Source organism: Rhinoderma darwinii, chromosome 12 (genome assembly GCF_050947455.1).
Source record: "Rhinoderma darwinii isolate aRhiDar2 chromosome 12, aRhiDar2.hap1, whole genome shotgun sequence".
Classification (NCBI taxonomy): Eukaryota; Metazoa; Chordata; class Amphibia; order Anura; family Rhinodermatidae; genus Rhinoderma; species Rhinoderma darwinii.
Genome location: NC_134698.1, coordinates 63,967,841 through 64,039,929, shown reverse-complemented (window position 1 = coordinate 64,039,929; position 72,089 = coordinate 63,967,841). Strand labels below are relative to the sequence as shown.

At 43.0% G+C, this 72,089-nt stretch overlaps 2 protein-coding genes across 6 annotated transcripts; one reads left to right on the top strand and one right to left on the bottom strand.

Moving 5' to 3' along the window:
• Window positions 1-29,263: 29,263 nt before the first annotated feature.
• On the bottom strand, window positions 29,264-46,073 carry AP5M1 (adaptor related protein complex 5 subunit mu 1). 5 transcript variants are annotated; one of them, XM_075843344.1, is made up of 9 exons: window positions 45,743-46,073; window positions 43,230-43,330; window positions 40,677-41,322; window positions 36,066-36,293; window positions 35,695-35,834; window positions 34,485-34,570; window positions 31,846-31,964; window positions 30,565-30,661; window positions 29,264-29,398 (listed from the first exon to the last, which is right to left on the bottom strand). In XM_075843344.1, the coding sequence occupies exons 2-9, from the start codon at window positions 43,295-43,297 to the stop codon at window positions 29,316-29,318; spliced, it is 1,467 nt and encodes a 488-aa protein (XP_075699459.1). In that variant the 5' UTR covers window positions 43,298-43,330; window positions 45,743-46,073; the 3' UTR covers window positions 29,264-29,315. The 5 variants fall into 5 exon arrangements, with proteins under 5 accessions (XP_075699459.1, XP_075699458.1, XP_075699461.1 ...); XM_075843343.1 differs by having other exon boundaries at window positions 45,825-46,073; XM_075843346.1 differs by lacking the exon at window positions 45,743-46,073 and adding an exon at window positions 45,407-45,478.
• Window positions 45,552-70,630, top strand: EXOC5 (exocyst complex component 5). Its single transcript, XM_075843342.1, has 18 exons — window positions 45,552-46,066; window positions 49,007-49,101; window positions 49,427-49,574; window positions 52,321-52,515; window positions 54,934-54,998; window positions 55,396-55,424; window positions 55,518-55,627; window positions 57,213-57,257; window positions 57,356-57,496; window positions 59,686-59,768; window positions 61,399-61,608; window positions 61,742-61,889; window positions 63,014-63,122; window positions 64,344-64,464; window positions 64,556-64,642; window positions 64,866-64,974; window positions 66,308-66,523; window positions 68,595-70,630. The coding sequence occupies exons 1-18, from the start codon at window positions 46,040-46,042 to the stop codon at window positions 68,781-68,783; spliced, it is 2,127 nt and encodes a 708-aa protein (XP_075699457.1). The 5' UTR covers window positions 45,552-46,039; the 3' UTR covers window positions 68,784-70,630.
• Window positions 70,631-72,089: the final 1,459 nt, after the last annotated feature.

The following is a 72,089-nucleotide window of genomic DNA, read 5'->3' as shown; positions in this document are numbered from 1 at the left end:
GTGGCGGGTAGATTAGGGCTCACTTGTCTGTTTCCTTATCCCCATCATTACAGGTCACTTTATACAGCAGCAATATTGTAACTTGTAACTGTTGTGTCCGCTGTCGCTAACTACCGGTACGCCGTACTTACCGGCAGCCACAACTGCGGGACACTAGGACGTGTCCCCTCCTAGGAGACGCCGACTCTCGCGGCTGCTTCCTCCTGTTAGGGAACCAAAATGTTCCCTAACCAATCTCTTTACTTCCTGGACTATATAAAGTGCTCTGCCCTTACACTCCTTGCTTGAGCATTGTTGTTGTTGTTGTATTCCCATGTTACTCTTGCAAATGACCCCTTAGTAGTTATCCTTCTCCCAGTTTTCCCGTTTCTTATTACCAGTATCCCGTAACTGTGCTTGTTCCTGAGTTGCATCTAGTGTTGAAGTCGTGTTGTCATCTGCCACACCTGGTGTCATCTGCCACGTCTGGTATCCTCTGCCACGTCTGGTGTCATCTGCCACGTCTGGTATCATCTGCCACGTCTGGTGTCATCTGCCACGTCTGGTATCATCTGCCACATCTGGCGTCATCTGCCACGCCAAGCATCACCTGTGCCACGTGTCTGCTACTCTGAGCAACTGCCTGAACATCCTCTCAGGTACTCATACCCTAGAGACTGTTATTAACTGTAGTTGGCCAGCTGCTACTCCGCTACAGCGGAGCGGCCTAGTGGGTCCACATACCCAACAGGCGTGACAGTAATCAGTGCAGGATTATAAGAATGGAGTTTGAATTCCCTGGGACAATGGTCAACAACCTATGGCTCTTCAGCTGTTTTGTAAACTACATCTCCCAGCATGCCCTGGCAGCCTGTGCTGGGAGTTGTAGTTTTTACAATGCCTGGAAAGCTAGAGATTGAAGACTACTTCCCTAGGGCTATAACATTGTTAGTAGTCCAAAATCCATCTATATGTATGATACTGACAGCAGGTGAAAGATGCTTTACCAACAATGGGTTTATTCAGTTTCTCCCCTCCAATATCTATTAACCCTCTCTATGTCTACAAAACACATCTTTCTTGAAAGATTAAGGCCTAGTTCACACCTACATTGGTGTCAACATTGTTCTGCTCTGTCAGAGAGTCAGAACAACGAAAATACCGGAAGTGTCGATCCCGTTGAGCGACAGACACAATCAGTGCCTGATTGAACCCATTGACTTTAATGGGTTCCATCAGGATGTCTGTGGTTTACTGGTATCAATAGCGCAGCATGCTGCGCTATTGTTTTCGGTATTTTCAGCCGGATATTTGGCACAGAGCCTCCGACGCAGATGTAAACGGGCAGTAATTGAAAAGCGGATAACCTTATGTTATTGACATACTCTGCATATATATATTTACACACACCGGTAGAGTGATGTCATCATTACCATTATGCATTAGACCTAATGCACACAACCGTGGTGATTTTGCTGTCCACAAAGCCACAGATCCATTGTCTGTATTTGCGATCCATTTGTCCGCAAAAAACCTTCCGTAGTGCATCCGTGTGTCATCAGTATTCACGGATGCGCAAAAAAAAAGGAAGGCTGGAATTGATGTCACCAGTTTGTCCCAACCCCCCTCAGTAGGTCACATGATCCGCAAATATAAGGTAAAACCCATTGATATCAATCACCTACTCCTATTCCAATGTAGCACCACACTAAAATTTCTTCATAAAGTATTTCCTCCAAAAACAGTACAATATCTTTAATCCATCATGGGGGGCGTCATCATGTCAACGCTGACATCTGGACGTGGACATTTCCACACACCATAGGAGGTCCATCTATAATGTAGACCCCTGCATGGAGACTAAATAGATAATGAATAGTGGGATAGTGGGGTGTCAGTACTTAGTGGGGTGCACGCAGACAGTGCTGGGCAGCCCGACTAATCTAATAGTATGGGCGTGATTAATAGGCTGCAAACCAGCATGGTGCACTACACGTAACCATGTGACTGGCACCCTTGTATAAGCTTTATCTGTGTGCAATGATAATACTAAGCACTCACCCCCCTCATGAATAGTAGGTGTGAGAGTGGTGGTTCATCAGTATTTTGCACCTGTGTAAACCTTCCTCCATGTAGCATTATGCTTGTCTGCATCCTGTTGGGAGCTGGTCATTGAGCTTGTATCAGTAAGTATGGCCTTTTTTCTGTGATTTTTTAAATAGATAATGAAATTATTACATTGATATCCTACTACTTTATTATTGAGACCGTCTGCCAGACTACTAGGTTAGTGTTATAATAATCCGACACGGGACTATGTTTGCCCATGCCAGATTATTGGGATTTAAAGACCATCGGGGGCCAAATTAAGGGAAATTTATGGTCAGAAATCACATTGGTTTACAATGGCAGGAAGGAACGAGGTACTGTCCTATATTGTCTATATACTGTCCATATATTAGGTTTATTTCCAATGTTTGACAATTGGAAAATGAAAGCAATAACTATTGGTTACTATGGGCGACTAATCCGCTTTTCCATAGTTTATTTTATTGTATTCATGGAAGTACACCCACGATCATATTTTTTACCTTCCGTCTAGCTGCATTGTCTAAAGGGGGTTTTATACTGGCTGATTATCGTGCAGATGAATGTTCATAGAACACTCGTTGCCGATAATTTCCCTGTGTAAACAGGGCAGCAACCAGCAGATGAACAAGCAAACGCTCCATCATCTGCTGATCGCATCATTTAAAAAAAGTTAAATATTAGTGTTGTCGGCAGCCCATCTCCCTGTGTAAACAGGGAGACTCACTGCCGACATGATAATAATGTACGGGGACGAGCAATCGGAGTAACGACCGCTCGTCCCCACCCATAGCTCCATGTGACAGAAGCCAACGAGAGCCGATCAACGATGTTCGGTGCACAACAGAGACAAATGGAAACCATGGGCACCGGATCCGTCACCATTGAAATCAATGGTGATGGGAACGGAACCCTCTGGTTTCCGTTTGTGTCTGTTCAGGGTCCCGTTCTGACGGAAAGCTCTGACGGAATGTCAGAACGGGACCCCAACGCAAATATTTATACTGGTTCTTCATGCAGTCCCATCAATGAGCTAAACACGATGTAAAAGAACGCATAAAAAATGGTAGTCTGAAAGCAGATAGTCCCCCCAAATGGGTCATCGGGTTCAGAAAACCCACAAGTGAGTCACTAATTTGTAACCTCCATCAACTCTCTTTCTCTCTCTGGAGGATGTGTTACAAGGAGGGATTTTTGATTCCAATGTGCACCATGTAATGCTTCATTTCTTCTGCAGTGGCGCTGAAGGGAAATGAAACGCTTGCTGCTGGGTTCCTCCAGTGGGCGGACAACCCCTAAGTATTTTCTCTTATCGTGCTATAAAAATGACTGCATTTGTAATTAAAAGAGGACTTGTCACCTCTTCTGACATGTGTATTTTAGTAAATAATTGTAATATTTACAATTCTGGAGCATCTTTTCTTAGAACATTGTGCCGTTCCTCTGTTATTGCTCCTAGAAATTTCAGTTTTTTTTTTAAAAACTGGATGTTACCAGTTGGGGGTATGTCCCTACACAGACTGACAATGTCCAATCAGTGTTGAGAAAGTGAGACAGTGTAGGGACACACCCAGTTGACAAGGGGAATGGTAACACCCAGTTGTCAATTTATTCATAAGTTTCCAGGAGGAATAACAGAGGAACGGCACAACACAAAGTTCTAAGAAAATATATTGCAGAATTGTTATTTCATAGGGAAATGCAAGTATTTCCTATAATACATATGGTGACAGGTCCTCTTTAAGCCAGTGATCCAGTGGTCAGCTGACCCATTTACCTTCCAGCAGAGGAAGTGTTAATCCTTAAGTGCACTATACTTTTTTTGTAAGTTGCTTTGTGCCAGAATGAACTCAGAAGGGGGACAAAACGTAAGCCTTTACAGTAAACTACATAAGACGGGGGAGGGGACGGTGCTTCTAAGTCTGGTTTTTGCATTATCTCAGTAGTTCTGTCCTACAGCGTTGTCTGGCCCAACTCCTTCAACCAGTAATTTTTTTATTTTTTTTAAATCCAATGAATTTGCAGCACTATATTTCAGTTCTACCGCCATTTCTATATAAGTTAGAAAATTATTATTATTATTCTAAAAAGGAACTGCAATTTATTTTTACCTTACTGGTTAAATTAACATTCATTTGTTAGGGTCGCATGGAAGTATACATTATTTTACCCACTGTGCGTTCAAAGTCGTCTTGTCATAGCAACAGCATGCCAGCGTGAAAAAGCTTTTTCACAAATAGGCAAATACATGTCTTTTGTGAATTAAAAGGTGTAATTATATCAGCTTCAATACATTTGAGAGTAAAGAACTAAAAATAAGTGAATTGGAAATGTTAGAAAATATTGAAAATTAAAATGTACAAAATAACGTATCATTTAATTTGGGCATATGCACAGACACAAAGAAATTGAGCGTGCAGGACTTTCAATTTTTCCTATTATTTTCTAGTGGCTATTATTTTTATTAGGAGCTTGTAAATGAATGAACAGAGATAAAAGGCAGATATTTCATTGTTTGAGAAAATGACTAAAAAGACCAATTGATCCCGCTCCAGTCTAGAATTTGGCCGACCTCTCGCTGTAAGTCTAACTGAGCCAAATTTTTGGATTTCTTTAATTATTACACTGTTAAAGGGCTATAGTCATTAAAAAGCGATTTTTATTTTATATAGTAAAATGTTCTCCATACAGAAATATTTGACCTATTTACTTATCGCTGGGGCAGTTTTCTGGCATAAATACATATACAAATATGGAGTTAGGCCCCAACATCATCGTTATATTGCCCCTTTTTTTGTACGTGTTTTGAAAAATAGGCGGAAAGGTGGTAGAAAACCGCACAAGTTCCGACTATGCTTGTGTTGTTTCTTAACCCATGCCAGATTCATTAACAGGGAGTACGCCCTGGCTCACACTTAGCATTGGACTATGGTTGGCCCCACCAGAGGAGCTTATTCTGAGGGTCCACCCTCCACCCATACAGAATCAACTCATAAGAAACAGACCCTTGTGGTTGGAGAGATTGGCTCCAAAGTCAACTAGAAAAAGGGCTATCCTTGAGTGGACCCTTGGGGCACGTTATTGTATCAGTGATAGGCCCACCAGACGATCCTTTGGTGGGTCAGCCTGACCCTGTGCATGCTTCGCTGGGGGAAACACGGTCATACATAAAATCTTTCCTGATTGACCATTGTAAATTGTACTCCATGAGTGAATGACTTCCATGTTTCTTGATTGTATTTCAATGGGGTTCACTTTGTTCATTTAGATAATATCCACAAAACTATTTTCCGTGTCCATCTAAAAAAATGCAAGGAGTATCCCCATTTGAATACATTCATGATAAGTGGGCTTTGTAGAAGTATGAACCCCTTGAGAAAGCTGACGGCGAAACACGTGTCAAGGGTCCTGTGTTGGTGGCCATTTGTTGCTGTATCTTGGACCGGTTATGTGTCGTTTTGCGCTACGGTTTTGTGGTATACATTTGTAGGTCTTTGTAGAAGCCCTTGTCCTGCCCAGCTTCTTCTTTGGTGCATTCAGTCAGAGCAGACAGAGAAATAGCCATTATTACTACGGCAGGATGGACAATATATGACCGCGCCACAATGATAGTACTACCCACCACTGCTTCATGCTGTCTTGTGCATAGTATTGCCTTTAGTTGGTTGTTGCAATGCATTCTCTCTGGGTTACAGCAATAGATACCAGATCAGAGTGAGGTTGCCCAATAATATAATAGACTATACACTGAATGGCCATTTTATTAGAGAGACCCATCTAGTAGGGTGTTGGACCTCTTTTAGACTTCAGAACTTCAGCAATTCCTCGTGGCATAGATTCCACTAGGTGTTGAAATCGTTCTGCAGGACTATTGACCCATGTGGGCAGGATAGCTTCTCGCAGTTGCCGCTAAAGTGTCTTCTGTCATAGGGTAAACCGCTGCCATGAAGGGATGGACCACAATGCTTAGGTAAGTCCTACTGTTCAAACGTCCACCCTCAGGTATCAGAGGACCCAGGGTGTGCCAATAAAACATTCCCCACTCCATTACTCCACCTCCACCAGCCTGAACTGTTCACACCTGACAGGAAAGGTTCATCAATTCATGAGGTTTGCACCAAATTCTGACCTTTCCATCAGCACGGCGCCACAGAAATCTGGATTCATCTGACCAGGCGATGTTTTTCCTCTACTCAGTGATCCAATTTTTCCCCTCTTTTGCCCACTGGAGTCTTGTCTTTCTGTTCCTCTTAGGCAGCAATGGCGCTGGAACTGGTCGTCTGGCTCTTATAGCCCCTCCATTCTGAGGAACGATGAGTTGTGTGTTCAGACACGATAGTTGGCACACCAGCGTTGTCTTTGGCTGAATTTTGCCGGCCTGTGCCCACGCCAGTTCGTCAGAACAATTCTTGACATCCTCCTCTGACCCCTTTCGACGACGAGTTGTTAACGTCCACAGGATCTCCATTCGCTGGATGTTTTTCTAATAAAGTGGCCATTCATTTTATAACATAATACAATATATTAACAATAATCAGTCAGTTGGCTCACGACACAACAGTAGTATCTAAACTTCCAAACTGGTGCTGCAATGATCCTCAGTACAGGTATCTGAAAGAACATTCTTATCTGCAATGACAAGTGTTATATGGCAGTGACTATAATGTACAATGCATTAAAGTAACACTCCAGACAAAACAGATACACTATGTTATGCCCAGTGCAGGGCCCAAGGGTTCGGTAAAGACACAGGGGTTCAAAGAATAACCTCTGTGTCATACACCGCTCCCTTGGACCCTGTAATAGGCATAACACAGTATTCGTTTTGCCTGGGGAGTTCCTTTAAAGGGGTTGTCAAACTCCAAGACCCCAGCAAACTAATTCTGTATAAGTGACATTACTCAAAGGAATGTAAAACATGGACGGACAAAGTCCACCAGAGCGGGCACCTCTGCTTATTAGTGGCTCTCTGTACTGGCCCATAAAGGGGGAGCCTAAAAGGGGGACCCACTCTATGACGTCCATATGCCCTAATAAAACATATGTAAAAAAGAGATTGTCGAAATTAGACAAGGTCTTTAAGGAAAGTATCCCTTGCATGTATTTATTACATTATACATCATTTTGTGCAAAAACATACAACATTTTGATGACAGATGGTCTTTAAATAAAACACAAAAAGAGCTAAACTATCAAATGTAACAGGTGGGCAGAAAAAGATGAAATTGCTGCTAGTAGTATATCCTAAACACTTAAATAAATGAAACCGACTCTTGATCTTTATAATGAGCCTCTTGTTAGCAAAAAGAGGAAAAATCCCCAAGAGCTTTCCTCGCCTCAGTCTCTCAGCGGGGACCTGCGGAGCTGTCACAACGTGGTGCTGAAAGAATTCTTCACCGGCAATTTGCTCTCCAAGGCTTTGTGATCCGACTGTTACAGATCCGTGTAAAAGGAGATACTGCTTTTAATTTGTCTGAGTAATTCTCCCTGTTGTAGTCGTCTTCTGTTTCCCTCGTAGTTCACAGAGCCAATTAAGCGAATGCCGAGCGCTAGCAGACTCCAGAGCATATGACCTATAGTTTATACACGCAACCTGCGACACTATGAGACAGGAGCGCTGCAGAGACCCTCGCTGCTGCTCACATCAAGTTATGTCATTAAACAGAAAAAAAACGGACATAATTGATTTTGATTGAATACATATTTTCCAATGTCGCCATATTGTTACAAGGGCATTTTTAAAGGGGGATTTCCAAATACGTTAGTGCCCCCCCATCCCATTATACTCACTTTAGCATCTTTCTACATGTACATGTGTGCATTACACATTTTACATACAGTGATTTAGGGGGTTTGTGATAGTATTCCTGGCAGTATCCCTATTGGTCTAAAGAGGTTAAAATATTAATATCTGCTATCCCTGGCAATCTAGGGTGGTGAAGGGTTAACAGTAATATTCATGGTGTTCTACCATTGAAATGATTTAATACCTAATGTTCTTGTAAGTACAGGGTAGGTTAAAACCTAATATTCTTGGTAGTTTGGGATCGTGAAGGGTTATTTATTTCCTGTGTTATCTGCGGGGGTCTTTTTCTCAGTAAAGAGTCAAATATATCATTTTAAAAAAAAATCATTTTTTAATCTAAATAGGTCCAAAATTCTGTGCTGATTATTTTTATGATATTTATAATGGTTGAAACGTTCCTGTTTCCCATGGGTTTAAGCGATAACATTCTGTCTGCCAGCAGCCGCCACTAGGGGAAGATCACTGCTTGAATTTACGATCTACCGCTCCCATTGAACTCAACCCATATGTAAGGCTCAATGTATGTAATGTTGGAACTTGCAGTTCTACCAGTGGCGGACACAGACTGCAAAAGGCCCCTGTGCAGATAATGTGCCAGGGCCCCCCCCCCCCACCCCGCAAACTTCTCATGGCCGACGGTCCGCTTTCAGCTGCATCGCTGGGTCTCCTAAGTGACCCAACAATGCAGCACTAGCAGCCGGGGCGTCACTAAGGCTGGGTTCACACACACACTATTTACGGACGTAATTTGGGCGTTTTAGCATTGAATTACATCCGAAAATGCGGCTCAAAAGCGTCGGAAAACATCTGCCCATTCATTTGAATGGGTCTTACGATGTTCTGTGCCGATGGTCATTTTTTTTTACGCGCCGCTGTCGAAAGGCGGCGCGTAAAAAACTGCCTGTCACTTCTTCAGATGTAAATGGAGCCGTTTTCCATGGACTCCATGGAAAACCAGCTTCAATTACTTCCGTAGTGGACGCAGCAAAAGACGCCTGCACATGCCATTACGGCTGAAATTACGGTGCTGTTTTCTCCTGAAAACAGCACAGTAATTTCAGCCGTAACAGACGCTGCCGTGTGAACATACCCTCAGGGCTTAAAATGTCCGGGAAATAGCCCCAATACATATGTGTCCGCCCCAAAAAAAAGTGTGTGTATAGGAGACAGCATAGCATATCTATAGCACTACGACCCTATAAACTATGGATAGGATTAGATACAGTGGCTGAGCAGACAGTATCACACATGATAGGATTAGATACAGTGGCTCAGAAGGCAGTATCACACATGATAGGATTAGATACACAGCTCAGCAGACAGTATCACACATGATAGGATTAGATACAGTGGCCCAGCAGACAGTATCACACATGATAGGATTAGATACAGTGGCTCAGCAGACAGTACCACACATGATAGGATTAGATACAGTGGCTCAGCAGACAGTACCACACATGATAGGATTAGATACAGTGGCTCAGCAGACAGTATCACACATGATAGGATTAGATACAGTGGCTCAGCAGACAGTACCACACATTATAGGATTAGATACAGTGGCTCAGCAGACAGTATCACACATGATAGGATTAGATACAGTGGCTCAGCAGACAGTATCACACATGATCGGATTAGATATAGGGCCCAGCACAGTATCATACATGATTGGATTAGATACACAGCTCAGCAGACTGTATCACACATGATAGGATTAGATACAGGGCCCAGCTCGCTGACATTGCGGCTCCAGCGCTGGACCCAGGAAAGGTAAGAATAATAATTTTGCTTCTTTATGTGTTACTGATTATTTTTGTGTGTTTGTGTTTTTTTTACAGGTTCGGTTGTTGGACTTCGGATACGAGGACTTCAATGACGGCGTTTTTTTTATTCTCAATAAAATGGTTAATGAGGGTTGTGTTTTTATTTCAATAAAAAAAATTTCTATGTGCTTGTATCTTTTTAAACTTTATTATCACCGCCTTAGTAATGGCCGCTGGCTGATTGACAACCTCCATTACTAAGGCGAGGCTTAATGTTAGCCGGTGCAGAGTCTACACTAACCCCCATTATTACCCCGGTACCCACCGCCACCAGGGGTACTGGGAAGAGCCGGGTACAAACCAGTACCCGACCAGCTGTAGTGACGGGCAGGCACCGGGGTGGCCGCAGGCTGGTAGTATTAGGCTGGGGAAGGCCAAAAACAGTGGCCCTTCCCACCCTTGTAATGCTGCCTGCTGCTGCTGTGTTGTATCTGGCTGGTTATGAAAATTGGGGGGGACCCGACATCGTTCTTTCCAATTATTTTTTAAATGACGTGGCGTCCCCCCCATTTTCATAACCAGCCAGATACAATAAAGCAGCAGCAGCCTAGCATCACCAGGGTAGGAAGGGCCACTGTATCTGGCCTTTCCCCTCCTGATAATACCAGCCTGCGGCCACCCCAGTGGCCGACCATCACTACAGATGGTCAGGTACTGGATCGTACCCGGCTCTTCCCAGCACCCCTGGTGGCGGTGGGTACCGGGGTAATAAAGGGGGTTAGTGTTAGCCTCTGCACCGGCTAACACTAAGCCCTGCCTTAGCAATGGATGCTGTCAATCAGCCGGCGGCCATTACTAAGGCGGTAGTAATATAGTTTAAAAAAAACCACAAAGACATAGAAAAAATATTTTATTGAAATAAAAAAAAAAAACACAACCCTCATTAACCATTTTATTAATAAAAAAAAAAGCTGTCATCGAAGTAGTCCTGGAATCCGCCGTAGTCCAACGACCGAACCTGTAAGAAAACACACAAAAAATGATTAGTAACACATGTGTTAGGGTATGTGCACACACACTAATTACGTCCGGAATTGACGGACGTATTTCGGCCGCAAGTACCGGACCGAACACACTGCAGGGAGCCGGGCTCCTAGCATCATAGTTATGTACGACGCTAGGAGTCCCTGCCTCGCTGCCGGACAACTGTCCGGTACTGAAAACATGATTACAGTACAGGACAGTTGTCCCACAGCGAGGCAGGGACTCCTAGCGTCGTACATAAGTACGACGCTAGGAGCCCGGCTCCCTGCAGTGTGTTCGGTCCGGTACTTGCGGCCGAAATACATCCGTCACTTACGGACGTAATTAGTGTCTGTGCACATACCCTAAGGCTTAGATACAGGGCCCATGTGTGATACTGTCTGTGGGACCCTGTATCTAAGCCTACCACAAGGTAGGCTTAGATACAGGGTCCAGCAGACAGTAATCTTATACAGTATAAGATTACTGTGTGCTGGGGCCCTGTATCTAAACCTACAGTGTGGTAGGCTTAGATACAGGGCCCAGCAGACAGGATCACGCATGGGCCATGTATCTAAGCCTACCATGTGATTGGCTTAGATACAGGGCCCAGCAGACAGCATCACACAATCTGTGATCCTGTCTCATGGGCCCCCTAAGCCTGCTACATCGTAGGCTTAGGGGTTGTGCAGTCCCTAAACATTGATGGCCTATCCTCAGGATAGGCCATCAATAGCTGATGTGTCGCCCGGGACCCGCAAATCAGCTGTTTTGAAGGGGCCGCAGCACTCGTACGAGAGCTGCTTCCCCTTCATTTCACTACTCGCCCACACTGTGAATCGCCGAAACCGATTCACAGTGTGACCGGAATGAAGTGACAGGAATGAAGGGGAGCAGCTCTCGTACGAGTGCTGCGGCCCCTTCAAAACAGCTGATTGGCGGGTCCCAGGAGTCGGACCCCGCCAGTCAGGGCTATCTTACCTTCCTCTTCGGCCGCGGCGGGAGTTCTGTAGTCTCGATGCTGTGCGCGGCGGCATAGCGCTGTGACGTCATGCGCTGCGCACAGCGCCTGACGTCAGGACCTCCGCTGCGATCCGGAACCAGGAAGGTAAGTAAAGTATGTTACTATAGTAACAGGGGCCCGCGGCCCGAGTTACTATAGTAACTTTTTATTGATGTGGTGCGGGGGGCCGTGGGCCCCCCTGGCTTCGGGGCCCGGTCGCAATTGCGACCGCTGCGACCCCTATAGCTACGCCAGTGGTCCACGGGCCTCTGTCTCAGTCCTCAGCATCGCGCAGCTGAGAACTGAGTCGGCCAGCAGAGGAACGGGCCCCCTTCCCACGCGGGGCCCTTGTGCAGCTGCACCGGCTGCACATGCGGTATGTCCGCCCCTGAGTTCTACTACCAGTATAAGGCCTCATTCAGACAGGCGTATTATCCCTTGTGTTTAACTGTACCTATTCCAGATGTAATATCATCCATAGTTCTACTGAACCAAATTACAGCACCATATTGATCTGTTGTGCTGTAAGTCCGGTTCAGTAGAACCTCAGGTGGTCCATGTGTTCATTTAAGGGCCATCCCAGGGTTCCTGATGTTGGACTTCTACGTCTTTATTAGGTGATGTGTCTGACCATGCCACTTGGTCTATTATGTGGGCATGAAAGCTAGTCCAGCGTTCAGTTCCGGGTGGTACGCCTACTATAATGATATCCCCATGTGACTGGACAGGATGCATTTATACACCACGTAAGAAGGGATCATATCACGTGTTAACAATGCATTTCTACAATACACTGATATAGCAATGATGTCACTAGATGCTGAATATCCTGATGTCATGCCATATAGAAAATACACTCGGGAAGCATTCATTCTTTAGAAAAATAGCTCTGTCTGTTGTGTATAGTAAAACAATTAAAAATAAATTAATTGAACACTGTATAACAAAGTAATAGCATCATAGCACAATTATTGTTGGTAGTAATACATAAGTAAGGCCACTAGAGGGCAGAAAATTGTTTAGGTAAGCATTAAAAAGGCGTCCATAAATGACACAACCAAAGCCAGGAATAATAACTTACTGGATGTCAAAAAGTTATATTCATTTGAAATATTTTTTTTTTTATTTGTAGACGCAGACTATGTCTTATTACAATGACCAATACTAACATCGAGTCTTACTTGTTGCGGGACCTATAGGAGTTTTCCGTTTCCCCCAAATAGAAGTGTATACAGAAGAGAGTCTTTTAACCAGAGAATAATACAACAAAATACATTGAAAAGTATATATTAAATCAGATCCCATGCTATACTGTACCAGTTCATATATAGGTACATGAACTCTGGGAATATTTCTTAACTAATACGTTTTACAACAAAACACAAAGATAAATCCAGTGCACGTTATCAACGATCTACATTACAAGTTATCAACGATCTACATTACAAGTTATCAACGATCTACATTACAAGTTATCAACGATCTACATTACAAGTTATCAACGATCTACATATCTACATTACAAGTTATCAACGATCTACATTACAAGTTATCAACTATCTACAGTTAATGTCTTTATTAAATAATATTACCTAACATCAAGGGTTTACTGTCGGAAAGACAAGTATTGGCTGCAGCATTTTTATTCTTACAGTATATACTGTATACCCTTATAGAAGGGTTGATCCTTTTATTTCTCACTACCGCTTGGCTCCCCTCCATATGAGAATCGCTTCCTAGGACTGCAGGAGTACTATGCTTTCTAAAACGTATATATTGATCCCCCAACATGTTTCATCGTATACACGGCATCCTCTGAGGAACGGGACGGCTATTAAATATGCATTGATAAATGGTCGTCACTTGTATCTATCTACTAGGTGGCAACAGTTCTTGTTTTATTGCTTACTGGGCAAGTCTGGTCACAAGATATTTAAAGGGTAACTGAGCTTTTAAAAAACTTTTAAAATGTCATAGTGACCTGTCAGAAGTTTTGAATAGTGGGGGTCCGAGCACTGAGACACCCACCAATTGCTAAATAGAAGCGGTAAAAGCGCTTGGGTGAGCGTTGTGCCGCTTCGTTTCTGATCAGCTTTCCTCGGAAAGGCCATCAATATCTGATCGGTGGAGGACCGACTCCCGGGACCCCCACCGATCAGCTGTTATGAAGGGGTCTCTTCATTTTTCCTTTACTGGTCACAGTATGAATCGCCGACACACTTGTAGTGACATTTCACAGCATTACAACCTTCTACTATCCACTTGAATGGGAGATGGCAGTGATACTGTGAACCGCCGCAACAAGTGTGTCAGCGATTAACAGTGCGAGCAGTAAGCTGCGGCCCCTTCAAACCAGCTAATCGGCAGTGGTGTCGGGAGTCGGACGCCGACCAATCAGATATTGATGGCCTAACCTGAGAATAGGCCATCAATTTCTTAGGACTGCAAAACCCCCTTTAATGTATCACTCCACACAAAACATACTGTAATGGCAGGAAGGAGGTGAAGGGAAAGTGAGCCCTAATCTACCCACCGCCCTGTCCCTGCCTACTTGCAACGACCCGCCCTAGGCGACGGGGTACAACCGGGCGGCGGTCCCTACGCTGTCTAAGTGCACAGGAGAACAAACAGGGAACACGCAAGGGAAGGGGCAGTAGCCCACGGAACGCCGCGAAGAAACGGAGCGGTGAATGAGTAGTCCGGACCAGGATGAAGTGGAGTATACCCAAGTGAGCACGGAGGAGGAAGCAAGCCAGAGGCAAAGCAGGTTAAGCGGAACTGCAGCAAGGCAGAAGCACGGCAGAAGCAGGCTGGAGCAAGCAGCAGTGGGGCCAGGAATCCAGAAGAATTACAAGCACTGAGGAGGAGAACACGGCAGGTAATAAAGGACAGGGGGCGGAGCTAACTCCGACTGACCAGGCCGCGATAGGCTCTCCCACTCCTGAGCCTGCCACCCTGGTTGGTGGGAGATGGTGTCAGTCGAACAGGTCTGGCCTCAGGTGTGGATTGATTAATCCCAGGAGTATACCTAGACGTAGTACCTGGCAGATCCCTAACAGTACTCCCCCTTTTATGAGGGGCCACCGGACCCTTACTAAGAGGACCCGGTTTAGTAGGGAAGAGAAGGTGGAACCTCCTGATCAATACCCCAGCGTGAACATCACGGGCAGGTACCCAAGTCCTCTCCTCCGGCCCGTATCCTCTCCAATAGACCAGGTACTGGAGGGAGCCCTGGACCATCCTACTGTCCATAATCTTGGCCACCTCGAATTCCACCCCCTCAGGGGTGAGAACGGGAACAGGAGGTTTCCTCGAGGGGGACCAGGACGGGGAGCAGCGTTTAAGGAGGGAGGCATGGAAGACGTCATGTATGCGAAAGGATGTGGGCAGCTCCAGACGGAAGGATACAGGGTTGAGGACTTCAATGATCTTATAAGGTCCAATAAATCGGGGAGCAAACTTCCTGGACGGGACCTTAAGGCGCAAGTTCCTGGACGACAACCAGACCAAATCCCCGACGACAAACCGGGGGTTAGCAGAACGTCTACTATCCGCCTGAATCTTTTGTGCGCTCTGGGACGCCTCTAGGTTCTTCTGAACCTGGGCCCAGACAGTGCACAGTTCCCGATGAACATCCTCTACCTCAGGATTATTGGAACAACCAGGGGAAACGGAGGAGAACCTTGGGTTAAACCCGAAATTACAGAAAAACGGGGAGACCCCTGACGAGTTACTGACCCGGTTATTCAGGGAAAATTCAGCAAGGGGAAGGAATGAGACCCAATCGAATTGACAGTCAGAGATGAAACACCTTAAATATTGTTCCAGGGATTGGTTAGTCCTTTCCGTTTGGCCATTAGTTTCGGGATGGAAGGCGGAGGAGAAGGACAGATCAATCTCCAACTTTTTACAAAAAGCTCTCCAAAATAAGGAAACAAATTGTACCCCTCTGTCAGAAACTATATTGACTGGGGCCCCATGGAGATGCAGGATATGTTTCACAAACAAAGAAGCTAACGTCTTGGCGTTAGGTAGCTTCTTAAGGGGCACAAAGTGGCACATCTTGCTGAAGCGGTCTACTACCACCCACACCACCGACTTGCCCTGAGATGGAGGCAAATCGGTGATAAAATCCATGGAGATATGGGTCCAAGGTCTCTGGGGAATGGGCAAGGAACGTAGTAGGCCCGCAGGTCGGGACCTAGGGGTTTTGGACCTAGCGCAAACCTCACAAGCGGCGACGTAAGCCCTAACGTCTTTAGGCAACCCAGGCCACCAATAGTTTCTGGTAATGAGGTGTTTGGTGCCCAAGATGCCAGGATGACCAGATAGAGCGGAGTCATGGTTTTCCCTGAGTACCCTTAGCCGGTATTGCAGGGGAACAAACAGTTTGTCCCCAGGGACGTTCCCGGGAGCTGCACCCTGATCAGCCGCGATATCAGAAGCTAAATCAGAATCTGTGGCAGAAACGATTATACCAGGGGGTAAAATACAAGCAGGATCCTTCTCGGAAGGAGGATTGGCCATGAAACTACGTGACAGGGCATCAGCCTTAATATTCTTGGACCCAGCCCTATAGGTAACCAAGAAATTAAATCTGGTAAAGAATAGTGCCCACCGAGCTTGTCTAGGATTAAGCCTCCGGGCCGATTCTAGGAAAACCAGATTCTTGTGATCCGTAAGGACCGTTACCTGGTGTCTGGCCCCCTCCAGGAAGTGCCGCCACTCTTCAAAAGCCCATTTAATGGCTAGAAGTTCGCGGTTGCCAATATCATAGTTACTCTCCGTGGGCGAAAACTTCCTAGAGAAGTAAGCACAGGGGCGGAGATGGGTGAGGGAGCTGGTACCCTGGGACAAGACGGCCCCCACTCCCACCTCGGATGCGTCAACCTCCACAATAAATAGCTCCTCTTGGTTGGGCTGAATCAGCACGGGGGCCGAGATAAAGCACTTCTTGACGGTCTCAAAGGCCTGGACGGCCTCAGGGGGCCAATGGAGGACATCAGCACCCTTGCGAGTAAGGTCCGTAAGAGGCTTAGCGACGACCGAGAAGTTGGCAATAAATCTCCTGTAATAGTTGGCGAACCCTAAAAAACACTAACGCCTTAAGGGAGGCAGGTTGGACCCATTCCGCCACAGCCTGAACCTTGGCAGGGTCCATGCGAAATTCATGAGGAGTGAGGATTTGCCCTAAAAATGGTATCTCCTGTACCCCAAAGACACATTTTTCAGTCTTAGCAAACAGATTATTCTCCCGAAGGACCTGGAGCACCTTCCTGACATGCTCCACGTGGGAGGACCAGTCCTTGGAAAACACCAGTATGTCATCAAGTTACACAACAAGAAAATTACCCAGGTAATCTCTCAGGATTTCATTAATAAAATTCTGGAAGACAGCAGGGGCATTACACAACCCAAAGGGCATGACCAGGTATTCGAAATGACCCTCGGGTGTGTTGAACGCAGTTTTCCACTCATCCCCCTCTTTGATGCGGATAAGGTTATATGCCCCCCGTAGATCGAACTTAGAAAACCATTGGGCTCCCTGAACCTGATTAAAAAGATCCGGAATCAAAGGAAGTGGGTACTGGTTCCTTACGGTGACCTTATTCAGGTTACGATAATCAATGCACGGCCTAAGACCACCATCCTTCTTCCCCACGAAGAAGAAGCCAGCACCTACAGGAGAAGTCGAGGGGCGAATGAAACCCTTGGCCAAGCATTCTTGGATATACACCCTCATAGCTTCACGTTCAGGACATGAAAGATTAAATATCCTACCCTTAGGAAGCTTGGCACCAGGCACCAAATCGATGGCGCAATCGTAATCTCTATGGGGGGGCAACACCTCGGAGGCCTCCTTAGAAAACACATCCGCGAAGTCCTGAACAAACTCAGGAAGCGTGTTTACCTCCTCCCGGGGAGAAATAGAGTTAACAGAAAGACATGACATAAGACATTCACTACCCCATTTGGTGAGATCCCCAGTATTCCAATCAAACGTGGGATTATGCAACTGCAACCAGGGAAGACCTAATACCAGATCAGACGATAATCCCTGCATCACAGAGTACAGAGCACTGCTCCAAATGCATGGAGCCAACCAGGAGTTCAAAAACAGGAGTATGCTGAGTAAAATAACCATTAGCAAGGGGAGTTGAGTCGATACCTACTACAGGGATAGGATAAGGTAAATCAATAAATGGCATCTTTAGAGACATAGCAAATTCCACAGACATGATATTAGCAGATGAGCCAGAATCCACGAAAGCACTGCCCGTGGCAGACCGGCCAGCAAACGAGACCTGAAAGGGAAGCAAAATTTTATTGCGTTTCACATTAACGGGAAATACCTGTGCGCCCAAGTGACCTCCCCGATGATCACTTAGGCGCGGAAGTTTTCCGGCTTTTTATTCTTGCGCCTGGGACAGGTGTTCAGAAGATGCTTGTCGTCCCCACAGTAGAAGCAGAGACCATTCATTCTGCGAAACTCCCTACGTTGTCGAGGGGACATGGAGGCCCCGCGTTGCATAGGTACCTCCGAGTCCTCCGTGGAGGGGCGAGGAGACGGGACCTCGGGGGGGATCGCAGAAAAGTCAGAGGGGAGCACATTGAAGCGTTCAAGCTGACGTTCCCTGAGACGTCGGTCAAGTCGTACTGCTAGGGCCATAACCTGGTCAAGGGAGTCAGAAGAGGGGTAGCTAACCAGCAGATCCTTCAGGGCGTCAGATAATCCTAACCTAAACTGGCACCTTAGGGCCGGATCGTTCCACCAAGAAGCTACGCACCACTTTCTAAAATCAGAACAGTATTCCTCAACCGGTCTCCTACCCTGACGTAAGGTCACCAGCTGACTCTCGGCTAAAGCAGTCCTGTCAGTCTCGTCGTAAATGAGTCCGAGGGCAGAGAAAATACGATCAACAGAGGAAAGTTCAGGGGCGTCAGGAGCCAAGGAGAAGGCCCACTCTTGGGGCCCTTCCTGGAGTCGGGATATGATGATACCCACCCGCTGGTTCTCGGAACCTGAGGAGTGGGGTTTTAGGCGGAAATACAGTCTGCAACTCTCCCGGAAGGAGAGAAACGTCTTACGGTCCCCTGAGAACCGGTCAGGTAACTTGAGGTCGGGTTCTAGAGGTGAGGTGAGGGGAACTACTAAGGCAGCGTCACCCTGGTTGACCCTCTGGGCCAGGGCCTGGACCTGTAGGGAGAGGCCCTGCATCTGCTGGGTCAGGGTCTCAAGGGGGTCCATGATAGCGTCAGCGTAGGAGAAATGGTAGACTAGGTATGGGCTTGTAATTATGTAATGGCAGGAAGGAGGTGAAGGGAAAGTGAGCCCTAATCTACCCACCACCCTGTCCCCGCCTACTTGCAACGACCCGCCCTAGGCGACGGGGTACAACCGGGCGGCGGTCCCTACGCTGTCTAAGTGCACGGGAGAACAAACAGGGAACACGCAAGGGAAGGGGCAGTAGCCCACGGAACGCCGCGAGGAAACGGAGCGGTGAATGAGTAGTCCGGACCAGGATGAAGTGGAGTATACTCAAGTGAGCACGGAGGAGGAAGCAAGCCAGAGGCAAAGCAAAGCAGGTTAAGCGGAACTGCAGCAAGGCAGAAGCACGGCAGAAGCAGGCTGGAGCAAGCAGCAGTGGGGCCAGGAATCCAGAAGAATTACAAGCACTGAGGAGGAGAACACGGCAGGTAATAAAGGACAGGGGGCGGAGCTAACTCCGACTGACCAGGCCGCGATAGGCTCTCCCACTCCTGAGCCTGCCATCCTGGTTGGTGGGAGATGGTGTCAGTCGAACAGGTCTGGCCTCAGGTGTGGATTGATTAATCCCAGGAGTATACCTAGACATAGTACCTGGCAGATCCCTAACACATACACTGTGTTATGTCTAATGCAGGGCTGATGAAGCGGAGCATGACACAAGGATTCTTTTTTCTGTATTCCTTGAATCGCCCTCAGATCCTGCACTTAGTATAGACCAGTGTTTCTTTAAAGGTCTGATAATCCAGAACCTGTCTGGTCCAGCAGAATTTCTAGATTATTGGACCAATGTTCTTCTAAGGCTGGGTTCACACGAGCATGTTACGTCCGTAATGGACGGAACGTATTTCGGCCGCAAGTCCCGGACCGAACACACTGCAGGGAGCCGGGCTCCTAGCATCATACTTATGTACGACGCTAGGAGTCCCTGCCTCTCTGCAGGACAACTGTCCCGTATTGAAAACATGATTACAGTATGGGACAGTTGTCCCGCAGCGAGGCAGGGACTCCTAGCATCGTACATAACTATGATGCTAGGAGCCCGGCTTCCTGCAGTGTGTTCGGTACGGGACTTGCGGCCGAAATACGTTCCGTCTATTACGGATGTAAAAAGCTCGTGTGAACCCAGCCTAACGCTTCTACATCCTGATCCTAAATATGTCAAACTATTGGGCGATTCTAGATTAAAATGGACTTTAGGCCTATTATTTGGGATTATGTTAAAAAACAATTTCAACGACTACCTGACTATTCTATCCACTCCCGGTAATTTCCGTCTAAAATCATATCTTCCCTGCCCTAGTTTAACTGGTTGAGGTTTTAAAACAGATGTTAATGAGATCCACACACCTTATATTACAATACTGACTAATGCATTTTTCATGGTGACAACCTTTTGAATGAAATTAATAAGGAGTTGTCAGAGCCCCTCCCCTTTTGATAGAAGGAATTAAAGGATAACAATACCCTAAATATTTCTCTAATTATTGTTAGTTTTCCTTGAAAACAAATCGATCAAAGCTAAGAACTGTATTTTTATACTCAACAAATGTCACCTATTACGCTATTTGGGGTGGTGTCTCCACCTCGAATAGGGTAACAGGTGGCATTTGTGGAGTATAAAAATGACGTCCTTAGCTTTGATCGATTTGTTTTCAAGGTAAACCAAACAATAATTAGAGAAATGTTTTAGGTAGTGTTATCCTTTAACTACTTCTCTGAAAAGGGGAAACCAATGACGTCCATAGATGCGAAGGGTCCCATAGCCAAGATCAAAAAATATGGCCCTCTCTGCTGGTGTTTAACATTTCCAGACTCCTGACCACATGGAACAGGAGGACTTGTTGCTTTTTTGCCCCATCTCCTTTCTATGGACCTTTACCCTTCCCCCCACACCCGTTTTTCCGACCTATGGAGAGGTGATCCTTGCACAGGGGTTCATCATCCATTGAAATAAGAGATGCAGCCAATCTGGGTTGGGCCCCCTTTCTCTAGGGGCTCCGTAGCAGCCGCATGGCCTGCCTCTATGGTACATCCGCCAATATGTATCACAATCTAAGGACTCAAAGCAACGCATGTCCCTTTTTTTCATAGTCAGAAACAAACTTCATTACTTATTCCATTGACTTCCTAACTTAGCTGAAAAGATTGTGACTGCTTTGAATGCCGAAAATAGATTACATTCCGGGCCCTTGCTTAAAAAGGTTATGGAGAATAGGCGCGCACCCTACTAGTATTCTAGTGATCTCCCTAATCTCAGATGCACTTTGTCAGAACGAGGTAACTGGTAGTTAGGAGAAATAGCCTAGATCAAAGAGGGGATTAATCGCCAACTGAATCCGTGCTGAATAAACCTGTCATTCAAGAAAATTATTTCCACTGAACTTAAAAGAAGGATTGAAGGAATTTGCATAACAGGGACCAACATACTCCAGCCAGGTTAAAAGGTTCCGAATTCATCCCGTGTTTAGCTCTTGCCATCTTTTCTTTTCAGCAGCCACGTACAATGGCCTTAATCTGATAATACCGCTAACTATCTAAATGATGTCAGTACAGCCAAGTATTGCAAAAAGTTTGGATGAAGGATGGATCAATTTCACTTTACCATCGTCTAAATCAGATTTGTTCGAATTTAAAATGTAATCCTCAGGAAAAGTCCTCTAAACCCTAAAGGATTGTTTATTAACACCCGGAGTGACCTTTCTGTCTTAAATTAGTGATTAGCTGACATGTTACGACTGCACTTTTCCTTTTTTCTTTTACATCAAGATCAAGTCCATTGCTGGATTTTCAGTTTAGCTTTAAGTGTTTAATGGGGTTATATGAGATTTTAAAAAAAACACAAAAAAAACACTTATTTCGAAAAACAGCGCCACTCTTGACTATAGAATGGTATTGCAGCTGAGGCCCATTCAAGTGATTACAAATAAGCTACAATGCCAGACACAGCCCATTGATAAGAATGGCGCTGTTTCTGGAAGGGAGTAGCCATGTTCTTTTTTAATCTTATACAACTCCTTTAACTTTTCTCTTGCCCTTTAAAGTTTACTTATGGGATCAACGACTCCTATGGTAAGATGTTTCAACATTATTATTGACCCGGATAATGAAACTTTAATTTAAGTTCCATAAATAAATATTTTTTGTTACTATTACTAGTTATTAATATATTTATATAGCACCAATCAGGATTGGACTGACCTACCAGAGCACAGGTGGATCCTTCAGTCATCTAAGGTTCTGACACCATAATGGGCCCCAAAGGTAAAGTAGAAGACAACCCTGTTTGGAGCAAATCACTTGTTAGGGACAATTCTTGAGGAGTTGATTCACAAATCCTATTGGACGCTGATAGTAATTGTCCACTTTAGACAATCTCTTATTTTCCCCTGATTACAAGTTGTCCTGCAATCGGGATCCTTCAGAGATCAGCTGTAATCTGTAGAAGAACTTGGCAGCAAGTGTTTCATTTCCCTACAGCGCCACCACAGGGAAAATGTTGCATTGCACAGTTCTCATTACAATCAATTGACTTTCTGTGCAATCCATAGACATGCTAGGTCCCTTTAATTAAAAAACCTGTGTGGACAATAGTTTAATATGCAGTTAAATAGAACCTGTAACTGTATTTTAGGGCACTATATCACCAGTATGTTGTTATAATGATGGGGTTTAGCGTCCTAACCATGCTCCTCTCCAAGCTGTCCGGTTTAGGCTTTGTTCACATCTGCGTCAGGACTCCGTTCCGACGTTCCGTCTGAGCTTTCTGTTGGAACGGAGCCTTGATTGACACAAACGTAAACCAGAGGTTTCCGTTTCCATCACCATTGATTTCAATGGTGGCTGATCAAGTGCCAATGGTTTCCGTTTGTCTCAGTTGTGCAGGGGTTCCGTCGTTTTGGCGGAATCAATAGCGTAGTCGACTACGCTATTGATTCCGTCAAAACGACGGAACCTGTCGGGAACCCCTGCACAGCTGAGACAAACAGAGACCATTGGCACCGGATCCGTCACCATTGAAATCAATGGTGATGGAAACGGAAACTTCTGGTTTATGCTTGTGTCAGTCAGGAACGTCGTAACGGAGCCCTAGCGCAGATGTGAATGAAGCCTTAGAAGTTTGTCTAAAATGAAGTTGACGCATTGTATGTATATTATCAGAGATAACCCACCAGTCCATTACTGCCACATATCCTACAGCACAGTACAGTAAATTAACCCACGTCCATCTCAATGGGGTTAACAATCTTACTGCACTAACTCAAGTCCTCACTCACTACTTTATAAGAAGCCAAATGACCTGAGCATGTTTCTAGTGTGAAAAGAAACCAGACTAATAGGACATAACCCACAGAAACATGTGGAGAACTTACCGACTCCATGCAGGTGTTGACGGGTTAGCCTTGAACCTATGGCACTAGTGCTGCAAGGGAGCAGCGCCTAAAACTGACCCCAAACTAGTGCTAACCACAGAACGCCCATAGATTGATGGCAGGAAGCTCTCAAATAAATAATGATAAAATGATGTATAGAAAATGTACAATGAATATGCTAATAATTCATAGTCTATGTACAACTGCTAAATACTGCATTTATCTTTTAATGAATATAATAGGTTTTCCTAAAAACATCACATTTTTTCTGCATACTTAATGTGATTTATGCAAATAATGCAATAAAGGCTTTGATGCATATTTTTCCCAATGTGTTTTCTTAAATTTAAAAAAAATAATGTTTAACCCCTTCATGCCGACAATCTGTAGATTCACGTCCTAGCCGCATATGCCCCATGCAGCCAGGACATGAATCTGCCGTCTCCTGCTTCTGCCTGCATAGCGCTGAGAAAAGCATTCTAACGCCGGCAGAGTAGGGTATGTTCACACAGAGTTTATTTGCAGGCAGAAAATTCTGATCTGCCTGCACGCAATTTTTCCGCGTTTTTCGCCTGTGGCCATTGAGCGCCGATGTGCAAAAATGCCTCAAATACGCTTTCTCTGCCTCCCATTGATGTCAATGGGATGTCAGAGACGTAAACGCCTGAAGATAGGGCATGTCGCTTCTTTTCCCCGCGAGACGGTTTTTCCGCTCGTGGGAAAAAAACGCCTCCACCTCCCATTGAAATCAATGGGAGGCATTTTCGGCCTTTTTTTGGCTTGGTTTCTGCGCCAAAAAAACTCCATGTGAACTGACCCTAAGTGTCCCTGGCTCCCCAGCAACCTGCTCTCTGGCAGCTGAACCAATTGTCTACTGAGCATGTGATCACCATGATTAACCAATCATGGTGATCTCTGAAAAGTTTGTTTGTAAACAAACTTTTCACGCTTGTCCTTCCCTCTCAGCCTCCTTCACTCTGTTACAGTGTTTCAGAGAGAAGACAGAAGAGTGAAGAAAAGCATACAAATTACATACAATTGTGTGTGTAATAAATATATATATATATATATATATATATATATATATATATACACACACACACACACACAAACACATTTACAAGGTATATAGAAAGTATATACTTGGTATTCCCTGTGCTCCTTAGTGTTAGAATAGGCAGGCAGGAATAGTAGGTTAGTTTGCTTGATAATAAATTGTTAGTTAATTAATTCATACATTCACAATTAATTTATTTTTTATTTGTTCTGAGGAGTGATCTGTAGTGCGGTTTTGCGCGTTTTTGCAATTGATTATACGTAAACAGTTCTAAAAAAAAAAAAAAAGGTGAACACTTTTTGGATTAATTGTTTGTTTGCAACATAAAATATGTGTTGCGTATGTGGTAAAAAAAATAATATATTTTTTGAAAGTGTCATTTGTTCTAAAAAAAAAACAAACTAAAAAAATGGTTAAGTTATTAGAAGTAGTTCAAAAGTTATGACAGTTGAAAAGAATGTATGCCAAAACTTTACATTTAGGCCTGTTCATTGAGGCATCAATGACCCTTGGTCCTCAAATAGTTACATTTGGTTCCCATGTGCTGGGTCCGTGGTACCGGTATGGTTTACCTGAATTCTGCATTCTCATAGTCCGCTTTTATGGACTGATGTTCGAGATATATACATATTCAGTCCATGCAGAGCTGTCTATATAGAATGCCCTAAGATCAGCTATATGTCATTTATGGCATGTTGACGACTTGTGTACGGTTTGGGGTTATGAAAAAATATTTGTATATGGTTTATGGCCTACAGTTATACTGTACATTGATTTTTAGCAACAGGACAGGGCGTGGCAAACTCAGCTTTTAAAAAAAATTATATATTTTCAAATACCTACTAGGGTATTCTGAGTTAATAGAGTGGATTTCCTATTCACCACACTTATCTATTAACTTGAGAGGAGAATGGCTACAAAGAGCGTCTCTCACTATGGTGGAGCCACGTCTGCGCATGAGAGAAATGTCAGCTGAAATGGCTGATTTTGACAGTTTCTAATTACTAGTGAGTTTGAGTTATTAACCATTTTTTCTCCTCCGTGCTTCATCTAACGATCTTTGCATGGTTGTAAATGTTTCCAGTAATAACAGCCAAGTACAGTCAGACAATTGTTTGCCCTTGAAAGTGTCTGATCTAAATAGGCAACTTTAGAATTTTTCGTGAAAAAAGTGTTTTTTTTTGTTTTTTTTTTACAGAATTACATATTTTGATTGTATTCCCCCTTTAAATTTAATCAACATAATCCGTTTCTGCTTTTTCCGTGTATACGGTTATCTTTGTGGGAATCCGCCGGTATCTAGCGATATACTTTGCATCGGGAAATTAAGCATTGAAATCAATATCAATGGACTGTCCGTGTACTGCATGCAGCAGCAGATTTCCACTCTGGTTAACAGATTGGGGTCCTGAGCAGTGCAGTACCCTCTATTATATCCATATACCCTAATAGCATAAGGATAGGGGTTGTCTAAAGCAAATAACCTCTTTAAAGAGAAACTCTGTGTATGAATGTGCCAAGGATGAGATTGGATCACCCGAGAAGGGCATTCATGACTTTGCTATCAGGCCCTATGAGTTCTAGTTATGCCCCTAATCAGAACCATATGACTGGCAGGTAACACCAGGCTCTATCACTTGGCTCCTGGTCAATATCATATAAACAGGCAACTTGCACTACTGCCAGCCCTATTAAACTGGATGTTGTACCCACACAATGTTACATGCGGTTTCTTTTGGAATTTTTTGACACAAAAATTTTCTGTTCAGTTCTTCCAATTTTTGTCACTTTCGAGTGTATCTGAGCAAAGCCGTCAGGAGCCAAAGGGTTAAACATGCTGTGAAGAGGAGTACAGCCCCTTGATTTACAGACTGAATGGCGTCTCCACTAATACGATGTTGGACCAATTTCTGTGTTTTCATGTATATCTACTGAAGCTTAAGGTGTAAAAAAAAAGTCTAAAATTATAAAAATTGTTGTATAAATTTGTTGTAATAAAAAGTACAAAACTACCTTGGACTTCAGAATCTCATATAAAATGTACATGAAACAAAGATACTGTCGGCCCCTAACAAACACTTCATGGACCAACTCTGACACGGACTGGTTTAACCCTTGTATGAATGCACCTGCTTAAAGGGTGTTCTTCAAAGTCCACTCTCCTGGCATTAAACACCAACATACAGGTTTCATTGCACTATCAATACATCCCGATACAAACGAAAGGCTGACACCATTCAGGCCTTCAAAGGAAACTCTTAGGCACACTGAAGACTCAAAGCATCTTTCAAGTTAAATGTATGCAAAGAAACGTTATCAAAGAAAATTAATAAAATCCATATTGAGATAATTTTATAGAAAATGATTGAAGTTTTAACCCAAGAAAGGACTCTCTTATTTTCATATAGCTTAGTATAAGAACTTGTCAATCACGATTAAGCGTCTGGAATCGGAATCCCTTTGAAATGCAGCTGTTTCTTCTTTAATTGTGGCAGTGGACTCCAAAGAAAAGAAAGGTCTGGACTTAAAGATGAGCAAGGAATACAAACTAGCTCGGGATTAGTAGTGGAGTGCAAAGGTCGCTAATTACACTAAGGCGTTCCCAGACACAGGGAGAACATTAAACAGGTCATCTACCAAACTGGGGAAACAGACCTTGTCTTCAAAAATGTATCTTCAAGTGACAGATTTTAAGACAAAATCAAAAGCTTTTTTTTTTTTTTTTTTATCAGGGTGAGAAGAATGGGTAAAAACAGTATTTTCTAGCACAGCGGACAGTAGAAGATCCTGAAGAAGGCACCAGACCATTGTTCTATCTGAAGTCAGGAAAGTAAGATACCCCACAAGTCATTCTATCAGAAATGCTCACCACATTTTGATTAAAAACGCATGAGACCATTGGCTTTGTTAGTAGAGAGGTCCAGCTAGCTGTGTTTTAAATTAAGAACGTGGTCAAGGAAAACAAAAATCCATCAGTCTTGATAGGCACTTGGCAAACCTGTCAAGAGGCGCTATAGTGAAAACAGTCTCAGAACTCTAGCAGGCTGCCATTGTAAACTAACCTTATGAAGATTGCTGCTTGTCGCCTGCTGAACGTAAGAAATGGAAGAAACATTTTTTTTATTTTTTTTTTAAGCTTGAATACACGGTTATTTATATTTTAAAGCGCATCAATTGTAAATATAGCTGTCCAACATGCCCACCGTTACAGCTCTGTGGGAATAGTAGGGTGCCACCTGGATTTTCTAGAAATTGCTGTGCCCTATAAATGAGTAAAAGGAATTCTAAAAAATCTCAAGGACAACTCAAGGTCGTTACTTGTAGTTTTTTATTTTATTTTAAAGAGACTCTGTCACCACATTATAAGTGGCCTGTCTCCTATATAAGGAGATTGGCGCTGTAATGTAGGTCACAGTAATGCTTTTTATTTAAAAAAACGATCTTTTTTCACAACGTTAGGAGTGATTTTGGTTTATACTAATGAGCTTTCTTAATGCCCAAGTGGGCGTACTTTTACTTTCCACCAAGTGGGCATCAATCAGCACCATGCACTCCTCTCCATTCATTTACACAAGCCCTAACATTACTACAGTGTCCTGATAATGAATACACATGATTTCCAGCCTGGACGTCATGTGTACTCAGAATCCTGACACTTCTGACTCTTTTTTGTGAGATTCCAGCAACGGATACCAAATCTCGCGAGATCACGGAGCTAAACGAGATTTGGTTTCACTTGCCGGAATCTCACAAAAAAAAAAGTCAGAAGTGTCAGGATTCTGAGTACACATGACGTCCAGGCTGGATGGTCATGTGTATTCATTATCAGGACACTGTAGTAATGTTAGGGCTTGTGTATGAGGCTGCACATAGCGATATATCTATATCGCTAGTGCAGTGTAAATGAATGGAGAGGAGTGCATGATGCTGATTGGTCAGCGTCATGCACTCCTCTGTACAACGCCCACTTGGTCGAAAGTAAAAGTACGCCCACTTGGGCATTAAGAAAGCTCATTAGCATAAACCAAAATCGCTCCTAACGTTGTGAAAAAAGATCGTTTTTTTAAATAAAAAGCATTACTGTCACCTACATTATAGCGCCCATCTCCTTATGTAGGAGATAGGGCACTTATAATGTGGTGACAGAGTCTCTTTAAGGTGGAATGCTCTATGAAAGAGCAAAACATACAATATAGAGGTACATTATTCTTTTTCTATGGATTAGTATTCTAAGCTCAGCTGCATAAAGACTGGGGCTGGTCATACGTTTCAGATAGCTGTCAGCTGAGCAATCGTTCGTCCGACAGCTAAGTGCTCATACACATGCACGCTTGGCTCGGCCGAGCGTACAAGCTTTCTCAAAAGGGAGAAAGCCACTGCCAGACTCCTCTGGCAGCGGCTTATCTACTTGCAAACAAAAGGATCGGGCATGTTGGAATCCAACACGTCCGACCCTTCTTTCCTCTGACATCTGTAATTGGGGGAGAGTCGGAACAGTGCCATACACATTGGATGGTCGGCTCATCCCACCGAAATTGACGGGTTTGGCCGACATACGTCTAATGTGTATCGCCACCTTAAAGGGTAACTAAACTTTTCAAACACTTTTTGACATGTCATAGTGATATGTCAGAAGTTTTGATCGGTGGTGGTCCGAAGACCTGACCGATTGCTAAAATGAGGTGGCAGAAGTGCCCCTGTGAGCGTTGTGCCGCTTAGCTTCTGAACGGCTTTCCTCGGACAGCCAAGCGAGAGGTACAGGTTCCTGGGGACATTGATGATTATTTCCAATAGATGAAAACACTTTCTATTGGAGAAAAATATTTTCTTGGGGACTTGTCACCATGTGGCAATGCAAATATTCAATTGTACAGTCTCCTAACAATTAAATACATTAAATAATATTTTTATTGTTCATCCATTTTTATTATTTACAAATATGTTTATTGTTGGGTGTTAGTCAAAGAAAGATCTGCATACGATAGGTGCTAGAGCCTTGGAGTTCCATATATAGTAGTCTGCTGAGATCAGTTCCCGTGCTGTAAGACATGAAAACAATATGAGATAAGGGCCATGATAAGTAAATCCACCATGACCCTGACCCTCGACCTCAACTGCTTAAAGAGGTTCTGTCACCACATTATAAATGCTCTATCTCCTACATAATCTGATCGGTGCTGTAATGTAGATAACAGCAGTGGTTATTATTTAGAAAAACGATCAATTTTGAGTTATGACCTATTTTAGATAGATGCTAATGACTTTCTTAATGCCCAACTGGGCGTTTTTTAGCTTTTGACCAAGTGGGCGTTGTAAAGAGAAGTGTATGACGCTGACCAATCAGTGACCAATCAGCGTCATACACTTCTCTCCATTCATGTACTCAGCACATAGTGATCTTGCGAGATCACTATGTGCTGTCACTTACTCACACATTAACTTTACTGAAGTGTCTTGAGAGTGAATGGACATCGCTTCCAGCCAGGGCACGATGTCTATTCACAATCCTGACACTTCGGTAACGTTTGTGTGTGACTTACAGCACAGCACATCGAGATCACGCTGTGCTGTCATTAAGTCCCACACAAACGTTACCGAAGTGTCGGGAGTGTGAATAGACATCGCACCCTGGCTGGAAGCGATGTCTATTCACTCTCAAGACACTTCAGTAAAGTTAATGTGTGAGTAAGTGACAGCACATAGTGATCTCGCAAGATCACTATGTGCGGAGTACATGAATGGTGAGAAGTGTATGACGCTGATTGGTCACTGATTGGTCAACGTCATACACTTCTCCTTGGTCAAAAGCTAAAAAATGCCCAGTTGGGCATTAAGAAAGTCATTAGCATAAATCTAAAATAGGTCATAACTTAGTCAAAATTGATCGTTTTTCTAAATAAAAAACACTGCGGTTATCTACATTACAGCGCCGATCACATCATGTAGGCACTTATAATCTGGTGACAGAGCCTCTTTAAGATACTTCAAATAGCCTGCTAGTGTGTATTGCAATGGAAACCATAAAAATAATCATTTTAAAAAACAAATAATTTGGATATAAAAAAAAAAGTCTAAAACGCAATTGTTCTAACCTACAGTGATGGATAATCTAATATATGCTTTTTTTGCTGTGTTTGCCTATTAGAAGATACATAAAGAGTGGAAATAGTGAAAAAAACAGAAGTGAACATTAAATGACTCTTACAAGTTATGATTTTTGGCTTTGCAGTTGAGAAGACTTGGACCGAATGCTGGTCGGTGTAACATCCCGTCAGACTGTAGTCAGGAATTCTAAATAAAAGCTATGGGCACAAAATGAGCTTCAGTAACACATGAACATTCAGACACACACAGGACATGAACTTGTGCAAGGAATATTCCACTTCCATGATATGTTTTTGCAAATTTCCCTGTTTTTATTTGTCATTTTTGTATGTTTACAGTTAGATGGTGAAGAGTTCCTTGAAGGGCTACTTTTTGGAACTGTAGCACCTTGAACTAAATGAACACTGTCTTCTGTATAGACAAAAATAGGAATGTCCTAATACAATATAGGACATAGTTTATTAAAATATTCACAAATACCTCTGTTTTGCAGTTTTACAATTGCCCATACTTGACATAAACAATGCACACATCTTCATTTGTTTAGTCCTCCACCCAAAAAGATGCTTGGAGAAATGACACGGACCATAAATAATCTAGTCGCTTTCCATGTCCAACACTGGTGTGGAAGTGTTGCGTTTACTAATTCAAATTCACAATTTGTTAAATATAATTAATCAAAAACATCTAATAGTACTGACATTTTTGGTGTAACAAAGTAAGGTAAACAAATCAAATAATAGTGGAATTAGATGTACTAATGTATCATGAAGGTTGTGTGCAAAATGGAGCCAGATAAGGACCATCAACAGAACAGACCGGGCTATGTGAGGGATTCATTTTTCACAAAAAGACTGCAATGAAGCAATTGGATTACTTGTCCAAAGAAGCTGAAGTAGTGCTCCATTGGATCTAGGCAGGATCCAGGAATGTACGGCGAGCTTTGGAAAAGCTCAATGTTTTTACAGTGCACATTTCACTTAAAGGGTTTCTCCGGGCATTTTATATCGCTGGCCTATCCTCAGGACTTCCGGCACCCACGCCGATCAGCTGACTGAAGGGGCCGCACCGTACGTCGATGCGGCGTCTTCAGTGTTTACCAGGCACAATGCCGTACACATCTGTAGTGGCTGTTGCAGCTCAGTCCCATTCACTTAAATAGAACCAGAAATGCAATCCCAGGCACAGCTGCTACCGATGTGTATGGCGCTGTGCCTGTAAACTGGGAAAAGGAAACGGCACCATCAATCAGCTGATCGATGTGGGTGGTGGAAGTCGGACCCCCATCGGTCTGATATTGATGGCCTATCCTAAGGTTAGGCCATCAATATAAAATGCCTGGAGATGCCCTTAAACAATAAATCTTCATTTCTTAACTCACTTTCACATAAGCTGTGTTTCCAACACAAATGGGATCCAGTGGGTCATTGGGGTGTTCCTCCGAGCTGAAAGTTACATTTCCAGACAGGGAAATCTCTAAAGATTTTGGAAACTTCTGGCCTGAAGATTATTGCAAAATTAAATCGATAAAAATGTTATATTAAACCCCCACCACCACATTAGTGTATATACCAGGGGTGGGCAAACTTTTTGACTCGCGGGCCACAATGGGTTCTAAAATTTGACAGAGGGGCCGGGCCAGGAGCATTTGGAGGGAGTGTTTGGGCCGGATATACTAAAGCATTAAATGTAGTGTGTGCAAACCTCATAGCACAGTAAGAACACTACAACCCAATTTATTAACTGTCTTTCAAATGTGAAAAATAGCCCTTATCAGTTAATAAATTTGTCTCAAGGAATATGCAAGATATGGCATTTACATACTATTTCGCAGATACTGGCTGATATTGTACTCTTTGAAAACCGCAACATCTTCTTGGCATATCAGACATACAGCCGTTGATCGGACTTCAGTGAAGAAGTATTTTGTTGTCCACTCCTTATTAAACACTCGGCATTCGCTGTCCACTTTCCTTCTCTTTGGTCCGCTCATTTTCACAGAAGGGCTTAATGGTGACGTGAAACGAAGTGAAAATTAAAGTGAAATAAAGAGAAATACGCGCCACATTAACAACGGTCAATGTGTTTTGAGTGCGCCATCTATTGGGAAAACGTGGGCATTGCAGGGAAAGGGGAAAAAAAAGGAGGTTTTTACTATAATTTGGACAAGTTCGGCGGGCCGGATTAAAAAGCCTAACGGGCCGTATGTGGCCCGCGGGCCGTAGTTTGCCCATGTCTGGTATATACATATATAACCCTGTATCTTGGATTAGCTTGTAAAAAACCAAACCTCCAACCAACTCCTAATTATTATTTATCCTTGGCAGCAGAAATGTAAACCAACAGCTCCAGTCTCTAGTTTAGTAATGCCCTATCTCCTAGCTAATCTGATAGGCGCAGTCACACAGAGCCTCCTCACAGCCTCTGACGCTGTCCTACCTATCAGCATGAAGCTGCTTCACACAATGTGAGAAACTGAGGCTGGAAGGAAGGGGGATCACTTCAAATAACCATATCTCGCGCTGTGAGATTCTAATGTTTCATATGGCACCAGGATCGCAGTTCTAGCTGTGACACAACCGGAGGTATCACCAGATGAATACAGTCAGGAATGGAAGCTGTATACTATATGATCACACTGTGTTGCTGGGCTGGGAAGAGGAGAACTGTATGATGCTGAATGGACAGCGTAACACAGAAAACATTACACCGCCCAGAGTGAAAAGAAAGAGTAACCTCCCATTTGGCAAGTATAGCCCAATTAGCATATTTAGAAAAATGCACATAACTTTGCAAATTCTAAGCGTTTTTGAAAAAAAAAAAAAAAATCACACTGTAGTTATCAGCATCATAGCGCCTATTAGATTAGTTAGGAGATAGGGAATTAATAAACTAGTGGAAGAACCTCTTTAAAGAGATTTTTCCAGTAATCACATTTATTACTATACACAAGATAGGTGATATATGTTCGCTGGGGGCTCCACCACTGGGACCCCCACTGATCACAACCCTTGGCTGTCTCCGTCAGGCTCAATAAGACATTGAATGAAGGGGCAGTGCACACGCGCAACCCCTGCTCCATTGAAGATACTCCGCACTGCGATCGTGAAGTGAGAAGAAACGGAGGTCAGGACTTCCGTTCTAGTGATTGATGGGGGTTCCAGTGATGGGGCCCCCAGCGACCATACATTTATCACCTATCCTGTGGATAGGTGATAAATGTAATTTATGGGAAAACCCCTTTAAAGTGGTTGTCTTGTTTAGAAAACCCATTTCATAAACCCTATAAGGGAATTCTGAGTTATTGGAGGAGGGTGCACTGTTCAGGAACCCACATCTATAAACCAAAGCGGAAGGCGGCTATGGAGAGCGTCTCTCACTCTGGAGGACCCAGTACATTCGTGTATTACACACATACAGCCCATTGATTTCAGTAGGGATTGTGTAATGCTTTATTTCTCCTGTGGAGGTGCTGCTGCAGGGAAAATGAACACTTGCTGCCTAGTTCCCTCACAGATTTTAGTTTATTGATTGGGACACCTCTAGCAAAACGAGATTATCTACCCCTTTAATCTGGGCTCTGCCAGTGTACTAAAGATAATTTTTTTTAAGATGTAAGAAATTGGTAATGTATTGTTAAATTCTAGCCTTCTTGCAAATGGTTAAGAAACGTCTAAAAAACCCAAAACAAAAAAGTGGTTTAGTCATGAAATAATAAAAAATGATGTAAAATAACACATACACCTCATCTCTAATTTGCATTATTTTCCAGTTCTGTGGATGCAGCCTGCAGTGTAAACAATGGAGGTTTTCATTCTAAAGGCTATGTCTATGCCAGTTGTGGTTTTATATAAGTTTAATGCCTTTAGTATCTGAGGACATATTATTTTATTTTTTTATTATACCAGCTTTGTATGTTTGCATTTATATCATTATACTCTTATTATATATTTTGCAAGAGAAATGATCAAGACCATATAATATTTTTCTATTATCAAAAACCCCCACGATAATACTTACCTATCACCCAAACTAGAAGACTCTTTTCTCTGGATAATTCAAGCTGCCCGTGACTTACTTTGTATTCAAAATGCTTTATCTGACCTCTGTAATACACAATAGCAGTAATAGATTAATGGAGCTTTACTATAATAAGGCAACACATTAGCTTTTACCTATTATCCCAATTCTATTTTTCCCAACTGACCATTATATGAGGTTTTTTTGTTGTTGTTTTTTTATTTTTATTTTTTTAAATAAAATGCACTTCTGAGCTGTTTCCACCTTCCTATTTTTGTGTGACATTTTAATATTCAAGGCACAATGGGTGTTGTACTTATTTTACATTTTAAGAAGAATAACTGAATGATTGATAAAACCCCAAAACGTCAACGGTGCTATAGTTAAATTGTATCAGACGATATCAGTGGGTTAGATCTAGGAAGAGAAGATAGAAGATGTATTGTTAGGGATGCATACATGGAAAGGTTCCTAGTATTATTTTAATAATAGAATATAATACCGCATAGAAATACTGTTTTATAATAGTTAAAAAATAAATGAGAAATAAGGTAGAATTAGGAGCAATAATTACAGCATTTAATTCTAATTCACATTATGAATGTGATTGAAATTGACACTACGGCATACAATCATTGACTGAGTGCAAGTGTCTGGTGTCCCTGCAGCGCACCTTTATATTCCAAAATACTAAATCCATGCTAAAAATAATTTAAAGCAGGTTTTAGGGAATTCATTTATATTATTATTATTATTATTATTATTATTAGTAGTATAATATTGTATTATTTGTAAGTAAAACAAATTTATAAATCTTTATTTCAAATAAATTTGATTTTTCTCATTAGAAATCAAAAGACCCCAATAGACATTTATTACACTATGGATCTAAAATGATAAAAAAAATAATAAAAAAAAAAATATATAAAAAAAAAATAATAATAATATATATATATATTTATTTATTTTTAAACTTGCAGTGCAAATGTGGTTTAATCCACTGTTTATAATAACATTGTGTATTTTCATGGCAATATTTTCAAATGAAAATCGTACCTAAAAAAATTTTTTTTAACAATTTTATTTTTGTATCTTACAGCATCAATATGTGTCATTTGCAAATATTATTTGAAAAAATTAATTTGCAGTCAATTACAGGAATATTGTTAGGGCATACGTATTAAAAAAAAAACAAAAAAACAAATCTTACTTGTTGAAAAAGGGTATTTGTGCTTCACAGTAATCAAATCCATTCTTGACGCTCTCGTGAAGCTTTAGTTTAACGGATATCTGTACCTGATGTCCATCTTCTGTCAACTGATAAAAACCTAAAATTGGCGGCACAGGTACCTGTAATAAAAAATCAAATAATATATAATAAAAAATAATAAAAAATTAAATAAAAAAAAAAAGTGTCACGCGCAGAGCATTTTCCGCAACCATATAAAGTCAGTATCCATGGCACCATATGGCCGTATTGGTCTTGTATCTACTGTAGTAAAATAAAGGAGATATTCTCGGTACGACTGTTATGAAATAAAATAGAGTACTATAAATCAAGGCTCCTAATTCCCTATTTACCTGTGATGTGTAGTAACACAATTGGAACAAATCAAAGGGAGGAATGAATGGAAATTTGTACGGCCCGTTGAAAGCAGAATCGTCTGTCACAGCCACGCTGCTTGAGATCAGCATGGAGGAGTCAATGGAAGTCACACAGGGATGGACCAGGATATCCTGAAGGGGGGAGCCATTGGCAGGAAGATTCAAGCCGACTATTACATTTGGGCTGATTGTTTCCAAATTACACTTTGGAAAGAAGAAAAAAAAAATGATGACGTTAATTAGATCTGTTTAAATGCTCAAACCAAGGCTTTTAATCCACACGTCCACTTACTCAGCACAAGCCTCCAATGACCCCCTGCGGAAATTGTGCATTAAATCAATCAAAATGTACCTTTTGCATAATAAAAAATAATAATAATGATTTACATAGGTCCGTACGTGCTAATAAGTCCTTGAGCCACTTTAGGTTGACTGCAATCAAAGAGTCATTATTTTAGGTAGTGCTGAATAAGTTGGTCCCTCGGAGTTAATGTCGCTTGTACAAAGATAAACAAAAGAGAAAACGGCAGGAGAAGAGCTGAAATGACTCGGGCTCCCACCATGGTCATTGACCACCACCTGCATCAACATCTGCCTGCCCTTCACTGGCTCCAGATTTGACTGCCCACTGCACCGTTTTCTGAATGCGGTTAATACATTTCGACTATGAGCAAACTGTGTAAACAGGCTCCTGCAAAACACTGCTGGCAGCGCTCGGGAATACCATGAAAAATCACTTCATTTTGTCTTTTTTAGGTTAATCTGAGCAGCTATTTATAAGCATCTGATTGCAACCGTTTCAGAAGGTACAGAAATTCATTCTTGGACAGTCCTTAAAAAAAATAGTTTTCTGGTGATTTTATTTTTATTTTTTTAATCAAGAGGCTGATAAAATGTCAAATGTATTTTGTGAGATTCACATTAAAGGCTTTGTTCAGGACTAAATGGTCTGTTTTTCTTTTTCAGAAACAGCGCCACTCATGTCCATGGGCTGTGCCTGGTATTGCAGCTCAGCTTCATTAACTTGAATGAGACCCTTTTTTAATCCAAGGCAATGCCTTTAATATGGGCCTGAAGGACACAGCAGACCCGGGTACACAGAGCCTGTATGTCCGAACAAGGCCCCTGTGGGTACAGACTACACAGCCGTAGGAACCACTTGCTACCAACATGGTGTTTCCGTACAATGATGTATTATAGCAGTATTCTCCCCTAGCATTGCTTTGTCCGTTATTAGGAATCCAATGGAACATGCCAACTTTTTTTGGGTAGGATTCACACCGAATCTGACAGGAAAAAACCCTGCATGCCGCCGTATCAAATCAAAGGCGTACGTAGGTACGGTAAGGCCTCATAGACTTCTATAGGCGCTGTGTTACGGCTTTGTAGAACTTGTATTCGGCATGAGGCATCGTAAAGACTTCTCTTTGTGGCCAGACTAACTACAGATGTTTATGCCTATATAAGTGCTGCAGCAGAGCAAGATGAGGTTGTCAATACTGCAATAAATTACAAGGAGAGGGATCACTGATCTGAATGCAGAAGGTGCAAAGACAAGATACACGTGCATGATAGAGAGACTACAGATGAGCACGGACATAAATGTAGGATCCTATTAAAGGGCACAATAGTAAACCATCAATACTGAGGATGAGACATTATTATTATTAATAAGGAATCAAAGTTTTAGGCCTGATGCACACGAACGTGTTTTTGCGGTCACAATTCACCCGCAAATCTGCGGGTGAATTGCGGTCCCATTCATTTCTACGGGCCCATGCACACGACCGTGGTTTCCAATTGAATTCTCTCATCACATGCAAGGACCACCCTATAACATACACGAGAGGTGCTGGTATCCATTGACACCCCTGACTGATATCTCAGACTACGCACGCTTAGCAGAGCCGGGTTTCACTTTCCTAACAGCTGTCAGAGATTTTACTTAACGGTATAATGAAGAAAATCGCATTTGCATACATGGCTTAATAGGAGAATAAATGCAATAAAGAGAATAAATGGAAAGAATAAGAAATCCACCAGACTGCCCAGTCATTCCCAGTGTAACCAGTTCATTTCCAATTAGCGGACATATAAGCTTCCAAGCCATATACATCCTGGGAATGAGATACAGAAACCGCATTCACTAATCACTCAAATAGCGGCTTACGGGGCAAAACAGATCATTCCGTAACAGGTAACAGAAGAAATACAATTTTCACTGCCGTTTCCTGTCTTCATGTTAATTCTTGATAGCCCATTAGACATGGAAAAAACATCAAGGGGAAATGAGATCCTCTTCTGTTCAGGGATAAACGTCTTACAAGTGAATGTGAAGAAGAGATATTCACAACACTGGTCGGAAGCCAAAATGCCGGTTCCCAAACAACGGCATTAACAAAAAAATTTACAAGGCCATTTTTTTAGGGTTTTTAGGGGAGACATTGGAGTGGAGCCGAGTTATCGATACTGTCATTGAAATGGATCTTGACATGAAGTAAAATATGTCACCGATTCGACCAATGAAATTTTCTTTCATATGCCCACGTACAACATGATACATGTGCTTCAGACATTCAGAAATGTCTCACCGGCCCCTACTCAAGATATATCTCTTCTGATGGATAAAATTCATCAGTACCTTAGATGTCATAGTCGTCTGGGAAATGTCATGTTAGATCTCACCATTTTAGGGGGGACTCACACGAGCGTGTATTCGGTCCGTGCGGGCCGCGTGGTTTTCACGCGGCACGCATGGACCAATACAAGTCTATGGGGCAGTACAGACAGTCCGTGCTTTTTGCAGGTTGCACAGAAGCACTTCCGTGCAAACCGACTGAAACAGCGCACCAGCTGTCAAAAGGATGAATGTAAACAGAAAAGCACCACGTGCTTTTCTGTTTCCGAACATCCAAACGGAGTGTCTTTGCGATGAGCGAAGCCGGACAAGCGAACCGAAATTCACCGGGTTCGGCTGAACTCGTTTTGGCCGAACCCGGCAAAAAAATTATCGGTACGCGACGTCAGGAGATAGTCACTGTCCATGGTGCTGAAAGAGTTAAACTGTTTCAGCACCATGGACAGTGACTTCCGATCCCAATATACATGAAAATATACATGACTTTTCCGATAACTCCCGGCGTCTTCCTCCAGTCTGACCTCCCGGGATGACAATTCAGGCCAAGTGACAGCTCCAGCCAATCACAGGCCAAGCACAGGCTGCAGCGGTCACATGGACTGGCGCGTCATCCAGGGAGGTGGGGCCCGATGTCGAGAGGCGCGTCACCAAGGACGCGTCACCAAGGCAACGGCCGGGAAGTTCTCGGTAAGTACGAACTTTTTCTTTTTTTTCAACAGGTTTTTCGATATTGTGTTCGGCATTCACTGTCGAGGGTGCTGAAAGAGTTACTGCCGATCAGTTAGCTCTTTCAGCACCTTGGACAGTGACGGGCGTCGACTAGCCTCATCTCTATGATGGCGGCTGCGCGAAAATCACGCAGCCGCGCATCAGACACGGATGACAACGGAGCTGTCAAATGGTTTTTGCGCGCGCAAAACGCAGCGTTGTTTGTCTGTATCTGCCCTTAAGATCATTCTCAGCTAAAACAAACCAAAGTTATACAGATTGATACATTATGTTGCTTTGAAACCACTTGTTACATGAAGTTCTACCTGCTATACAACACACTGCCTCACCTTGCAACACAGACTTGTTTTAGGTCTATATAAAGCAATCAAGACAAAGGGGTAAAACTGCAGGCACAATAAATATTTAAAAGGGAAGTTTCCCTTAGGCCCCATTCACATAGCATTTGTGCTATCCGCACACACAAATATATATATATATATATATATATATATTATATATATATATAATATATATATAAAAATGTGTACCACTGAAAACAAATACAAACTTGTACCATTTTCTGTTTACGTCTGTGTTTTTTATAGCATGTACATTTAGCGTATACTCATACGTTGGTATATGTTTCCGTCCGTTTTTTACCTAAAAAAGTATAAGTTTTTTTTTAAAAGTGAACACTGGTAGAAAAAAAATGGATAGATTTATTGTATGTAAACGGATACAAACGTATAGTATTACGTTTGCATACGTAGTCCATTGAGATCAATGTTAAGAAAAACGTTACGTTGTGTATACATTTTATGAAGTATATGATAATGTAGCAGACGACGCTTTTCAGTACTTTCCAAAAACAGTATTCCAACGTAAACCATGACAAACATAGACCAAACCGATGCTATTTTGGTCTACGTTTAACCCATTATATTCTATGTATACGCCGAGCTATACATTTCAATACTTTTTTAGTGTTCAAAAACGTATACGCCCGGCGGATAGTGCAAACGCGATGTGAACGGGGCCTTATAGACATTTTCTGACATGTTAAAGCATGGCATTAGGGGGGTCTGTGAACAGGGGCAACACATGAAGAAAGCTCAGACATCCGAAGACAATGATGGCATCGTCTAACATGACTCAATGCCATTTATTATTGATTCTCCCTTTGTATTCTGTGGACCAAAAATAAATATATACTTGCTGTATATAGTATATACTGTTACCTTGCAGGAAACGGTCCCATACACCTGCCACATGTCACTATCATCACCCTTGTCATACTGTGTGGAATTCACTTTCTCGGTTATGTAAACTTCAATTTGAGCTTTGCCCTTTTGTTTGCTGGTCTTCCATGCTGGAGATTTATAGGACTGACTTGCAGATGCGTTGCTGAGATTATCGGGCAGTGCAAGGAAGTTGGTGTCCACCGGAGAGCCCAGCGGACAGGCCTGCGTTACCAGAAGAGAAAGCTGCGCGACCCGCGAGGAAATGTCCGCCTCAGTGTTGTGTCCAGAATTCACAAACTGCATAATCCCAGATAATATGGAAAATGCCTCAGAGATACTGTTAATACTGATGAGCGGTGGGGCAGGAGTCAGAAGCTGCTCCACCAGAGGAAGACATACGTGGATGAAGTCACCACTCTGAATGGCCAGGACAGGCCAGAGGTTCCCTTCCGAAACCATCAGGGAGTGTACATTTGTTTTACTGATCCTGGCACAATTATCTCTGTACTCCACAAAGTTTTTATTCTCGTCCGTCAGTCCCAGTTCATGGAGTAATGCGTTCAAGAGGTCTACATCGTCCGGGACGGTCACATAGCTTGACCTGTTAAAGGCCTTAGCTCGTTTCTCCACCGTAGGGTAACGTCTGGAAGACACAGATATACCGTCTATTACCACATTTTTGGACTGTAAAATGCAATATTTCGCACACCCCCTGACTGTTACCATGAAGGGGGTGTCAAGGAGTAGAAAAAAAAGGTTGCTTTCATCCAAAAAAACACAGGGGGGGGGGGAAGCCATGATTTTCTAATCCTGTACAATCCCATTAATAAAGCACAGTGCTCATAAAAGTATTAACCCCCTCTTGTACCATAGACCACCAAGAAAGGGGGCATTGACCCTTCCATTATCCAAGATCAGGAAAGCAAACATTAAAGGGGCATTTCTAACCTAGACATTTATGGCATAGAAAGGAATACCCCTTTAAAGATGACCTGTCACTAGGTCCTACAAAGTGATTTATTAAACTCACCTAATAGCTGCTGTGTCTATTAGTGCAGCGGTGTTTGTCCCCCCGTTGCTGAGCTATGGACCCCTCTTTATTTAGCAACCAATATGGAAACGACCCGCTGGCTAGCCAAGTGGGTTTGGCCGCCAGTGATTCTTAATGGGCGGAGCTACCACAAAGCCTCTGACGCTCAGACAGTCTTTAGGGAACAGCCTCACGCTGATAGGTCAGCATTAGAGGCTCAGTGGTAGCCCCGCCAAATCGCTTTAGGCCAAACACACTTGGCTAGCCAGCGGGTCATTTCCATATTGGTTGCTAAATATCGAGGGGTCCATAGCTCAGCAACGGGGGGGGGGACGCATAGGTACAGAAAAAAAACACCTCTTGGCTCTTAGACACAGTGGCTATTAGAGTCTAATAACTCACTTTGTAGGACCTAGTGAAAGGTCCTCATTAATGTCTCAAGTTACCCTATAGTACCAGGAAATTAAACATTGAGGCCTAATATACACAACCATAGTGGTTTTGCGGGCCGTAAAATCTACTGATCTATTGCACTCTATTTGTCAGCAAAAACCCCTTTGGCCTCATGCACACGACCGTAGCCATGTGCACGGCCGTGATTTTCGAGTCGGACAGCCGCGGAGTGTCACCCGCGGGCCGCCCGAAAATCGTGGGCCTTGCACATGGCCGCGTGCATTCATTTCTATGATCCCGGACCGCAGTACAAGTAATAAGACATGTCCATTCTTTCTGGACCATACACGGACCATACACGGACCATACACGGACCATACACGGACCGTGGAAACCACTGTAGTGTGAATAGGCCCATAGAAATGAATGGGGCAGCAATTCTCCCGTGGATTTTCGGGGGAATTGCGGCCGCAAAAGCACGTTCGTGTGCATGGGGCCTTTGTTGTGCATCCGTGTGACATCAGGATTCACAGATCCGCAACAACAAAAAATATTTCACCAGTTTGTGAAGAAGAAATTCCAAACCGTAAAATGACTTGACCTAAATTCACGGTCCCCACATGGATCCGTGGAAAACCACGGTTATGTGCATGGGGCCATATAATTGAATAGGTCTGCAATTTATTTGCAAAAATGTGGATAAGTTGCGGACACAAGAGCATGGCCGTGTGCACGAGGCCTAACCCCTCTACTGCCCTAGACCACCAAGGATGGTGGCATTAGCTGCTTTACTTCTCTTTGACCTGGGAAGCAGGTATTAATTCCCCACTACCCCAGGCCACCATGGAAGCTGGCATTAACGCCTGCGCTACCCTAGACCATCTGTGAGGTCTAAAAGCTTTTCTTCTCAATTTTTTGTTGTCTAAAACATGATTACAGTACGGGACCGTTTTCCGCAGCGAGGCAGGGGCTCCTAGCGTCATAGATAACTATGACGCTAGGAGCCCGTCTCCTGCAGTGTGTTCGGCCCGGGAAATGCGCCCGACATACAGACCGTATATCACGGGCAAAACACGCTCGTGTGAATCCGGCCTAAAACAAATACAGTAGTTGAAGTTCTTTATTACCTTGAGAATTTTACCTCTCCTTGCCCCCCTGGCTGGTGATATAAGATCCATAGTCCACGGATCGGCATTATTTTTCTGAAAGATTCACATCAAGCTGCGACCTGAACAAACATTTAAATAATTAAAAACTGTAAAATATATTTATTAGAATTAACAAACATATTGACCTTGATCTGGAAAATTCCACAAAATATTCCTTCCATTTTTGGAGGTACTGAACACATATAATGTACCCGTGCACATGTACCTTTTTATGCAGCATAATTTTAAAAACCTCTAACAGCTTTATCTGCGTTCCAATAATGCCGTTTTTCTACATCCTATTACTGTACAGTGCTTGGTGTAGAGAAGACTTCACAGATTGCAAGAGCAAACTCCGTACAAACACTGGAAAGGAAGGAATGCTGTGAGATTTCAGCTCTGAACCCTACAAAATCATGAATGCAGCTCTGCAGTAGAATACACCCAGGATCAGTAAAAAAATGATGCAATTCTAGATGTAAACAGTAAAATTATGTTCAATGGTGAAAATATTCCTTACGCTTTCTTTTTCCGGAGGTTTATTGGCACAATAAGCTCACATAAAATACTAGTGTATACAGCTCGTGCACAGACCCTGTATGCCTGGAATCACTAGGGGTCTGTATGACGGAGCTGAAGGCCCTCCGTGTGCTGCTTTATGGTGCCTCTGTATAAATATGTGAGGAAAAGTCTTCACATAAAACCAGATGAACATAGAGCTACAGTATAAGCCCATGGCAGGCTATGGGCACCATATTACACGTCCGTACAACACGGGTCCATAATATAGCCATGTGCAGAGGTCCTTAAAGGGGTTTTCCCATCAGAGACATTTATGACGTGTCCACAGGATATGTCATAAATGTCAGATAGAATCTCTAGAATGGGGCCCCCCAAACCCCGTTCTACTGCTGTGTTGTGGCTGAAGCGTGTGATTTCTGACCGTGAGTTACGGAAACAACGTAGAACTGAATGGTAGTTACGGAACAAGCGGTGGGACCCGCATCTATCTGATATTTATGACATATCCTGTGGATATGTCATAAATGTCTCTGATGAGAAAACCCCTTTAAAGGCTTTGTACACCTTTGAAAGTTATTTTTTTTTTTTATATAAAAATGTCAGTGATTGGTGCAACTTTCAAATTAGTTTTTATTAAAAATAATTTTTACTTTTTGAGATACAGCTGCTTTGTATCCTGTTTACAGAGCAGCTGTATCATTCACTGAATGCTGTACTCGTCGGGCCCGCAGGACTGACGGGTTCAGTGTCAGTGGGTCCTTGTGTCTCGGACACGCAGGATCCACCGGTCACCCATTACATTTAAGTTCATAACTTAGATGTGACAGATTACAGGCGGATCCTGCATGTTACGTCTGACATGCCATAAAACTTAAAGGGGTATTCCAGTGGAAAACATTTATTGCCTATCCACTGCATAAGTGATAAACGTTCGATTGGGAGTATCCGTATATCACTAGGACCACGCGCGCATGACCTGGCTGATGAGTACTTTAAACGAAGGGGTCATCTAGGATGAGAACTACCACTACATCCCATTCTATCAGAGTCCTGGAAACATCTGTGTGGACAGGCGGTACAGGTTTTCCTACTAGAATAGCACTTTAATTGTGGCCAAAACCTCTAAAGGAAAAAACCTTCAATTTTTGGGGTCGAGTATATATCGGTGATCGCAGCTATTGCAGGTTGACATTCTTACACACTACACCAGTGCACTTTGTGATAAAAATCATTATTTTCTGCATTTGTTTATGGGGTGAACACAAAGAGAAAAACCCGTTGAAGAATCACAATAGCATTGGCAGGTTTTTTTCTTAAAGGGGCTATTAGGGAGTTTGCGGATATTAAATTAGCGCCGTTCACCTGCTGCATATAGAAAAATGAATAAATTCGCTGGTAGGTTTGAAATTAAAATGAGTCCCGATCCCAAACACCACAGGCATTTGTAACCTATACCACAGTGTCAATGTGTCTTCCATCTTGAGCCATGTCCGGTGGTCACATGACTGTATGCTCCAATGACTAGTGCGGATACAAACTAACATGTGACCACAGCAGTATTTGGGCTATTAGTTTGACAGAGCAAATATTCTCCTCACGGCCGCCACTAGTCGTTAAGACCCTCAGCTTCCTACCCCCTATTCCTCAAACACACAACTAAAATCTTCGCCGCGGCTTTTATACAAGAGTTGGTGTCATGTGACGCAGCCTCTGACGATTGGTTGTGGAAGAAATAAACAGCGGCGCAAAGCATTGTGGTAAGCCAAAACGTTTCCCTTGCCAGCAACAAAAATGGCGACCAGCGATTCGCGAATCAACACAATTTTGTGCGGTTCACTAAACGTTGCGAATTTGTTCGTGCATTCCGCCAGGTCACGTACACGAGCAACCCCCGCATGAAGGCAAAGCGCATATTAATATAATCTAACAAAGCGGGGACCGTAGAAGTATAAGTCCCAGTATGCACTGACCCTAGTAGACGCCTTGTAAGGAATTCTGGGACATGTAGTTCGTCAGGGTTGTACGAGAAATGTTTCGCGGCTGCGCCCTCACCTGATGCCTCCACACACGCTGTCTTGTGCTTCGCTCGGTTCCCACTTGTGCCCGCAGGTCAGAGGTCAGCAGCTGTGGGATGACGCTTCCGCTCTCTGTCGCCGCTTCACTTCCGGTAACAATGGCAGCTCTCTGATCCCCGCCCGCCCGGGAACTACCTGGTGCTGTGTCCGGAGCCTGTCCGCGATTTCTGATTTGGTTTTGCATATAGCGCGATGGCCGCTACAGCGGAGCTATTCGAGGTGAGTGAGTGTCCGACTCATCCCCTGCAGTTACTGTACACAGGCTGCTAAACCCGTGTGTTATGGGGGTCCCGCAGCAGCAGTCAGTGTAGGGGGTAGGCTCATTATAGCTGCGTTTGTTTCTATGGCAACATCACAAATATTAACAGGGGCTTTGCACTGGAAGAAGCGATGGGACCCCAGCTTCCAGTGATCGGTGGTCCCCCCAGCTCACAGAGCCCCAGCAACGTCTGACATGTCTTTATGGTAATCATAGTGTCACCTTACAATCATTAAAGGGTTATTCTGGGGCACACTCACATACTGAGGCACGAAAAGAAAAGAAAGTACAATCTATTTTTAACATTTTCAACGCCATAATTTCCGTTCTTTCTGCGCTTTGTTAAAAGCGACGTCATGCCACGTATGGATAATCACAGCCGACACCGGTGACATTAGTGCCCCAGTGAGAGTTTCACGCAGAATCCGCATGAAATCTGGGGGACCGTACACACATCGCAGAAATAAAAGTCACGTGACCCTTATTTGCAAGTATTCCTCGCGGAATCCCTCCATTCAGTTTAGCTCCGTTGAATGGGGCCAATCTGAGTGTGGGACGTTACATTGCACGTCCGCGGCAGATATTCGATTGTCAGCCTTGAATTTCTGCCGCAGATTCTCTACTAAATCCGACGCATCTGAGCAGAGCCTTACTATGGATGGTACGTCAACGCTGCAGCCCAAGTTTGACAAAGCGGTCACTAGGCGGAGCAGTAGCTTGAAATAAAAAAATATTATTAAAGATATCCATTGAGGGCTTATCTTTAGGCTAAGTTCACATGTGCAGGATTTTCCATAGGAATATCCGATGTGGATTTTTAAAAGAATCCGCAGGAGAAATAGGAGGCTGACACTCTGATTTCTGCCATCAATGTGCATGCGGATTAACCACATAACTTATCAATGTGTGTTCATTGAGGTCTGAACCCTGGGATCCCCACGATCAGGGTTTGCTGGAAAGGGGTGGGCTGATGTGTTTGGCTCACAGAGGACTGGATACAATGATATCCACTTTTCAGTTATTAGCTGGTCTAGGAGAAGCCTCTGAATGTATAAAAAAAAATATTATTTCCTTCACTGACAACAAATAGACCTCGAGATTGACGAGGAATTGAAACATTAAAGCGGTTGTCCAGTCACGGACAATTGATGGCCTATTCACAGGTATATGTGGTGTATTCACAGGAAAGGTCATCGGTATATATGATCGGTGGGGGTCCTACACCCGGACCTATGCACTGATGAGCTGTTTTGGCTGCCGGCATCGGATGTTATGCAGTGTTCGGAGCCGGAAGCAGATGGCTCCGTACACTGCGTAGCGGCCAATGCTGCAGAACAGCAACTCTGCTCCTATTCACTTGAGTAGGCGCAGTACTGCAGCACGGCCGCTATACTGTGACCAGAGCCATCTGCTTTCTGGGTTGGGCATCTGGTACCTGGAGGCAGCTGATCGGTGCGGGGTCCGGGTGTTGGACCCCCACCGATCATATACTGATAAGCTATCCTGTAGCTAGGTCATCAGTTGTCGGTGCCTGGGTATATTAGACAGTTGCAGAACATTTCATTTAAATAGTGGTTTAGATTTAGTTCCATAGAGTAGGAAATTTAGTGCAGCCTGCTTGTCATATGGTGAGATCTAATAGTGATGAGGCGGCTCATGTGGTTGCCTATAGCTGCATTATCAACATATAATATATACTGTACATGCTGTATATATTATGATGTTACATAACAAGTTTCTATTTGGATAAATATAAAAGTGTAAATATAATATATATATTGGATGTAGGGAGTGTAATGTTACACGTGGTCCGTTTTTAAACATGGGGATTGTCACTGAAAGCTGAGGTGTAAGCTTAAGTCTGTTTTCCTGGCCATTTTCATATTATATTTAAGGACGTTTCCTGCTCTTTCCCAGACAATGGAAGGAAATAGACTCGGTGCTTATTTTGCATTCAATTCCGTGATGTGTTCTAACGTGTGCACAGAAGTTCATGATCTGCCATATAGAGCCACTTAATATAATTTATAAGGGAAAATGGGCTCTTAGTCCTCATGCACACAGCCTTGTTCGGTCCGTGATATATCAGCCGCATTTCCCGGACCAAACGCAATTCAGCGAGCCGGGCTCCTAGCATCATAGTTATATATGACACTGTGAGTCGCTGCCTCCCCGTGGGACTACTGTCCTGAAAACAACATGTTTCAGTACGAGACCGTATTCCCGCGGGGAGGCACGGACACCTAGCGTCATACATAACACAGCCGTGTGCATGAGACCTGTGCATGCTGGGCGAATTAGCTGAGGATTTTCCACAAAGCATTTAATTGCTCAAAATGGTGTATTACAGTAGCAGCAAAGTGCAGTTTAAATAGATCTAATCCACACGCCGCAGAAAAAAATGTGCTGAGAAAACACGCATAAATTAAATACAGTGCGGATTTTTAATCCGCAGCATGTGAATTTATATGCTGCGAAATAGTTTCACTTTTAAATCTTGCCATTTTTGCACCATAAAAGCTTTTCATGTGTGGAAAATGAACATAGGAGTTACGATATGTAGAGTGACCGCTGACCTCTACACTTTTTTTATTTTATTTTGCTCGATCACGCATGCATAGGTACCTACTATTTATTTTTTATTTTTTTCATAAATCAGTAGTATATGTAAATACATGAAACATTGTAATATACCTTATTAGTGGAATGTAGCATCTTCTTCAACTTTCCAGCAGTCTGTAGTTCCCTGCCTGATGGGGAGGAGGAGGATGCAGCTGCAGTTTTGCTCTCTCTTGCGCTCGCGCTCCCTTGCTCGCGCTCCCTTGCAGTCCCTTTCACTCGCTATCTGTATCGCACGCTCTCTCGTACTTCCTTTAATGCTCATGTGGTTGTTTTTCTAGGAGCCATTCGTTGCTGATGAATACATTGAGCGACTGGCATGGAGAACACCAGGAGGAGGATCCAGAGGAGGAGCCGAAACGTTTGATCCGAAAAGGTATTGACCGTTTATTTGAGTAGTGTGAGTTTACGTGAGTTCTGTATTTTGGGAAGGTGAATGGCACTTGGCTGTATCCTTGCTACTCTTATAAGAAGATGAACTATGGTTTATTTTATTACTCCTCCATCTCTGAGACATTGTGACAATCACCCGGATTAATTCATGCCGTATTTAAATTTGCATATTTGTTTTGCGTTGCTCCGTGATTGAGCTCTTCACACAGGATTCTGGTCTTAGAAGAAACTTTTGGGTTTTAGTTGCTTTTGGTTAATTTAGATGTTATTTAGAAGGGATCAGATTAAAGTAAAAGTCTGTATTGCAGGTTATTGGAACAATTTGTCAATCATATTGAAGAGCTGAAGATAATGGATGAAAGGATTCAGAGAAAAGTGGAAAAATTGGAACATCAGTGCCAGAAAGAAGCAAAAGAGTTTGCCCGAAAAGTTCAGGAACTTCAGAAAAGCAACCAGGTGAGCGACAAGTCAACTACAAGTTGGTTTAACCTCAAGATTTATGGTGATGTGGAGTTTCGCCGTTTTTCATGTTAGTGATGTGTGTAAAGTAGAAGCAGCTTGATGGAAGAGCGCTGTCCGACCCTATTTATACTGACTCTTATTTTAGTCACTTGCTACTTTGTCTGATGTTGGGCATCCGCTCTCTAATTTTTCTAGATGTTCCAGGTAAATCCATAACTTGTTCAGGGGCTGATAATAATAATAATGTCCACTATTATCGTTGACAAGTTACATTTTTTAATTCTGTGGCCAGATGACCATGTATACTCCGTGTTGAGGAGGCAGTTGTTACCCCTGTATGTGATGGAGGACATTGGGGATACAATCCTTATCCTCAACCTGGACATATGACTGACAATGACTGTGAGACAACAGCCCATCATCGCAGTGCGGTGCCACTCCATCACTTATATATGCTAAAAGGATTCTTCGTTCACATGGATCAGATCTGTAACTTGTTTCATCCCTTATAACAAGTGCTTCTTCTTCTCAGATTAGTAGCCCTATGGCAATATCAGGGGCTTCTGATAGTGAGACATTTAAAGAGACTCTGTCACCACATTATAAGTGCCCTGTCTCCTACATAAGGAGATTGGCGCTGTAATGTAGGTGACAGTAATGCTTTTTATTTAAAAAACCGATCTGTTTTCACCACTTTATTAGCGATTTTAGATTTATGCTAATGAGTTGCTTAATGCCCAAGTGGGCGTGTTTTTACTTTAGACCAAGTGGGCGTTGTACAGAGGAGTGTATGACGCTGACCAATCCGTGACCAATCAGCATCATACACTTCTCTCCATTCATTCAGGCAGCGCATAGGGATCCTTTTAGATCACTATGTGCTGTCTTATACTTACACATTAACAATACTGAAGTGTTTAGACAGTGACTAGACGTTCCACGGGGTGTCTATTCACAATCTCTGCACTTCGTTACTGTTTTTGTGGTAGTTACAGCAATGCAAAGCGTAATCTCGTTGTAACCTGTCATTTACCGCGTAATCTCGCGGGATTACACTTTTCTCTGCTTTAACTACCACAAAAACAGTAACGAAGTGCAGAGACTGTGAATAGACATCCCGTGGAATGTCTATTCACTGTCTAAACACTTCAGTATTGTTAATGTGTTAGTATAAGACAGCACATAAGGATCTAGCAGGATCCCTATGCGCAGTGTAAATGAATGGAGAGGAGTGCATGACGCTGATTGGTCACTGATTGGTCAGCGTCATACACTCCTCTGTACAACGCCCACTTGGTCTAAAGTAAAAACACGCCCACTTGGGCATTAAGCAACTCATTAGCATAAATCTAAAATCGCTAATAAAGTGGTGAAAACAGATTGTTTTATTAAATAAAAAGCACTGCTGTCACCTACATTATAGCGCCCATCTCCTTATGTAGGAGACAGGGCACTTATAATGTGGTGACAGAGCCTCTTTAACATGCCCCTATTTGTCCCATTATGTGGTTAGAACAACGGATGGGACTGAAAAATATTGTGATCCTACTATGTGTTATGTGCCCCTGCCAAGGCCTGTAGAAGTATCGTTAGAAGGAAAAACCATAGACCAAGCCATAACCAGCAAAGTGTCTTCATACCCTTTTTTTTTTTTTATAGGTCGGATCAAGTAGTTACACGGTTATGTTCCAGTTGTTTTTGTCATGTTTATTACAGCACCTAGAATCTTAATAACTAAGGCTGCGTTCACATCTGCGTCGGGGCTCCGTTCATGGGTTTCGTCTGACCTTTCCCTCAGGGGAACCTGTGAGCGGAATCCTAACTGAAACAAACGGAAACCGTAGGTTTGCCAACGTTGTGTAAGGGTTACGTTGTTTAGACGGAATGAATAGCGTAGTCTACTACGGTATTGATTGCGTCAAAACGACGGAACCCTTAAACAACGGTGACAAACGGAAACCATTTGCACTGGATCCGTCATCATTGAAATCAATGGTGATTCAAACAAAAACCTATAGTTTCCGTTTGTTTCAGCTTGGATTCCGTTCATGGGTTCAAAGCTCAGATGGAACCCAAGAACGGAGTCCCGATGCAGATGTGAACTAAGCCCAAGCTTTAATGTACTAAATAAAAATCCGATAAATTTCCCCTATTGTGTTATAATTTCTATTTATCACATTTTTGTTTAATATTGCGACTTTTGGGCCTTTTACGGAGCGGGGTCACAGTAGCCCTACAAATTTATTATAATTTACGCCAAAAAACTGACGGAAATAGTAGCCAAAATCTACCTGGCGTAGGTTTAACTCTGTGGGGCGTAGCAAGGCAGAGGCCTGTGCCGGGCCCCTACCTTGCCCCCCACCCATCAGACTACCTACCTCTCCCCCAAATAAAACATTTGTATACTCGCCTCACGACTCCGCTTCTTCCCTCTGGGTCCTCAGGCTTCCTCTGCATGTCGCTGAGAGATGATGATGATGATGGTTCTACACTGCAGTTATTTAACCATATGTTCAGTGGGGGGGGGGCTTCAGTAACCTTGCTTGCAAAAAAGTTGATAAATGTTGCATTATGTTTATCGTGGCATCCTTCAATATAGAGTTATACGGGGATTTTTCATACATTTATTTTTTTTTGCCAGAATTTATATTGTATATTTACTGACTTATTGTAACAATGTCGCTGCGGTGTTCTGATTCTTTACCGTACGATAAACCCTCCGCACTCTTCCGTCCTTCAGATTGCTTTCCAGCATTTCCAAGAGCTTGATGAGCATATCAGCTATGTGGCCACGAAGGTGTGCCATCTTGGTGACCAGTTGGAGGGGGTGAACACGCCGCGGCAGCGAGCTGTGGAGGCCCAAAAACTGATGACCTATTTTAATGAGTTTCTGGATGGAAATCTGCAGTCTGATGTGTTTAACAACTCTGAAAAGGTAAGGGCTTGCCCGCAGGGCGTGAAGTGATTGCAAGCGACAAGCAGCGTTGCCCTAATTGCTTGGACTTGCGCTGGTCGCACTTCCAGCCGTTGAGAGACTGACTCGTTAAAGTTTAATTGTTCACAAGTGTGCGTTTACAATATTATCCTGCCGAGCGCCTCCAGATTTATTTATACTTTAAAATGTTATTAACTGGTCTTTTTTATGTTAGATTTTCTGCCCAGCTGATTGTATGTTTAATTCAACAAACACTTTGGCTTTTTTTTAACGTTTTTATAGCGGTTTTACAGAAGTGCATTAAAAACGGAAGGAGGAGGCTGCAGTTCTCTATCTTTTATCTAGATAACCATTTTATAAAAGTAATGTAAAGGCCATAGTGATACTTAGAGATTGAATCTTATCGAGACCACTCCTTTTTAAATGGTCGCCGAGGGTTAAGGTCCTCTTACACGGCCGTGAAAACGAGCGCCGATCAGCGAGGCAGCTCTTTGATCGGCGCTATGATTGGTTATGTATGGGGACGAGGAATCGGTACTATGACCACTCGTCCCAATACATTTCTATCATGTCGGCATCACATCTCCCCGTTTGCTACGATAATATTTCTTGCTGCATAAACGATACAATCACCCGATGAACGAGGATTTGCTTGTTCGCTGGCTGATCGTTGCCCTGCTTACACAAGGCATTGATCGGGAACGAGCGTTCATATGAATGCTTGGTGGCCCGATTATTGGCCCATGTAAAAGGGCCCTGAGAGAAGCTGGACCTGTGGCATTTAGCAGGGAGCTGTGGGTCTGGCTCATCTAACCCCCGAGGATGAGATGTTATCGCAAGGGGAAGCAGCGTCTGGCCATATATTTCCCCTCCTAATGAATGGCTGATCATGTAAAGCATGGACGGGCAGGAGCCTCTTTTACAGAGCAGCTCTCTAGTTCTGGGCCATAGCGGGAAGTCCCGACCGGCAGACCTTCCTAATGACATCCATGTACCCTAATAAGGCCTATGGACAGGAGTTGTACTGAAGGAAAGATAATAATTTCAAGGGTCATATCTGTGTCTTTTTCCTATGTTCACACATTGGAGTGTAGTGTAGTGTGGTGGAGATGGCGGTTAAAGGGAACCTGTCAGCAGTTTTGAGGCCCCAAGTGATGTAGGGGAGGGCATCTTAAACATAGCATTTGATTCCCCTGTGGTGGCGATCGCAAGTGCCACTCTCTGCTCCAAGTGACGGCTCTAGTGGCCAATCAGGGGTCCACAAGTGCCATCACTCAGAGCAGAGGGACAGGACTGGCAGCATGCCCTGCAGAAGCACTTACACATCAAGTTCTGCCTTAGTGGCACTTACAATTGGCGCGCCAGGGGAATTAAACATACCTTTTGTCTTGGTCATGCAAGTTGCATGACTGAGACAAAAGGTATGTTTAAAGTGTCCTCCCCCTCAACTTTATTGCTCTGTCAACAGTCTTGAGGCCTCAAAACTGCAGACCGGTTCCCTTTAACCATATACAAATCAATCTTTTTTTATTCCACAAAGCCACAACCAAAAGCAGATCTAACTTATTCCTGACAAGGTGACTCTGCTATCCTAGTACTCTTCTATCGCTCCAGTGCTGATGTGACGGACTGGCACGATGCCCAGAGTTTTCCACTTTTTAGTTCAAGTGGAACTAAATGTTTTAAAAACTTTTGACATGTCCTAGTGACATGTCAGAAATATTGATCCGTGGAGGTCACTGAGACCTCCACCGATCGCTAAAACGAAGCGGCCGTGCTCGAATGAGCACTGAGCCTCTTTGTTTCTGATTGGCTTTCCTCGAAGCGGTGTAAGGGCTCAATAGAAAGTGTATGAGTCCGTACACCGCTCGCTCGACTTTCCAAGTTAAGCCGATCAGAAATGAAGCGTTTCCGCAATCTCCCGAGTATTTCTGCAGCTTCGTTTTAGCGATCGGTGGGGTCTCAGTGCTATGACCCCCACCAATCAAAACTTCTAACATGTCACTGTGACATGTCAAAACTTTTTTAAACGTTTCGTTACCCTTTCAGCAGGTGAAATATGCAACGTTTCTACCAGGATTTAATGATTTGATAGGAGGGTTCCCACCTCTAAGACCTCCACCTATTGGGAGAAGAGGGGACCGTGACCCTCGGTTGAGCTGTAGGAGCCGACCAGCTGCAAAGTGGTGAAGTGAGTGCTAGGAATTACGGAAACAGCCAAGCGGCCGTCACTAGCCAGCTTCTACTGCTAAACTGTGGTCCTGGGACCCTATGGATATTCCATAAATGTCTCATTAAAATACCCCTTAGTGAAATGGGTAAAATGATCTCAAGATGTAAATGACAATAGAAAGTTATGTCTGTTAACACTGGAATGGTAGCCACTCCTCTCAGGCTATCTTTATATATTTTTTACAGATAAAGGAGGCTGCTGATATCATTCAGAAATTGCATTTAATTGCTCAAGAACTACCATTTGATAGGTAAGTCTTTTGTGACGCCCGTGTATACGAGTGTAGTTTGTAGGCCCCGTTTTTTTTTTGTTTTTTTTTTCAATGATGCCAAAATCCATAGTTCAACTTTTCTCTTTAAGAGATGCAAGCAGTTTTCTCAGGAACTTAAAAATCAGAAGACGCATTCACTTAATGTAATACACCATCTATCGTAAAACCTGAACGTGCTAGCGCCACACTTGTCCACTGGTTGTGTGTGGTATTGCAGATCAGTCTCACTCACATAGAGTTGAGCTGCAATACCAGACAAGACCTGCGGGCTGGAATAAAGCAGCCATGTTTTTCTAATCTTGGACAACCCCTTTAAGATCAGCCTGAACTCGATTTTGAAGATTTCCTTTGTCACGTTCTTTACTTTTGTTTCCAGATTTGCGGAGGTGAAATCTAAAATAGCCAGTGAGTATCCGTTCCTGAAGTCTATACTTTTGTACTATTATTTCTCTGACTTGCGGTCTGCATGGTTTGACCACGGTTTCTGACTTGTTGCAGGTAAATACCATGATCTAGAACACCAGTTAATTCAGGAGTTTACAGGAGCGCAGAGAAGAGGAGAGATATCTCGTATGAGAGAAGTGGCTGCGGTTTTGCTTCATTTCAAGGTATTTGAGGCCTTGCAATCCATCGGTTATCCGTGTGCGGCACAGGCTGCCCTTTATAGATGACCTAGGCAAGGCATGAAGTTGTACCTCCTATCGATTTGCAGTGAGTTCTCAAATACACAGAAGGGTCAGTTTCAACCCCCTGTCCCCCAGTATGTTTTTGGGGTGTGGATAGAAACCAGAGCACCCGGAGAAAACCCACACAAACATGCAAAGGTCATACAAACTCCATGCAGGTGTTGTCCCTTGTCAGATCTGAACTCTGAACCCTAGTGCTTCAATAAAACACAGACCGTCACATAGGCACCTGCTTGGCCTACCAGAAGTCCGTTTTTACTTGACGTGACGTAGTCCGTATTTGCAATTTTCCGTAGACACAGATTTTTCTGGATCAGCAGAGGAAAAATGTTTTTAAGTAATTTACTATAAGACTAAAGAATAACCTTCCATGCTGGTTCATTGTCTGCACAGAGCTAGCACTGGTGATTTGCCTTCTAAGTGGTTCCAGAGATATGGCCCGCTATATGCTAATTTGCTGTTAGCCAACAGGGCATGACTACTCTTAAGCTGCCTTGCGCTGGTTGGTCAGCATCAGAGGCAGGGAAACTAGCTCCACCCCCTTGGCTAACTACAGCAAATTAGCATATAGGAAGCCAACGCAACAGTGGGCCATATCTCTGGAATGGGAAAGAGAAAAGGGGAAAAACCAGCACTGGAATCAGCGAGACCGGTCAGTAAACCAGTTCAACTTATATGACCTACCGTGTTTCCCCGATAGTAAGACACCCCCGATTGTAAGACGTATCGGGGGTTTCAGGGGGGTCGGCTAATATAAGCCGTACCCCGAAAGTAAGACATATGTCTTACTTTCGGGGAAACACGGGGGTATTGCCGCCTCCTGCCCACTTCCGCGCCGCCCCCCTCTCCATACGTCTCCATCAGCGGCAGGAGCACGGCTGTTATACACAGCCTGGCTCCTGCTGCAACTGCCGGAATCGAAGCGCGCGCCGATTCCGGCAGTTTAACCCATTAAATGCCGCTGTCAATAGTGACAGCGGCATTTAATGTGTTTGACAGAGGGGGGAGCTCCCTCTGTCACCCGATCGGCGCCCCCGCAAACAAATCGCGGGTCGCCGTCGGGTTTCCATGACAGCCGGGGGTCTAACAAAGACCCCCAGGTCTGTCTTCAGCATCTGCCTGTTAGGCGATGCCGGAGGCATGACCTAATAGGTTGCCTGTCAGTTTTACACTGACAGGCAATAATGCTTCGGTATACTAAGTATACCAAAGCATTATATATGCGATCGGCACATCGCATAGTGAAGTCCCCTGGTGGGACTAAAAAAAAAAATGTAAAACAGTTAAATAAAGTTTGTGAAAAAAAAATAAAAAATAATTCGACAATTTTTTTCCAATATAAGACATACCCCGAAAGTAAGACATAGTGGGGCTTTTGGGGATAAAAAGAAAGTAAGACACTGTCTTACTTTCGGGGAAACACGGTAGTGACAGGTTCTCCTTAAGTTGCTTTTTGCTATTACCTAGATTGGCATTTGCCTTATATTTCTGATTTTTCTCTCCGTAGGGGTATTCCCATTGTGTGGATGTGTACATAAATCAGTGCCAGGAGGTAATGTCAACAGTCTAACCTCATACAACGTGTACTTGTACTGTCAGAAATGATCACAGCGATGTCTATAATGGTTTGTGTTATCCTTTATATTGTAGGGAGCCTACTTGAAAAATGACATATTTGAGGACTCGGCTCTGTTGTGCCAACGTGTCAACAAGGAAGTCGGGGACATTTTTAGCAATCCAGAAATTATTTTGGCAAAACTTATACAAAACATTTTTGAAATCAAAATCCAGGTATGTCATACCATTTTAATACGAATGTGCGCGCATTGCTTGGAGACCACCGTTGTTTTGGCTGACCTTAGATTAGATAGGCCCCTATGGCCTTCATTAACACGCACATTCTGATCAGTCAATGCCGCATGTTTTTTCAATATAAGTGGCTGTGCGCCCATCTTGCGCTGCTTATCTGTGTGGAAATTTTTTTATTGAACAGGTAAAAATTGATGGTGGCCATAGACGGAAAGAAAAGGAGCAACCAGCAGATTTCCCTAATACTGAGTGTCAATGAGATTTGATAACACTTAGAACATCTGGCAACTGCAAAAACACCAACTTACCGCTGCATGAAGTGTAAATAGAGCCTTCAAGGGAAAGGATCAGCAGAAAATTACTTAAATTATTTAACCTGTTCCCGACTGCCCACTGTCTTTTGACGGCCGGCGGTGCAAGTCCAGAGTCTACAGTGAGCGCTCAAGCTCTAAGCAGGAGCTGCAACTAACATCGCCTGTACTTAGAGCAGCCGGCTGAATACAGCTGGGATTGGAGGAAACTCCAACTGTGGCATGATCGGAGACTGGGGGAGCCCTCTGCAGTTAGCCATGGGGACCTAGAAAGGACCCCAGGGCTTGTCCGTTCAGTATGCCTGCCGTTAAAGTACTCTATCTGCTGCCCTAACAGCATCCTGTGTGCTAGTGACACACCGTGTAATATATTCGTATACAGGAGTATACTAATACATAAGTAAAAAAATAATAATAAAGTTGTTAAAAGGTTATCCCTTTTAGAGATTTTTTTTTTTTTTTTTTTTTTAAAAGCAAGAAAAAATATTAAATGTCCACCAAAAATTATTATTTTGTATAAAATTTATTTTATTGCCCATACATTACATAAAAACTACACATATTGGGTATCTACACGACCGTAATCACTGAAGACTTTATTTAACAGGTTATTTAGTGTGAATGGTATAAAAATAAACTAAACAAAAAACCAATTCCAAAAATCGCTTTTTCCTTTATTCACGCTGAAAAAAAAAAATGACACTAATTTATTTGTATTTACAGACTGCGCAGAAAAAAATACAATTTCTCCGACATAATACAAGGCCTCATATCGCCACTTCAATGAAAAATAAAAAAAGTTATGGCTGCTGAAAGGCAGAGAGGCAAAAACGGAGTTGGTCGTTAAGAGGTTACCTAGTTACATATGTAACTATGTATGTAACCTCTTAACGACCAACTACATTTTTTCAACACTATACACACAAATAAGGCTCTTTTGCCCTGTCGTTTCCTGGTTTCTATCACTTTCTGGAGCATGTGATATAGAAATATACTAGAGATTTTGGACGGTCAAAAAGGCCCATTTAGACCAATCTTTACCTGAATGTCGGCGCCTCGTTAAAGATGCCGACTGAATGCCGATATCTGTGAAAAACGTAATCTGTGGTGTTGGATTTTTTTAGAAAGTTGTTGGGTGCAGTCCTGTAAAGTCGTTTGACTCACGACAGATCTACGTCCCGTCAATAGAAGCCCCGACCAGGGCACAGACCGTGGCAGAGATTGATCAAGGAATTCTCATTTTATCTTATGGAGTTGTCATTCAAAACAATAACCTTCATAGGCCAACCATAAATGACAATTTGGCCATATAAAATCACGAATGTATGGCAAACGTAAGACGTTTTTCTGTCAATTATCTTCCACTTATTGCAGCTGCCATAAAGCGCACTCTCCCTGCTGTACTGTCTAGTATGGACCCCTCCCCCCAGGAATAAAAAATAAACTGCTACAACATTGCAAGCAATACAATACATTATTTGTCTTCTACAGAATGAATGAAACTAAAATGTGAATGTACAGTTTCTACAACCATGTGTCATAGAGCATATTGAATGGGGGGGGTGGGGCGTTTTTTTGGTGGGTTTTTTGTTTGTTTTTTTGCCTACGGTCCCTAATTTATTGATTACCGGTTTCATCCGTTTCTCGTAGTTGACGTGTTTCTAGCAGTTGAGTTTATTCCCCAGCAGCCGGATACCACATGAGATTAGGACTGGCTTATTTACATTGAGATGAAAAGAAAAGCGAAGCATTCATAATTTTGTTTACATGCGCTGCGACTAATTGTACAGGACACACATAATCTGCTCTTTCTCGCAGTCGGCTAAGATTCTGCCTTTCTGTCCCCAAATTTAACTCTAGAATTTTGTAAAAGAGCATTTGGAAGAATGCAGAAAATCGGATGCAGAACAATATCTGAAGAATCTCTATGATCTGTACACAAGGTGAAATTGATTTATTTGGCAAATTTATTTTAAGCAATGTTGAGATTTGGGGTGGGGGTTTTTTTTTCTCAAGGTAAAAGCTGCAGGCAAAAAACGTTGGAATGCTTGTCCTGGAAATTATAATTACTTTGAACTGTTTGTTGTGCTCATTTGTGTATTTTTTTTTTTATCTTTTTTTTTTTTTCTTTTGAGATTTGTGACTTGCATAGAAAATAGACAATGGGCTCCAGTATTAACCCTTACACGTACAAATGGAAAATATTCACATACCATATTCCCTGTGACGCAGAAACTTCAAAAGGGTTGTTGTACATTTTACCCTGTAGTATTGTGTGCCGGCCATTCAAATGAATTAACTATGTAATACATGGACTGATCGAGTCCGCCATGGCACCAGCCACTCTTACTTAGGGACTCTCCGCTCTGGCTCCTAGACTGAGGTCCCCTCTGCGACGCCCTTATGCCCTAATAGGGTATATATGGAAAGCCGTTGTTTTAAACAACCTCTTTTTTTAAATGTACACCCCGTTTAGTAAAAAAAAAAATGTACAATGCGGGACTTGGCAATATGATTTTTTTTTTTCCTTCCCGTATACATATTTTACAAATTCTGCTGTGTCTCAAAGATATTGCAGCACAGACCTTTAGGCTGGGTACACACTTGGGGGTAATTTATTAAGACTGGCGTTTCATACCCAATCTAAATAGAAAAATTGGAGTAAATGCGACACTTTTATACAGAGGCAATGGGTAACGGGAAAAGAAAACGAAAGGGGGGAAGGGAAAAAGAAAAAAACAGGCGCTCCTCTAAGGTAAATAACGTAAGGATATGTGCAAATGCAAGAGACGAGTGTACAGATTACGACGTCTATTCTGACTCACCTTTTTGCGTTGTGCAAGATCATCGGCACAACACAATTTTTGTGCGTATTGGATTATATACCCGGGAGATACAGTCTGCAAGCCTTCGGGGTTGGCATCGGATCTCGGTAAAAACCAAGCTTTGTCCAATGATAGCAAAGGAGCTCTTGTAGTGTCGAGATAGCCTTTTGTCAATTTTAAAATAATGTTCCTTTCTACGTATTTGAGTTGCCAGCACTGACCAAAGCTATTTCGACACTACAAGGAGCACAGGAGCGCCTTCACAAGGAGCATGTATTTTTTTTTCTTGCTTTGAATATCATTTTACACAGAGGTCGAAAGTCTCTCAATAAATATTTTGCATCTTTTGGCTGGGCCATGCACCCTCTGTCCCTGTCCCCGTCCCAACCCTCGACACCAAACCCCCCCCCCTCCCCCCGTCGGCAAAAAATAAGAAAAACTTATACTCACCTCAGCTCTCCTCTTCTCCCCTCTTGGGCTCCTCATCACTCCAACTCCGCTCATACAAGGTCCTGATGCGGAGCAGCAATGGTCTAATGGGGGGGGGGGGGCTGATCTCCTGGAACACATATAGAAGATTTCATATATATATATATCTCCGTATTAATTGCAATATGAGACAAAGTAGGATTAAATGAAAGGAAGAGATGAAGTTTGCATTTTTCATTAGAAGCGAATTACTGGAAAAGTTATCATTGATATCTAGAATTTTGTTTCATGTTTTTTTTTCTTCCCCATTTATACACAGAACTACTGGTCTTTCCAGTAAACTTATGGAGTTTAATCTGGGGACAGATAAGCAGACTTTCTTGTCCAAGTTGATCAAATCAATTTTCATCTCGTACCTGGAGAACTATATCGATGTAGAAATTGGTTACTTAAAAAGCCGGAGTTCAATGATCTTGCAGCGATATTACGATTCCAAGAACCATCAGAAGAGACCCATTGGAAGTGGAGGGTGAGTGTATCTACCGGAGACCATATCACACATCACTCCTTGTAAACCATAATGTCCTCGACGGCATCTGAGTAGCGGAAGTTTTAGATGTAACAAACAGTCTTCTGGATAACCCTTGTGTTTTCAATGACAGGATTCAAGACCTCAAGGAAAGGATTAGACAGCGCACTAATTTGTCTCTGGGCCCAAGCATAGAAACCCATGGTGAGACATTTTTGGCACAAGAAGTGGTGGTGAACCTCTTACAAGAAACCAAGCATGCCTTCGAAAGATGTCATAAGGTACGTTCCCCAATTTCTACACTTTTACTGTCACAAAAACTCAGAGGACCGTGGCAGGTGGCGAGTTTGACTGGGGTGGTAGACCTAAACTGTTACGCAGGTGACCTAAGGCGAGCTCAGGGAGGACAGAAATATCCTGCGGAGCAGAAGGGAAAAAGCTTGGCTCAAGGGATGACTTTCATTCCCTTCTGTATGTGATTCCTTTGGCAAGTTTTTTATTATTTTACACCAGTCGTGTGATCATTAGAAAGGCAAATTGTGGTACCGTTTTTCAGGCAGAATCTCCGCTGCAGAAAACAGCTGGTTAAAAAAAAAAAAATTTAAGCCCATACTTGCCTATTATCATGGCGACGTGTCCCTTTGACGTCCTGCAACTTGGGAGGACGTTTCATCCCATGTGACCGCTGCAGCAGTCACATGGGATGAAACGCCTTCCCTGAAGGCCGTGCTGGACGCAGAAGCAAAAGAGATCTGGTAAGTATAATTGTTTTTTTTTTTTTTTTGTTGCAGGTCTTACATCCCCCATTGAATTCAATGGGGAAAGCCCTCAACAGAAAAGCAGCGATTCAGAAGAAAAAAAATTGACATGCTCCGGATTAAAAAAACTGCACCGCAGGTCAATTTATAAACCGTTTTTCAGCTGATTTTTTCCGCAGCGTATGAATGAGGTTTGTTCGAATCTCATCCACACCTGCTATTGTATTACGCTGTGGATTTTCCGCAATTAAATAAGTTGTGAAAAATCTGCAGTGTTTACGCTACGTGTGGACGTACCTAATAGAGCAGAACTCTTATTAACCTTGTAACTACTATGATGTTGTTTAACCTCCTGGTATAGGATAAAAAGGGGTTATCACATCTGGACAGCCCCATTCCATATGTCCTATTAGCGGGGGATGTCTAGGAGCCAGATCGTAGAACCGCCCCTGCACTGGCTGACTGGCGCAAGCATGTATTACAATGTGGCCCCTGCCGTAGCCGCTGATGGTGCTGCTGGTTGCAATATAATGCGCTTCTCTATATAGTAATGTACAGTCTTAACACATCTGCTACTTCTCCCAGCATATATAGTAACTGCGATATATTAATCACCACTTACTACTTTTTTTTTTAAATTTTTTCAGCTAACTGATCCATCAGATCTCCCAAAAAATGCATTTAGAATATTTTCAATACTTGTTGATTATTTATGCATTGAACACATTGATTATGCCTTGGAAATAGGATTAGCAGGTAAGGTTTTTTAAAAAAAAAAATAAATATTATAGAATACTTGAACATATCCAAGTCCTAGTTCGCACTATTGTTTTTTTTCTGTTAAATTTAGTACAGTTAGTAGTCTGTCAGTTCTTTTTTTTTTTTTTTTTTTAATAATTTAATCTTTTCTTTTCCCTTTATAAAATTAAAATACCACATACAATTTCTACAAAGAAAAATCTATATACCGTATACCCCCTCCCCACCCCATGGATCATGTAAAAGAGAGAAGGGAAGAAATAAATGGATTTAAAAAAAAGATACTATAATATCTTTAGCCTTCTAGTTCACATTACACTTGCTACTCTCCCCCTCCTGTTAGTACACACTGCTGCAGTCCGAGTGCTGAGGCTGCTGTAATCACACAACTTTAACAGGTTCCCTCAACAGACACACAAACCGTTTGCTGTTCCCTTTTTGGGGTAAGATATTCTCTCTCTCGGTCTCTCTGCTCCTGCAGACAAACAGCAGGGAGAAAGTAAAGGGCTAAGTAAGGCCCCATGCACATGACCCATATTTTTCATCCGTAATTACGAACCTATTCATTTCTATGGGCTACGCACACCTTTCCATACTTTTACGGATGGATGTAGGAATGATAGAACATGTCCTTTTTTTGTCCGTAATTACAGCACGGACTCCCCATAGAAGTCTATGGGCGTTTCCGTAATTACGGACGGCTATGGATGTGTAGCCGTCCGTAAACTACAGAAGCATTTCTATGCGACGCCAGGGTGTTACCCCAGATTCCTCCCTGTTTTTTGTTTTTTTTGCGGATCTCTAAATACGGATGCATTGCGGATTGTATTTACGGACACCGTTCCATATAGGCGGATGATTTACGAATGACTATAAAGGACTATGGATCCGTATTTACGGATGGATGAAAAATACGGTCTTGGGCATAGGGCCTAAGTCTACTTCTCCTCTCCCATTATGAAATGAATGGAGTGAACAGCGTACAAGTGAATGAAGCTACAAGCAGCCGTAGAGCACTTATATTTTTATTCTGGATGAGAAACGTTACACACGGAGGTGCGTATCCCTGTACGTGGATGACTGGAAGCACGCTGTAATAACCTCATGAGCTGCTGTATGCGATCATTTCACCAAGAAACACATTCGCTGGCTCTCTCGAGTATTTGCACAGCATTTTGTTCTGTTTTTAGCTATTCAGTAATATTTCTGCATTTCCAGCAATCCCTTCTCCTGACTCTCGGAACGCCAACCTATATTTCCTGGATGTCGTGCATCAAGCCAACACTATTTTTCATTTGTTTGATAAGCAATTCAATGATCATCTCATGCCTTTAATAAGGTAAGTTTGTTTTTGTAAAGTGTGACGTTATTCTTGAAGTTGAATGGCCACCGTCTTTGATTTTTTTTTTATTTTTTTTTTTCTTGCGTAGCTCTTCTCCGAAACTGACTGAATGTCTGCAGAAAAAGAAAGAGATCATCGAACAAATGGAAGTGAAGCTGGACACCGGAATCGACAGGTTAGCCGATAGCATTTCTGTGCAGATTACTAGGTGGTTACCCATGGCAGATCATCTCATGCATTGTAAGCTCCAGCCAGCATTGCATGCTGGGACTTGATCTGTAGCACCGCAATACTGCCACAGGTTAACGTTGTCGTAATTATGAGATCTAATAATTTAAACATTGGGCTGCGGTTTATTTTGGGACATTTTATTAATACGTTTTTTGTACCATTTGCAGGACGCTAAATTGTATGGTTGGTCAGATGAAGCAGATATTGGCAGCTGAGCAGAAAAAAACGGATTTCAAACCAGAGGATGAGAATAATGTATTAATTCAATACACAAGTGTAAGTATTTTTAGAATGCGGCTCAGTATTTCCTGTATCCTGGCTGGTTTTGTTTAAAGGGAAGGTGTCATGAAAATCTTTTTTTGTTATATGTTATTGCTTTTAGTATGTCATTAAAATAAATTGTATTTATTTGTGTTGTACTTTTTTCTTTTTTCTTTCTTTTTCTTCTCTATGGGGGCTGCCATTTTTTTTTTTCATCTCTGTATGTGTCGATTAACGACACATACAGAGATGGAATACGGCACATACAGCCCCATAGTGAATGCAAACGGGAGCCGTTCCATTCACTATAGTGTACGCCGTCTGTGTGGTAACGGCGCATGCGCCACTCCCACACAGTCCAAAAGGAAGGTCTTCTGCAGACCGACATCCGGCGCCATTTTCATGTGGACCGGAAGCCGCGGCCGGACAGCAAGATGACTACTTCCGGTCGCGGCTTCCGTCCACATGTTCAGAAGCAAGGACTAGGAGCAGCGGTAGCGAAAGCGGCAGGAGCAGGTAAGTTATGTTTGTGTATGTGATGTGTGTGTATGTTCGTGTTATACTGTCTGATCACCACTGTATCTAATCCTCCTACACTGTGCGTTTGCTCAAAAAATGGCGGCACACAGTGTAGGAGGTTTGAACATTCAACCCCCTCCTTTCTCCTGGCATTAGCCAGGATAAAGGAGGGGGGATTGTTTGAGCACACTAGAGCGGGTGTGTCTTCTCAAATTTTGCAGCATAAAGCAATGAGGTTGCTTTACCACATTGCCAATGCTGCAATTTTGGGAATTACTCCCTCTAGTGACCAGCACATGGAAATGTTATAAATTAGAATCTAATTTATAATATTTCCTGACTTGTGAAAACATTAAAAAAATTAGAACAATGTGTAATCATTTATATACTAACGGTTTAACAAAAAAAATATATATATATTTTTCTAGCGACACATTCCCTTTAAGATCTAAATAATCTCAAATTCCGATATCAAAGGTGTTGCCCAGGATAAGAAAAGCAAATGATCTTTTTTTTGCAGAAACAGTGCCACTCTTGTTCATGGGCTGGGCATGGGACTGAATCTAATTCCCATTCAAGTGAATGCTGCAATACCAGACACAAACGATGGTCGAGAGTGGCACTGTTTCAGGAATTTTTCTAATCCTAGACATTCCCTTCATCCAAATAGTAAGCTGTTCAGATCACAAGTTGGACACACGTACCACTCTCCAAAATACACCCTGGCCCTAGGTGCTTGTGCACATAGAACCTTTGCTCAACGACAAGAAGATATTGTAACATTTGTGAACTATTAATTATACGTTTGCCTTTTGTTCCCTATATATAGGCTTGTGCCAAAGTTTGCCTTTACATTCGAAAGCAAGTGGAGAAAATCCGTAATTCAATGGATGGAAAGAATGTGGACACAGTACTGATGGAGCTTGGGGTGCGCTTTCATCGCCTCATATATGAGCATCTGCAGCAGTTTTCCTACAGCTCAATGGGAGGCATGCTGGCTATCTGCGATGTTGCGGAGTATAGGAAATGTGCCAAGGAGTTCAAAGTATGTAGTACGCTATAAATATTATACCTCGGCTGAGCATTAGTACAGCCTGACTACTGACTACTTTTATGATGTTGAATGTCCAGAACATTAAATAATAACTGTTGGCCAAACGCCCCTTTGGCCGAGAGCAATTTCTACCGACTTCCACTTGACCAAGTGTTGATTATTTCAATAGGGAGCGTCTTAAATCCTGTGGGTGCCAATAATCGGGCATGTTGAAATCCAATACACCGGATACCTCCTTCCCCCCACATGTCAGGAGGCCCCCCCATACACATACGATTGTCGGCCGATATCGTCAGGTTCTGCTGACTTTTTTCTTTTGTGTGTATTGCCAGCTTTACAGGCAGGGAGCTACATGACATCACTGTGACAGATGAGCCCATCAGGAATTTTGCTGCAAGAACCGCTTGAAAACCTGCCTTTTACTCACGTGTCCCCTCTTCTCCCATGTGACCTTTGCATTGTGTTTTTGGGGTGCTATACAATACAATGTCTATGAGCTGCAAAAGGAATGAAAGTCGCCCTCCAAAAACGACAGCAGTCCATGAGTTGTTCTCCTTTGTCAAGTTGTTAAAAATACCATTAAGTCGCTTTTTAGTACTTGCGGATCCTTGGAGCTCTCGGTAACTATCATTATCGCCCCCATTACACCTCCCACAGAGGTTGGCACGAACTATCCCAGCTCGGTTTATATAAATATAAAGAGGGTCCAATTTAAAGCAGAAAGCATATTTATTTCATAGACATGATGGTTCTACAGCAGAGAGAAATTCCTTTAGTCCGGAATCAGATAATCCAGAAAGTCTCTGATAATCCATCACTTGTTTTTAGCATAGAGCCACAATAATAAGATTTCATTATCTTGCAATCGCAGATATTATTAATGGCAGATTAACCTGTTCCTGACCGACCGCTGTCTATTGACGGCGGGTGGAGAAGGTCCGGAATCTATAGTGACGTCTTTGGCTTATGAGCGCTCCAATGAGCGCTCATTCTCTAAGCAGGAGCTGTAGCTAAGCGCTCCTGTACTTCATGATGACTGCGGAATACCGTTGGGATCGGAGAACACTCTGACCCCAGCTGTATAACCCTTTGATTGCCACAGGTCCGCCATCTTTGTACATATATTAAGCCCTGCCTCCGGTAGGGCTTAATATTTGCTTGTCAGAATCACGATATACTGCAATACATTAGTATGGCAGTATATTGTGTAAGCGATCCAATGACCCTTCCATTCGACCCCACAAGTAATTTGTTTCCAGTTTCCTAGTACATTAGATGGTACAATAAATGGTGTCACGAAAAACTACAACTCGTCCTGCAAAAATCAACTACGGAAATTTATAGACGGAAAAATAAAAAAGTTATGGCTTTTGGAAGGCGCGGGGAGGAGAAAACAAAATTAAAATCTGAGAAATTGCTGCAGAGGGAAGGGGTTAAGTGTTTTCAGGCCAAGCCGTTAAGGGGTTAAATGAATTTTGCAGGACTATTGGTGGAATGTGTGAGGTCTTCATGGTCTGTTGTACTGTGCTTCTCCTCGAGGTTTCCTCCACTCGACCCTTGCAGTTTTATTCTATAGAGTTCAGTCTGTATATTCCCTGTGGTATTGCTGTACTATAAGGCTGGATTCACACAAGCATTTTCGGTCCGTAAAGGACGGAACGTATTTCGGCCGCAAGTCCAGGACCGAACACTGCAGGGAGCCGGGCTCCTAGCATCATAGTTATGTACGACGCTAGGAGTCCCTGCCTCACTGCGGGACAACTGTCCCGTACTGTAATCATGTTTTCAGTACGGGACAGTAGTTCCACGGAGAGGCAGGGACTCCTAGCGTCGTACATAACTATGATGCTAGGAGCCCGGCTCCCTGCCGTGTGTTCGGTCCGGGACTTTCGGCCGAAATACGTTCCGTCCTTTACGGACCGAACATGCTCGTGTGAATCCAGCCTTATAATGATCTGCCAGTGCCGGGAGCTTCACTTTGAACATTGCTAGAAGACATTTGTGGTGATCACTTGGGTCGTTTCTTATGCGGATCATTCATTATTGTTTTGTTTCGTTGCAGATTCCTCTTGTGCTGCAGCTTTTTGATACTCTGCACTCCCTCTGCAACCTTCTGGTGGTGGCCCCAGATAACTTAAAGCAGGTTTGTTCTGGAGAGCAGCTCGCCAGCCTGGACAAGAATATGCTCCACTCCTTTGTGCAGCTAAGAGCTGACTACAGGTCATCCCGCCTGGCCCGACACTTTAACTGAACAAAGACGTCATGGCAAGAGAATAGCACAGGATCCACTCCTTCATACATAGAAGTTTCTTTAGTACTTTCAGCACCGTGACTGGCTTTAGAACAATAGTGTGGCCATGTTTGATTTGCTGCTCTTTCTGCCTCGATCAACCGGAGCAAACAACTTTGCCGTTTACTTCACAGGAAGTTGCAGATGTTTATCCTCTATGTGTTCTTTATGGCAAGGCCAACACTCCACTTTCATGTTTATACCTTCAGAAAGAATTGTCATTACAATGGAACTTTTTAAAGTTCATTTTTACAGGGACCGTAGTCATAAGAACATAGTGAAAAGTTCAGTTCCTTATGTGCTGTTACATGACTAGTGACTTTGAAGTGTTATCCTGCTTTATTGGGTGTGAGTCTTATTCCTAGCTGGGCCTGGGATGGCAACCTACCGGTGTACTGTCCTAATAGGGGTATTTCGGCAAGAAGGATTTATAACCTAGCCACTTGATAGGTGATAAATCCTAGATTGGTGGGAGTCGACTGCTGGGACCCCCACCGATCGCCAGAATTGGGGACCCGCAGCTAGGAGTTTGAATGGAGCGCTGTGCCCGGACCCCCACTGATCTAGCATCTATCGCCTATCCAGTGGATAAGTGATAAATCTTCCTTACCGGAATAGCTCTTTACAGGGGGTTGTCTGCTATTAACAGCCCTTCTCCTTATGCTCTAGAATGATGTGTTAAAATAGGGGTATCCTCTCACTTGGGACCCCCTTTTTAGCTAAAGCCAAGATCTATGTCCATTACAGGTTTTGGCATTGGAGGACTGCTGAGTGCTCACTCGTGTGGGTTCTGCAAGAAAAACCAGCATTTATATTTCGTCTCAACCCCTGAAATTTTCTGATTCTGTGGGGCTCCCAGCAATGACTCTGGAAGTCATTTGCTAGACTGGGAGGGCCTGGAATATCCACAGGGGTTCACAAAGCTGAACAAATAATACACCTGCTTAAAGGGGGGCTCTGGTTTGTAAAACCTATAAGGACATTTTGAGTTCATACATGGGAGTCCCTCATTTAGGACTTAATCGTATAAAAAGCACCTCTGTCAGGAGAACCCACCATATCCGTGCATTACACAGACAGCCCATTGATTTTTAATAGGCGCCATGTAATGCCTAATTTTCTCTCTGGAGGCGCTGCAGTGAAAATGAACACTGTAAGGTTCCCCGCAGATTACACATTGGTGGGCAAAGCAGCAGTCTACCCTGTGATCAGCCTATTTTGGGGGGACCCTTCTAACAACAGTTCTAAAGCTGACAACCCTGGTATTATCACTTTGTTGACTTGCACTCATGCATTTTAGTTTTATGTGGATTTCTTGCCTCCAGCAATTCATAACTTTTCCCTATATTTGGGATTGATTTCCTTCCACCTTAGTTCAGGTCCAATGTATCCAGTAACCGAAGATGCATTAACTAGAATATGTAATAGTCAGTGTTCTGTTGTGCACATTTGTCATGCAGGTGTATTGTGAAACCTTTGTCATTCTATTCTGGGAATATTGTATTACACCACATTCCCCTCACAATGCCTCGTCCCCATCCATAGAAACAGCAATGTACTGGATACTAATCGTCCTACAGTCAGTATAGAGCTTATGGCCACATCCTATATGAGAGCAGCATTAAGAATTGCTGTAATTACTGTCGCCATACCATGAGACTTGTCATTATTATGTCCTCTGTCCGTCTGTATTCCGTGGCATTAGGGGACTCCATCATCAATTAATAGGTTCACTGTGGGGAAAATCCCTTAAATGGATTGTGTTTTCTTGCTCTTTGCTAGGTATTAAAGCTTAAAGTATGTGTCCACACTTGAATACCATTTTTTATAAAAAAAATGTTGTGGTGATTAACATCTTAATATATCTTTATTGGTGGAGAAGCTTTATTTTTCTGATACAGAGCTCCAAATCTCCTGCATGGACATAGATTTAAAACATAACATTCTGGCTACCTGCAGCTGCCACTAGGGGGAGCCCTGGAGTTTATTGCCTACTGTTTATACAGTGAACTCCAATAATAAATAAGCTCTTAAGCCCCCTCTAGTGGTGGCTGCAGGCAGACAGCCCCTTCTGTTTTAAATCCATTACTAATGCAGGAGGTTTGGAGCCATGTATCAGAAAAACAAATCTCCAGCCACCATAAAGATATTTTAAGAAATGAACCAGCCGTTTTCAAGCAAAAAAACGACCTGATGATAAAAGGTGAAATCACTTTAAGGGCAGGAACACACAGCGTGTTCAAGGCGGATACGCTGCTTCAAGCTGCACAGCTTATTCACCCTGACCTCCGGGGAATGCCACCCGTTTCGGGACGAATTTCCGTTGCGGAAAGCAGCACTGAAAAAAATTAAATGTTTACACTTACCCTCTCCCTCTCTTGTGCGTATTTCGGCCTTCTAAGATGACGTTGCAGGCCATGTGACCGCAGCAGCCTCTGATTGGCTGCAGCGGTCACATGGGATGAAATGTCATCCCAGGAGGCCTGACAGTAGAAAAAGCAGGGATTTCTGGTATGTGTTTTTTTTTTTCTTATTTGACATTTTTGCGGTTGAATCGCAACACACACCACTTTGTTGCAGGTTTAAGCACCCCATTGCATTCAATGGGGGAAAACCCGCAACATAAAAGCAGCGATTCCGCATCACTGACATTCTGCGGCTGAAAAAACTGCACCGCTGGTCAATTTATGAGCGTTGTTTTTTCTTTTGGCGGGTTTTTTCGGCTGTGTGTGGATAAGATTTGTTGAAATCTCACCCACACTGCTGTCACTGTATGGCGCTGCACATTTTTCACAATTAAATCTGTTGCGGAAAATCCGCAGTGTTTACCCTGTGTGTGTTCCTACCCTAAGGAAGTATTGCTCACCATTTCACCCAAAAGTAAATTTTGTGCACTCCAATATATACAATAAACTGTTATGGAGAGTAAGAGAGTTGCTTGAATTCTATAAGGCCAGATCCACACGATCGAATACAAACTTGGACTTGAAAAATGCCTGTTTTTCACGTCCGAGTTGCACCCGTTTGGGTCCCGTTTTCACGGATCCCCATAGACTTGAGTCTATCGAGGGATCCGTGAAAACTAAAGAAAATAGGACATGTTCTATTTTTCAATGGACTCGCCATGTGACTTGTCTCCTGGTTCAAGTTAATCTTTAACTTTAAAAGCGAAGGACACCTTTTAGAGAAGATTTTTGTTTTTTACTGAAATGCATTTATTTTTGGCTTCAAATAATTTTTGTAATAGGGTGTTATTAAAGATTTTCA

Bases quoted from the DNA above. Each gene is read 5' to 3' on its own strand.
- AP5M1 (XM_075843344.1), bottom strand. From the start codon at position 43,297: ATGCCGATCCGTGGACTATGGATCTTATATCACCAGCCAGGGGGGCAA. The intron at 41,323-43,229 runs GTAATAAAGAAC...TGTGTCTTCCAG, and splicing joins GGAGAGGTAAAATTCTCAAG to ACGTTACCCTACGGTGGAGA. The intron at 31,965-34,484 runs GTAAGTATTATC...AATAATCTTCAG, and splicing joins TCTTCTAGTTTGGGTGATAG to GCCAGAAGTTTCCAAAATCT.
- EXOC5 (XM_075843342.1), top strand. From the start codon at position 46,040: ATGGCCGCTACAGCGGAGCTATTCGAG. The intron at 59,769-61,398 runs GTGAAATTGATT...ATTTATACACAG, and splicing joins CTCTATGATCTGTACACAAG to AACTACTGGTCTTTCCAGTA. The intron at 66,524-68,594 runs GTATGTAGTACG...GTTTCGTTGCAG, and splicing joins AATGTGCCAAGGAGTTCAAA to ATTCCTCTTGTGCTGCAGCT.